General features: G+C 36.0%; 2 protein-coding genes and 1 non-coding gene across 3 annotated transcripts; 2 read left to right on the top strand and 1 right to left on the bottom strand.

The window, feature by feature from the left end:
• Positions 1-13660: 13660 nt before the first annotated feature.
• LOC141722097 (small nucleolar RNA R71) lies at positions 13661-13767 on the top strand. The gene has a single exon (XR_012575128.1). It is a non-coding gene; the product is annotated as a small nucleolar RNA R71 (small nucleolar RNA).
• Positions 13768-22304: 8537 nt separating this feature from the next.
• On the top strand, positions 22305-26239 carry LOC141718121 (mitochondrial outer membrane protein porin of 36 kDa-like). The gene is made up of 6 exons (XM_074520489.1): positions 22305-22519; positions 22635-22702; positions 24112-24222; positions 24750-24836; positions 24979-25187; positions 25612-26239. The coding sequence occupies exons 1-6, from the start codon at positions 22471-22473 to the stop codon at positions 25916-25918; spliced, it is 831 nt and encodes a 276-aa protein (XP_074376590.1). The 5' UTR covers positions 22305-22470; the 3' UTR covers positions 25919-26239.
• A 1127-nt stretch (positions 26240-27366) lies between these two features.
• Positions 27367-30208, bottom strand: LOC141718120 (hypersensitive-induced response protein 2). Its single transcript, XM_074520488.1, has 6 exons — positions 30054-30208; positions 29347-29544; positions 28974-29094; positions 28466-28557; positions 28256-28352; positions 27367-27927 (listed from the first exon to the last, which is right to left on the bottom strand). Exons 2-6 carry the CDS (start codon positions 29533-29535, stop codon positions 27569-27571), a joined length of 858 nt encoding a protein of 285 aa, XP_074376589.1. The 5' UTR covers positions 29536-29544; positions 30054-30208; the 3' UTR covers positions 27367-27568.
• Positions 30209-67371: the final 37163 nt, after the last annotated feature.

Raw genomic sequence — 67371 nt, 5'->3', positions numbered from 1 at the left:
CTCGAAAAGGTGAAAAGTTCGTATGGGATGATAAATGTGAAGGAAGTTTCCAAGAGCTGAAGAATCGGTTAGTAACCGTACCGGTACTCGTATTGCCAAACGAGCATGAAAATTTTGTCATTTACAACGATGCTTCATACCGCGTACTAGGATGTGTACTGATGCAGCATGGTAACGTCATTGCATATGCTTCGAGACAGCTAAAACCTCATGAACAGAAGTATCCTATGCATGATCTGGAACTAGGAGCGATCATATTTGTGTTGAAACTTTGGAGACACTATCTCTACAGTGAGAAATGCGAAATCTACACGGATCATAAAATTCTGAAGTATATCTTTACGCAGAAGGAATTGAACATGAGACAACACCGATAGCTGGAATTGATTAAAGATTACGATGTTACGATCAGTTATCATCCAGGGAAAGCGAATGTTGTGGCAGATGCGCTAAGCCGGAAAGAGAGATTGAATCTGTTAATTTCATGTGAAGAATTAGCCAAGGAATTTGACAAGTTGGAAATCGAAATTCGTGTTCCCAATGAATCTACTGAAGCTATTTACGCTATAAATTTTCAACCGGAATTACTAGAGAAGATTCGCCGCTGTCAAGAAAAAGTGATGAGTCAAGATGACGACTTAACGGGAGAAGAAATTACAACTCAGAAGGATAACGAAAGAATTCTATGCTTTGCATCAAGAATCTAGATCCCTAACGTGGCAGAACTGAAAGAAGAAATATTGCGAGATGCGCACAGTACAAAGTATTCCATTCATCCAGGAAGTACAAAAATATACCGCAATTTGAAGGAAAACTTTTGGTGGTCAAATATGAAAAAGGAGATAGCCAAATGGGTAAGTAAATGCTACACATGCCAGCGAGTTAAAGCGGAACATCAACGTCCGAGTGGACTAATGCAACCATTGGATATTCCAGAATGAAAATGGGAACATCTAGCGATGGATTTTATGGTAGGACTTCCAAGAACTAAAGAAAATCATGATGCGATATGGGTAATCGTTAATAGACTAACAAAGTCGGCACATTTTCTACCAATTAATGAAAGATTTTCGCTTGACAAGCTAGTGCACTTGTATCTCAAGGAAATTATGATGCGACATGGATTTCCAATATCTATCGTGTCTGATCGAGATCCCCGATTCAATTCAAGATTTTGGAGACAATTTCAAGAATGCCTTGGAACTAAATTAAACATGAGTACCACTTATCATCCGCAAACTGATGAGCAAAGTGAAAGAATTATCCAAATAATTGAAGACATGCTACGAGTTTGTGCGATTGATTTCGAAGGCAGTTGAGATGAGCATCTACCTTTGGTAGAATTTTCTTACAACAACAGCTATCACGCAAGCATTGGAATGCCACCGTACGAAGCGTTATATGGAAGAAAATGTAGATCACCAGTACATTGGGATGAAGTTGGAGAATGCAAGATTTTGGGTCCAGAATTAATCCAACGAACTAAAGAAAAGATAGAACTTATTCGAAAGCGATTGGATGCAGCACAAAATAGACAACGCAAATATGCAGATCAAGCAAGGAAAGATATGGACTACCAGGAAGGAGAGCCCGTGTTACTCAAAATATCATCATGGAAAGGATTAACCAGATTTGGCAACAAGGGTAAATTGAAGCCACGATACGTCGGACCATTTGAAATTTTGAAGAAAGTTGGAAAAGTTGCGTACGAATTAGCCTTACCGCCTCATATGCAACATATTCACAATGTGTTTCACGTGTCGATACTTAAGCGATATAATCCTGATTCTAAGCATGTAATAGAATATGAACCGGTAGATATCCAACCTAATTTTCCTTTTATAGAACAGCAGATAAGAATTTTAGATCGACGAGAGAAAGTGTTGAGAAATAAGTCTGTGTCTTTAGTACGAGTGTTGTGGAGAAACCCTATGGTTGAAGAATCAACATGGGAACTTGAGAGTGAAATGTTAGAGAAATTTCCTCATTATTTTCATAGTGAGATTCCGAGGACAGAATCCTATTAAGGGGGAATGATGTAACGTCTGGGAAATTTATGTCTGTATTATATCATATTTATAATAAATTATGTGTGTTAATGTGTCATTTATGTGGAATTAACTCTCAAACCCTAATTGCTATGTGTTACGTGCATTCTGTGTCGTCCTGGTATTTTTAAGATATTTTTCAGATATTTTATTTTTCATTTATACTTGCATTTTAAAAGTTTTACGACCCGAACCATGATTTTAAAGCAGGTATTTCAAATAAAACAATGGGCCTTATTTTTCATCAAACGACTTTTATCAACGCAATATTCTGAACATCTATGTATTTTATAAATTTTCTCGTTTTGCGAAAAATGATTTTTCCAGGCCCCATTAGGTGTTAAAACCCCCCACAAAAATCATATTTTTTATTTTTATTTTATAAATTTTCTCTTTGTATTTTTGCATTATTCACAATTTTTGGAAAATTTTGGCATATATATTGTATATATAAAATATTTATATATTAAATTTTAATACTCAAAAATTATAAAATTAGGGGCTTATTAATTTTAAAAAGTGTAGAATTAGGGCCTTAATTTAATTTAAGAGTATTAATTTCACTACTATAAATAGCCTAATTTTTATTTAATTATAATTAACTAAGTAATTAAAATTCTGAAAATTCACAAAATTCTCTGAAACCGGGTCGGGAAGAACCAAGTCGGGTCGAAGAATCAATTGGTGATTTCGAGCAGATTACAACACCAAATCCAGTGATTCAAGTACTGAAATTGAAGGTCTTGATCTGTTCTTTCCATTTCTAGTATCAATTTCATGTTTTAATTCGTTATTTTTGATTTTTGATTTCTAGGGTTTATGTTCGAATTAAGACTTTTTGATTCTACGGTTATTATGATGTTTTGATGATTGATATAGCTTCCTGATGTTATTTGCAATCGATTCATGGTGTTTAATTGAACAAATGATACCTGGATAGTAAAGTTCGATTATTAGGGTTTATGTTCGATTTTCAAAACATAGCTTCGTGATTTTGGTGAATCTTCGGTTCCTGATATGTTAGGAGTTTGATTATACTGTTCTTTAGCTTTGATTTGCACTATAAATCATCAAATTTCATGTACAGAATCAAAAGATAGGATTTTGGCCGGAAAGTTAAGTCGGTTTGATCGGAGATTGTTATTCAGGGATGATTTTGATCATTTTTTGGTTGAATGAAGTTGGGGAAGTAATTTGGAATGATTTGGGATAAAAAACGGTACCAAACGGTACTCGTTTGGCCAGGAACAGAGATCGCCGGAGTCCGGGAAACCCATCGGAATATGGGAATTTTCCGGTGAGTTCATCCCCGACCCGGGATGTTCTTGGTGACCCGGTTGCAACCCGATTTGCAATCCGGGTTTGATCTGTTTTTGTCAGGATTTGATTTTTGACAAATGTTTCTGCAATTTATTTTATTTCAAATTTAATTATAAAATCAGTTTTATTTATTTTATAAATTAATTAATTAATTATTTAATTTATTAATTTATATTATAAATAATTTTAAAATATTTTCTAAAAATCAGATTTAATTATTTTCTAAATTATTTATTTATTATTTATTAATTATTTAAAAATGAATAATTATTTTGATAATTAATCAAATAATTTTCAATAAATCATAATAAATTCATTTTAATTCCAAAAATTGTAGAAAAATCATTTTCAGTTCTGATTTTTCATAAATAATTATTTAAAAATTATTTTAGGGTTTAAAAATTAGTAATAATTATTTATATTGAATAATAAATTGAGTTATTCGTTTTTAATTGATATTAATTAGACCGTTAGTCCGATTCGAGCGAAACGAAAGTCCTTTGACTCAGAAAAATAAATTCTTTTCATTAAAAATAATATTAAAATCTAATTTCTTCTAGAAATTAGTTGACTTTTTTATTTGTTTGATTATCAGTCGAATTGTGTGCCGATACGAGTCCGAAAAATAGGAAACGAGTCAGATAATGATCAGTTGAGCAATGAGCGAGTCGATTTTGACTCTAAAAATTATTTTAACTATAAAAATGATTATGGGCTTATGTGCTTATGTGTATTATGTGGTTAATCGAGTCTTACTTGTTAATATATAATATACGAGTCAGTCATAAGCGCATGGGTAGACAATATGAACGATGTGTAGTCGGTTCAATACGCAATTAAAGTACGAAATGACTAAACCACTATATTTCTCTAACAAAAGCTAAGCCAACAAGGCAAGTTAAGTCGGTGATAGACGAAGGTGACATATTTGTAGTGAGTCGCGCGGAAGGCAAGTTTTTCCCCTATTCTAATTTCAGAATAGTGATATTTCTTCAGATTCTTATCACGCTTGCACTCTTTTAATTCTTGTTCATATTTCATTTTGATTCTTGATTTCTCCTTTTCATTTGAATTCATTATTCATATTCCAATTGTCACAAATATTGATATATTCTGGTGATTAGAATATATCAAAGCATACCGATTGTTCCGGTTGCTACTCCTTGGACTGGATAGCGATACTTTTGGGGATTAAGTTTACTTAATCCTAAGAAGCGGGACATAACCGGATTCTTGAGATGGGCCGTAGTTCTTGGGTGCCCGACGGGATCTATATAGTGGGATATAGATCTGCACTGTATCCTGACTGATCTGTAGGGTACAGATGCGAACTTGTTGTTAGGGCGAAATCACGCACTAATATTCACGCAAGTATACGCGTTCACAAGTAATATAGAATACTTTCTAGTTCGTTCCCACAGAGACTCCGACTAAATTATTGTCTAATTAAACTCACTCACCAATGTATGATTACTTCTCAATGTTAAGACACTAACACTTAAAATTGTTGATTAAATATTAACTACAATTAACTACTTAATTAATCACTTAACTAACACTTCAATTTATCAATAATAAAACACTCATGAGATCACAACTTCATTATTACTTCCTTCAATAGCCATTGTTATTACCTTTAGCATGTGATAGTGATGATATTAATCGAATAACACGAAACTGATAAAAGCCAACTTTCATTGTACTAATACCATTCTACCAAGCATCCACAATTAAGATAGAAGTTGAATAGTCATCAATTATGTTGAGTTCCTATATGTCTACAGAAATTGACAACACACCGATTTAAGCACAAGTTATTCCTTTTGATTACATAGGGCAGATAAAACTGTTAGAGTTACCCACTAATCATATACAACGTACATGAACCTATGCTAGTATGGCAAGTTCTAAATCTCAAGATCCACTGTCGCTTCATAAGAGATTAACACCCTATCTTATATGTTCGTGACGCACATAAGACGACTACGCACAACCAATACTAGATATCATACAATCATCACACACTAAAGTATTAAACAATTAACTAAAGAATTTCATAATAAATCCGTTGCAACCCCATTATCACGATTAGCCCATAATAGCACTTATCGTCATCATGGGTTCATATGAAATCATGATAAACAAACACAAGAAAATAATAACTAAACTAATTATATTAAAACAGAGTACGTCACAAGAGTAAATAAGTTCAAAGCAAGAAAACTAGCATCCAACGTTACAACGAAACAAGAATCACAAGAAGATATGCTTCCTCTTCGTTGCAGTGTGCTAAATCGGTCTTCTTCCTTATCTCCTTCTTTCCTTGCATAAAAACACGATCTTCTTCAATCCCCCCTTGTGAAAACGTCTCAAATCTACTTATATAATAGTCCCATAAAACTCAGATTACATAGAAGTGGAAACCAAACAGAAGTAGAAGTCCTGAAATAATATATCTTTTTTCCCAACCCTGCGCGGCCGCTCAGCATAGCTGAGCGGGCGCTCAGCTTGCTGAGCGGGCGCTCAGACCTCTACTGGAAAAAATCTGATTTTGCTCTGTTTCTTCGCCATAATCTGCCCGTTTCTTTCCTTTCGCAATGGTGAACACATGCCAAGGCTTATTCTTGATGATTCCTCCCCCGAAATGCAACTAATACCCTGAAATGCATAAACACTAGAAAAACGCATCAAATACACAAAATACTTGATTTCAAGACACCAATTTAAGCCATTTTAAGACGTTCTAAGTGGTATAAAATGCCACTTATCACACCCCCAAACTTAAATCGATGCTTGTCCTCAAGCGTCACAGACTCAAAAACAAATAAAAAAAACATGCATGAATGCAATCTATATGAAAATGCAGCGATCCCCCTTACTACGATTAACCAACCAAATTGCAACATCTCAACGAATGCAGTTAGACAACTAAAGATCAATAAACTCATGCAAACGGACATACAGCCAGAAACATGGTGTGTGCAAATGCTTAACAGATATGCTTCGGAACTAGACCAATTATTATGACTAGACTATCCTCAAGGCAATCCAATGATTATACAAAGAATAAAAAATTCTAGGCACAAAGTGATATACAACACTACAAGAATTCTGGAGCTTATTACGGAATCGTGCTTTTTATTCACAACTCAAATGCTTATTTGACCGTGCAATGAGTGAGGTCCACAAAAGACTTATATAATGGTATCCATGTAACGAGCGTTAGGTTAGCGGATCCCAGACTCTAAAAGCCTTAGGTCACTAGGCACAAAGTCCCCTAAGAACTTAATAACTCGAATACCAAAGAGCCCACTCTAGATCAATTATGCATAAACTAATTTTTTTTTCCTTTTTTTTTATTAATAACTTCTGAGCAAGTGCGTTTCGCTCCATCTTGCTCAACCCTAGACTACTCGCACCATATGCGAGCCGGCTACTAGCCATTTGACGCCTAGCCACAACTAGCAACAACTTCCATTTTTTTTTCTCCAAATTTTTTTTCTTTTTCATGCCTTTATCACTAAGAACCTATTATCGAATTCTAAGCATAATAAGTAGATTGACCTCGAAAACAACCAAATTATAACAACAATCTAGCCCTTACGCATTCTCTAAGACTTAGTGGAATTACAAGTGTTTCTAGCATGCATATCAACCTACACGACTTAATATCACTTTAATGCTATCACTACACTCGCATCAATATCACAATTCAGTCGATAAATCATTACAAAAGGGATCATGGTAAATGCATGAGCTACATGACATACATAACAAAAAAAACTATATGGCATAAATTATGCAACTATATGAACTAAACTATCATGAATATGCAGTTATATGACACACACACAATATTCCTTAACTACCACCCCCAAACTTAAAATCTTCACCGTCCTCAGTGAAGGTAGTAGAAAGGAACACAGGGTATACCTACTCGGAGTCATCATCATCATCCTCAGTGGGTGGAGTATCAGGCGGCGGGTATGCTGAGTCCTCACCAAAAACTGGCCATTGGATATCAGCTCCAAGGCCCCAAAAAGCAGTTCCTAACGCAAGGGTGAGCTCCTGAGCAAACCTGCTCTGCGTCTCATACATGGCATCCATCCGCCGTGAAAGCCTCCTATACTGAGCATCAGCCAACCCAGCACCCTCCTGAGCTCTCGAAGAACCAGCCTCATCACGCCCTGGCCTAGCCATAGTAGCACCTCATGCTGGACGCCATCCTGGAAGATGATAACCCAGCCCATGCTCCTCAGGCTCACCACCGGTCCACTCCTGCATCCCATTCAGAGTGCCAGAATCAATCGGAGCTGCCGGCAACTGCAACTGCTCATGAGCCGGCCAGTTCACTCCCACTGCTTGGCATAGCTTCGTAACCGTGGATGCATAAGGGATGTTCATATGCTTCGCCCCCCTTAAAAACTTCAGAATTCCTTGGTAGATGAACTCACCAAGGTCCACATAGTACTCCTCATTCAGAATTCCCCACAACAACTGTGCTCTCTCAACTGTGACCTCGTGTGCATGCGAAGAAGGCAAAATATTAGCACAAATAAATGCATTCCATGCACGGGCATACCTGTTCATGGCGATCGCCGGAAAGTGACGATACTCATTAGTGCCGGTCCTGAAGGTCTAAACCGTGCCCGGTCGACAGAGAGTCGCACAAATCAAATCTAAGTCAAAGTCCTCAGCAGTCTTTTCATTCCAGTTCTCCTCCTCGGGCTTCCTCTCTCGCTGTCCAATCACACGGCGAATCGCCGCAGGGTGATAATCAACTGTCAGCCCTCGGACCACAGAAAACCCATTCTTTTCGGTCTTCGCGTTCGCATAGAACTCGCAAACCACACTCATCGACACTACTTCGGGCGACTCGCAGAAAGCTATCCACCCCTTCTCTACAATCATGGGCAGCAACTCACCATCCCTCCCTGATGGTAAAAATCCTCTCTCCTTCAGAATCGGCTTCCCCAAAAGCCTAGTGTACTCCTCCTCCGCAGCTCTGTCAGTTAACCGAGGCCTTGCAGCAGTACCCCTCGATGAATCAGCAGTAGGAACTGTGCTGCTGCTGTCAATAGTGTGTGCTCTCTTGGGTGCCATTGATTCGTGAAAAAAAATGTGTAAGAACTGAGTTTTGGTGTTTGGGAGAGAGTTTAAGTGTAGGAATTTTGTGGGAGATATGTAGGATAGGTGTCTGTATATATAGGGTGTGGATTAGATTAGGGTTTGGGAATTAAGTGTTAAAATGATGGGGTAGTGGGAACAAATTATGGGTTTATGGGCTACAACTGTTTTTTTTCTGAACTATAAAAAAAATTCTGATACTCGACCCCTGAGCGGTCGCTCAGCAAAGCTGAGCGGGCGCTCAGCTTGCTGAGTGGTCGCTCAGCAATGCTGAGCGGGCGCTCAGGGGGTCACTGGAAAAAAAATAAATTCAGCCCCTGTTTTCTGATTTTTTTTTGTTTTAGGATAGGTTATTAACTTCTAAGGGTTCCTGTAACAACAAATCATGGGTTGCCTCCCACGCAACGCTTCTTTTTCGTCATTAGCTTGACGTTTTGTACCCTTCTCAAGTAGTCAACAAAATGGCACTAACCACTTCTCGGTTTGCCATGTCCCCATGGTAGTGCTTCAACCGCTGACCGTTAACCTTGAATGCTTGGTCCGGATCGTTCTCAAAAATTTCCACCGCTCCATGTGGAAACACAGTTTTGACAATAAAAGGTCCAGACCACCTTGATTTCAACTTCCCAGGAAAAAGTCGGAGCCGAGAGTTGAATAAGAGAACTTGTTGCCCTGGCACAAATAACTTAGTATGTAGCTTCCTATCGTGCCACCTCTTCACCTTTTCCTTATACATTTTGTTATTCTCGTACGCTTGAAGTCGAAATTCATCAAGTTCATTAAGCTGAAGCATTCTTTTCTTACCAGCTGCATCTAAATCTAGGTTCAACTTCTTCAATGCCCAATAGGCCTTATGCTCAAGCTCCGCAGGTAGATGACATCCCTTACCGTACACCAACTGAAACGGTGACATACCAAGTGGTGCTGTTCTATAAGCCCAAACAGCTTCATCGAGCTTTAAAGACCAATCCTTCCTTGACGGACAAACAACCTTCTCTAGAATGCGCTTTATCTCTCTGTTAGACACTTCCGCTTGACCATTTATTTGCGGATGATAGGCAGTAGCTACTCGATGATTCACATTATAACGCTGCATCATAGAAGTGAACTTACGGTTGCAGAAATGTGATCCTTCATCACTTATGATTACCCGAGGTGTTCCAAACCTTGTGAAAATTTGCTTATGAAGAAAATTTAGCACTGCCTTTGCATCATTTGTCGGTAAAGCTTTAACTTCTACCCATTTTGAGATATAATCGACTGCCAGCAAGATGTATTGATTATTGCAAGACGAGATAAAAGGCCCCATGAAATCGATTCCCCAAACATCAAAGACCTCGACTTCAAGCATCACATTTAATGGCATCTCATCCTTCTTTGTCAAATTTCCCACTCTTTGGCAACGATCACACCTTAAAACAAACTGATGAGCATCCTTGAACAAAGTAGGCCAAAAAAAACCTGCTTGCAGAATACGAGCTACCGTCTTCTCACCACCATAGTGTCCACCATAAACCGTGGAATGGCAGTCTCGTAATATCCCCTCCATCTCACAGAACGGGATACATCTCCTGATGATCTGGTCAGCTCCCTGCCTAAACAAATATGGTTCATCCCATATATACCACTTCACCTCATGCAGAAACTTCTTCTTTTGAGCGGATGTCAAATTAGGAGGCATTACATTGCTGACGAGATAGTTTACAATATCTGCAAACCATGGTTCTTCCTCCTGAACTGCAAACAACTGCTCATCCGGAAAAGATTCATTGATTAACGTCCTATCTTGTGAAGTAGAATCGTGATTCTCCAACCTAGAGAGATGGTCAGCTACTTGATTCTCAGTACCTTTCCTATCCTTGATCTCTAACTCAAATTCCTGAAGTAAAAGCACCCAACGAATAAGTCTCGGCTTCGAATCCTTCTTGGAAACTAGATAGCGAATAGCCGCATGATCAGTGAATACTGTTACTTTCGTACCAAGTAGATAAGATCGAAATTTCTCGAAACCAAAGACTATAGCTAAAAGCTCCTTCTCAGTAGTGGTGTAGTTCAATTGGGCCCCATTTAAAGTCTTACTTGCATAGTAGACCACATGGAAGAGATTTTTCTTGCGCTGTCCCAGAACTGCACCTACCGCATTATCATTCGCATCACACATCATCTCAAACGGTTCTGTCCAATCTGGTGCTGTAATAACTGGTGCAGTGATCAAACTCTTCTTGAGAGTCTCGAATGTTGCCAAACATTCATCATCAAATTTGAAAAGCACATCTTTCTCAAGCAAATTGCACAACGGCTTAGATATCTTTGAAAAGTCCTTGATGAATCGCCGATAAAAACCCGCATGACCGAGAAAACTACGGATTCCTTTCACAGAATTAGGTGGGGGAAGATTTTCAATGACTCCCACCTTGGCCTTGTCCACCTCCAGACCCTTGTTAGAGACCTTATGCCCAAGAATAATGCCTTCACGCACCATAAAATGACATTTCTCCCAATTGAGCACCAAATTAGTTTCCACGCATCTTTTGAGTACGGCGCGCAGATTATTCAAACATTCATCATATGAATGTCCAAAGATGGAGAAGTCGTCCATGAACACTTCGACATTATTTCCAATCATGTCAGAGAATATAGCCATCATACATCTCTTAAAAGTGGCCGGGGCGCCACATAACCCAAACGAAACTCTGCGAAAAGCAAACGTGCCAAATGGACAAGTGAAGGTAGTCTTTTCCTGATCCTCTGGTGCAATACAAATCTGATTATACCCTGAATAACCATCCAGAAGACAAAAATACTCATGACCCGCCAACCTGTCAAGCATCTGATCAATAAATGGAAGAGGGAAGTGATCCTTCCTTGTGGCTTTGTTCAATTTTCTATAATCCATGCATACTCTCCATCCTGTAACTGTTCGAGTGGGGATGAGCTCATTCTTTTCATTTGTGACCACAGTGATACCTCCTTTCTTAGGTACACATTGTATGGGGCTCACCCATGAGTTGTCAGAAATAGGATAAATGATGCCTGCATCTAGCCATTTCAGAATTTCTTTCTTCACCACCTCCTTCATGATAGGATTCAGTCTTCGCTGTTGTTCCACAGTTGGCTTACTACCTTCCTCTAGCAGAATTTTATGCATACAATATGAAGGACTTATCCCCTTGATGTCTGCTATGGTCCATCCAATAGCCGATTTGAATTCTCTCAAAATCCTTAAGAGCTTGTCTTCCTCACTACCTGAAAGGTCAGATGAAATAATAACAGGTAACGTAGATGAATCACCTAAAAAAGGATACCTCAAGTGTTCAGGTAATGGCTTGAGCTCCAAGGTAGGTGCTTCCTCTATTGATGGTTTGAGCTTTCCTTCAGCATTTTTAAGGTCAGAAGTACCAAGAGATTCAAACGGTATGTCCAGCTTTCGCTTCCAGGGAGAAGCGTTCAGATATTGTAATTGCTCGTTGCCATCTTCATCATCGCTGTCAAAATCCCCCACTAAGGCCTTTTCCAATGCATCAGACATTAGCATGCGATCGAGTTCCGAAGTAACCGCGGAATCAATCACATCCACTTTTAAGCACTCCTCATCTTCTGTAGGGAATTTCATTGCCTTGAATACGTTGAAGGTCACATCCTGATCTTGTAATAGTAAGTTCACCTTTTTGCACATCTATCAAGGTACGGCCAGTAGCCAAGAAAGGCCTTCCCAAGATTATGGGAATCTTCTTATCTTCCTCAAAATCCAGAATAACAAAATCTGCAGGAAAGAAGAGCTTATCCACCTTGACGAGCACATCCTCCACTATGCCCCTTGGGTAAGTAATGGAACGATCATCCAATTGTAGCGACATGTATGTGGGTTTTGGATCAGGCAGATCCAGCTTTTTAAAGATCGACAACGGCATCAGATTAATGCTTGCTCCCAAATCACAAAGGCACTTGTCAAAAGTCAGATTGCCAATGGTGCAAGGTATGGTGAAGCCTCCTGGATCTTTCAGTTTTGGTGGTAACTTTTGCTGCAGAACAGCGCTGCATTCTTCCGTGAGAGCAACGGTTTTAAGGTCATCCAGTTTCACCTTCCTTGAAAGAATAGTCTTCATAAACTTCGCATAACTAGGCATTTGCTCCAGAGCCTCAGCGAAAGGTATATTGATGTGAAGTTTCTTGAACACCTCCAGAAACTTCCCGAACTGTCTATCCAGCTTTTGTTGATGCAATCTCTTAGGAAAAGGTGGTGGAGGATAGAGTTATTTCTCCCCTGTATTAGCCTCAGGCAGAGTGTGTTCAACAGTAGTCTTCCTTGGCTCCGCCGCTTTCTCCTTCTGCTTAGATTCTTCATCTCTAATTTCAGCTTCTCATTCTTTTGCCTTTTCAGCATCAGCAACTTTTCCAGACCTTAAGGTAATAGCCTTGACTTGCTCTTTAGCTTCCTTCCTACCTGGTACTTCCGTGTCACTGGGAAGGGTGCCAGGTTGACGATTAAGCACTGCATTGGCTAACTGACCGATTTGATTTTCCAAGGTCTTGATAGAAACCGCCTGACTCTTGCATAACAGCTTAAGTTCCTCAAAATTAGCACTAGTAGGTGCAGCTGTACTTCCCTTTGAGGATATGATTGCCTTGTAGCATATTGCTGTGGTTGCTGGAATCCAGGTGGGTTAAACTGTTTACTCACTCCTTGCTGATATGGTGGCTGAATAGCATTCTGATTATTTCCCCAGCTGAAATTTGGATGATTTCTGTTGTTAGGATGATAGGTTACTGGCACAGGCTGCTGTTGTCGCTGATAGTTATTCACATACTGAACAGATTCATTGACAAGAGAACACTGATCCGTAGCATGAGAACCTGCACAAAGCTCACAAACCATAGCTATTTGATTAACTCCATATGTAGCCAGAGAATCAACCTTCATTGATAGCGCTTGGAGCTGGGCTGCAATAGCGGTGGCTGCATCAACTTCCAGAATACGTGCTACCTTGCCTGACGTCATCCTCTGAGTTGGGTTTTGATGCTCATTTGCAGCTATCGTCTCTATAAGATTATACGCCTCAGTATAGGTTTTAGCCCATAAGGCGCCTCCAGCTGCTGCATCAAGCATGGGCCGAGATTGGGCCCCCAAACCATTATAGAAACCAGTGATCACCATCCAATCCGGCATTCCATGATGTGGACATTTTCTCAACATTTCCTTGTAGCGTTCCCAAGCCTCGCACATAGATTCTGTAGGTTGCTGCGCAAACTGAGTAAGAGCATTCCTCATAGCAGCAGTCTTTGCCATCGGATAAAACTTCACCAGAAACTTTTGCGCAAGATCTTGCCACGTAGTGATGGACCCAGCTGGTTCAGAATGTAACCAGTCTTTAGCCTTGTCCCTCAGTGAGAATGGGAAAAGCCTCAACTTGATAGCCTCATCAGTCACGCCATTGTACTTAAAAGTGCTGCAGATCTCGACAAAATTCCTTATGTGCATGTTGGGGTCTTCAGTTGCCGCTCCTCCAAAAGAAACAGAATTCTGCAACATCTGAATAGTGTCCGGCTTGATTTCAAAGGTGTTAGCTTGAATAGCCGGATGAAGGATGCTTGACTGAATGTCATCAATTTTAGGACGAGAAAAATCCATAAGAGCTGGATCAGCTTGAACAATACGATCTCCCATGTTTACTGGTTCTTTCTGCTCAGTTCCTGAATCCGAATCCTCAAAATCTAACTTCTCCGGAATATCAAGAACTTCGTCTCTCTCCTCAGCTGTATCTAAAGTCCTCTTGCGAGCACGAGAACGAGTTTGCATAAACGCTTGCTAAAGTACCTGAAACACAACCGAAAATCTTAATTAACTACTACGTCCTAATCACTGAGTCCTAATGACCAATGATGGTAAGTACATAAACTAAACAAATACGCCGAGTCCCCGGCAGCGGCGCAAAAAACTTGTTAGGGCGAAATCACGCACTAATATTCACGCAAGTATACGCGTTCGCAAGTAATATAGAATACTTTCTAGTTCGTTACCACAGAGACTCCGACTAAATTATTGTCTAATTGAACTCACTCACCAATGTATGATTACTTCTCAATGTTAAGACACTAACACTTAAAATTGTTGATTAAATATTAACTACAATTAACTACTTAATTAATCACTTAACTAACACTTCAATTTATCAACAATAAAACACTCATGAGATCACAACTTCATTATTACTTCCTTCAATAGCCATTGTTATTACCTTTAGCATGTGACAGTGATGATATTAATCGAATAATACGAAACTGATAAAAGCCAACTTTCATTGTACTAATACCATTCTACCAAGCATCCACAATTAAGATAGAATTTGAAAAGTCATCAATTATGTTGAGTTCCTATATGTCTACAGAAATTGACAACACAACGATTTAAGCACAAGTTATTCCTTTTGATTACATAGGGCAAATAAAACTGTTAGAGTTACCCACTAATCATATACAACGTACATGAACCTATGCTAGTATGGCAAGTTCTAAATCTCAAGATCCACCGTCGCTTCATAAGAGATTAACACCCTATCTTATATGTTCGCGACGCACATAAGACGACTACGCACAACCAATACTAGATATCATACAATCATCACACACTAAAGTATTAAACAATTAACTAAAGAATTCCATAATAAATCCGTTGCAACCCCATGATCACGATTAGCCCATAATAGCACTTATCGTCATCATGGGTTCATATGAAATCATGATAAACAAACACAAGAAAATAATAACTAAACTAATTATATTAAAACAGAGTACGTCACAAGAGTAAATAAGTTCAAAGCAAGAAAACTAGCATCCAACGTTACAACGAAACAAGAATCACAAGAAGATATGCTTCCTCTTCGTTACAGTGTGCTAAATCGGTCTTCTTCCTTATCTCCTTCTTTCCTTGCATAAAAACATGATCTTCTTCAATCCCCCCTTGTGAAAACATCTCAAATCTACTTATATAATAGTCCCATAAAACTCAGATTACATAGAAGTGGAAACCAAACAGAAGTAGAAGTCCTGAAATAATATATCTTTTTTCCCGACCCTGCGCGGCCGCTCAGCATAGCTGAACGGGCGCTCAGCTTGCTGTGCGGCCGCTCAGCAATGCTGAGCAGGCGCTCGGACCTCTAGTGGAAAAAATCTTATTTTGCTCCATTTCCTCGCCGTAATCTGCCCGTTTCTTTCCTTTCGCAACGGTGAACACATGCCAAGGCTTATTCTTGATGATTCCTCCCCCGAAATGCAACTAATACCCTGAAATGCATAAACACTAGAAAAACGCATCAAATACACAAAATACTTGATTTCAAGACACCAATTTAAGCCATTTTAAGACGTTCTAAGTGGTATAAAATGCCACTTATCACTTGTGTCCAGTTTAGTTCGTTTGTACTCGCCAGTAATGGCCTTCTTTCTATTCTCGCGGGGTTATATCTTTGCAGATATACCCAGATTACCGATTCATTTAAACTGTTTTAACACTGTTTATATTTTGCGGATTTGTTGAGCAATTTTTGGCTCACCCATTTTTGTTGTTATTCACCTTATTATTTTCAGTTAAGAAGGAATATGAAACCCATCAGAACTCGAGTGGTAAAAAAGCGGGTCAAGCCTCGGGATCCTCTCATACCCAAGGTGTTGATCCCAATCCAGGAAGAAAGCTTTGAGTTGCCTGAACAGGTGGAGTGTAGATAGTTAATGTGTGTGTTTGAATAAAAGATGAAATTAGTTTAAAACTGGTTAGACAATTGTTTGTAATAAGGAGAGTTTGTAAGATTTTGAATTTGGTTTGTAATAAAGTGGTTAGTGGTTCTTGTTTTCATACTTCAACCTAAAAAGATCCTGGTCAGTGTTAAAAGGGTTTAGATTCATTTCTTTATTATTTGTTAATCAGATTGTACATGTTTGGTGATTAGCTAGTAACCCCCAGACTTATACCCCGGGTCTGGAGGGCGTTACACGTGCCCCCATCATGGGCGTCCAGGTGCCCGAGATTCAGAATTTTCCAAGGGTCCAGATATGAGGTACAAACCCACAAAACTATTTGGAAGCATGTAAAAGACCCCCCAAAAAGGTGTTTTGAGGGTTACATTCTCTATTCTCCAACACACCTATACAAACACCACTCATATTTACGTAATTTCTATTTTGCCCTTCCTCTCCAAAATTATTCTCACGCCGGAGATGCCGTGGAGATGCCACCTCCCTCCGATTCTATTTTGTGGGAACCCACTCTTAGTTTAACAACACATAACTAAATCTCTGCATGAATGGAGTTATCATTTAAGAGTTATCATTGACGCTAAAAGCAGGGGTCGAACCTCCGTTCAATGGTGGTATTGATTTCAGCCTCCCAACTCCATTCAGGAGGCCTGGATCTTACACGCTAGTAAGATTTTTGTTTTGTTCTTTCCAGATCTACTTTTATAGCCCTTATACTCTTTATAAAGTTGTGTAGATGTAGATTGGAGATAATTATTCTATTTCCTGGCTAAAAATCTTGTTACTAGATTGATTATTATGATTTAAAACTGCATTTTGCTGATTAATATTGAGTGAAATGACGACGAGAAAGAACAAAGCTTCCGTCTCCGGTGCAGTTCCGACCGATATTGCCCCAAACAAGGATTGCCTTGTTGAAGAAACTGAGGATGGGCACCCCATAACCCACAACTCATCTCAAACTCTCCAACCAGAAGATTAGAGATTTTTCATCGACAAGGCGGGCCACAAACACAATGAAACCCATGAGAACCCATAGGGAAACATGACCCCAAAATATATCCAAGATGCCATGAACCTGTGGAAAGAAAAGAATCATATGGACCATGAAATGCGACCTAAAGACCAAGAGGAGTATTCCGGAGAATCTCGTGGATCCGCCCTGGATCGAATAGCCAAAAAATTGAAGAGGCCAACAGAGGACTTCTGGGAAGATATCCGAAAAGCGAACCTCCGTGATCAAATTCAGAGGGAAGAAGAGGCAAAAGCTAAAGTGGCAATTGAGAAAAGAATCTAAGAAGAAAATGAAAAGTTGTGGAGAAAAGCTTCATTGGTCTGTGAGGACCATCATAAATCCTGTTTAGATATTCAGGATCTGTTGCTTCCAAACACATGACCATCTTCACTTTTCAGATTGGATATTCATGAAACTTCAAAATTGGAACCTTGATAGCCTCATATCTACTCATATTATGGCTAATTTGATTTATGGTTGGTGGAGGTGGGAGAATTTGTTATGCTTCTTTGTCTCCCATTAGTGATTATTTTGTGGATCTTAAACTGTTTGTGTATCAACATCAAGCTCTTATACCAATTCTTAGGTCTTTAATGAACTGTAGAGGGGGTGGATATAGTTAAACAATCAAATCGAGATAACATACATAATTGAAATAATGGTTATTATTATTGATGTATAAAATTTAATTACAATACTCTCTCAAAGGATGAACATATATCTTTGAGAGCTGCTAGGTTATGTGAATAATATAACAATGTTTGAACACATCAAGTGTAAACCTAACATGTGCTTATATACTGCACAACTACACAATCACTAAAGAATCATAATACAATACAATAAGAAATCCTAATACATATCCATCTATTGATTGCTATAAAAAGTAAAGTCCTACACCGACATATCTCTGCAAATCTTTCCTCCTTTGATATCTCCTGATTTCCAGCTTGACAATTACTGATGTGACTAAATGTTGATATCAAGGACTGATCAACAAATACTGATGATAAATGATGATGATGTCACATTTGTCAAATACTAATATCAAATGTTGATTCAATAAACTCTGATAGTTTAAATACCGATGGCATCAAATCTTCTAACAGACTTTTCTTTAGAAAGTCTGGGTCGCTCTAGATGTATATTGATCTCTGTACCGCCTTAGAATTAAAGGGAATCTCGTTATCTTCGCATGAGCTGCTAAATCATCCAATTTGGACTTCTGGAACTCAAAATATGGCCCAAACAGTGTAGGGTGCACGTGTAGTCCAACAAATCCGAATTTACTTCTAATAAACTCCAAATTCAACTTTTTATTCCCCTTTCCAAATTTAGAATTCCTTATTCCTACAATAAAATATCAAAATCTATTTAATAAAAATTAAATTAAATGTAAAATATAATAAATATGAGGAATAAAATCATGTAATATATACACACACACACACACTCTATCACGATTACCGAAGCTGTGAGCTTCAATACCTCAAGTAGTAACATGACAACAGTAAAGCAAAACAACATAGTAGGAATCACACGTGTTACAATGAAAAATTAAGTATGTACAGTAGGACGTTGACCGCAAAAATTCACTTATATATTGACTTACAATCAGGGACCAAATATCTAGGAGGATGAATAGACGATCAACTTCTTAAAAAAAGAATTTTTGAAAGGTTTCGACATTAATCATATCTAACAATTGACAATATAAGGGTTGTATTTCTGTGTGTAGAAACATGTCAACCTTTACTTAAACGATAATAATTATACGGGCTGGCTAACCTGTGCCATCGGGGCACAGGTTAATATATACATTGATACAATTAATGGAGAACAATTTTGGGAAGAAATAGATCATACTCCACTGCTTCCCCATCTAGTTAAAATTGCACCTCGAAGGTCAAAAAAATGATTAAAAAGAATGATCTTGTCTAGTCAGACCCTAATAGATTAAAGAGGACATGCACTTCTCTTAAATGTTCATATTATGGAGAATGGGAACACAACACGAGGAGCTGTAATCAAGGGTATAATATTATTTTTTATTACACAAATATTATTGTAATTTTTTTGACAAAAATAATATCATAATTTTACTTCAAAATTTATGATCAATTTAATTCTCTAAAATGAATTTTACTTTTAGAAATCTGATAAAGGAAAGAAAAATAAAGAAGAAAAATTACAGCTACCACAGAATGAGAAGAGATGTCATCCGTCAAAAAGAATTTAGTGACTTGTAACAAAAAAAAAGGAAAGAAGACTGGACTTCTTCTACTCATACTAGTTCACTAAAGAAAATAAAAGCTGATACTATTCACGGAGGTATCCTAAGTTCTTCTACACCGGATAATCAAGATTTAAGCAAACAACCTCTAGGCGTGAAATATGGAAATTTTGTTTGGGAGGGACAAGGTATGTACCATCTTGAAGAAATCGCAAATTATAATTTTAAGAAAGCAAAAATAATGGAACAAAAGAAATAGGATTAATGCCTTATCAATATTACATCTCCAATTGAATTTTGGGGTGAAAACAAAAGTTGGAGGGTGCCATATATATGTATATATAGGCACATGATCAAGTAGAAACTAATATTAAAATAAAAACTAGAAACTATTTATATTTATTGATAAAATTAATTTTGGTTATATCTCAGCCACCCGTTCTTTCCTAATCTTCTTCCTCTTTCTCATTCATGTAACATCATTCCGGTCTTTTTTATCCACATGCTACATACACACATACATACAAATACCATATTTATTTATTACTCTTTTTTTCTCGGTTAATCATACCCCCCTAAATCACACACATGTACTAGATATAATCATCCTGAACCCCACTTTTTTCGATGACTTTCAATTTCTTTGACAATCTCATTATCAGTGATTCTCAGCAACAATGATACTTGGCATCCGCAACAATTTTAAAAGTGAAGAAATTGAAATAGAGAAAACACGGGTCTGGAGGACAAATAGGAGATGGCGAGATTCACTCGATAATAATGATTGTGACCGAAAGATTTGAAGTCTCGGACCAAAACATCATTGAGAAATTGATCAGAAAATATAAAAGATGATGATGGTGATTTATGCTTAAAAATAGTGATTTTCATGGTAAAAATTAGTGAATTTCGTTTCAGAATTTGGTATTTTTTTTAATACGACTTGATAATTGAACTTTAAATCTACCCGTTATCTTTGTATATCAGGTTTTAAGTTTCTTGTGATTTATGTGAGAGGTGCTTGTTATTTCAAGTATTGATAGAGATGCGGGAATCAGCTGTAATTGGAGGTGCTGACCAGATTAATAGTGGTCCGAAAAGGTGATGGGGTGAACAGAGGTGAATGAAATGAATGATAATATATTTGTGAATGATGTACAATACAATCCGTGTATATTTACGAGCATATGTGGGTGTTTTATTTTAAGGTAACTAGCTTTACAACCCGTGCGATGCACGGGTCTTCATTAATATTTTTATTTTATTTAAAATTATATTAAATTTCTTTTTGGATCATTATCTTATTAGTACATTTATAAATAATAATATTAATATTTGTTATTGGCGGGATTTGAACCTGAATCTTGGGTATAAATAATAATACAAATATTTGTTGTTGATGAGACTCGAACCTGAGAGTTTTAGTAGTGTATAAATAATAATATAAATATTTGCTGTTGGTGGGGTTCGAACCTGTGAGTTTGGGTAGTGTATTTTTTTAGTATTTGAATCTAACGGTCATGATCACTTGATTAAAAAGATCCAATACCAAATTATACCACATTCTGGTTATTATAATATAGTTTGGATATATGTATATATTTATTATATGCATGTATTTATGTATTAATGTTTGTATGTACATATTAATTATATATTAGTTAATAATTTTTAATAAGGGGTGAAAAAAATATTATAAAAATATTAATGTAGGGGTATAATCGTCATTAATTATACAACTATTAATAATTTTTAATAAATGAATGATGAGTTGAAATCAATTATGTATAAATATTAATATAAGGATATACTCGTCATATTAATTAAATTGCTCATTAAACACCCTTATTCTTGTATTATATATATAATAACTTATAGATTAGGTCGGACCTCTACTTTTTTTTGCAGCTGAGCTGTAAATTTCTAATTTTTATTTTAAACTATTTTTTATTTGAGTAGTCCCATGTATATATTTGCAGTTTGTTCACGATACAACAGTAATGATCGATACACTTAGGTTTTTGTTGCAAAAATTGGGGTCTTATTGCACTTTGTTTCTATAATGCAGCTGCAAATTTTGTAAATTTACCTTAGACATGGACAAGAATAATTTAAAGTGGTGTTGAATAATGGTTCATGAAAACGTAGCACAACCCAGCTGACATTAAGGCCATCAATACTTTGCTCAAAGCCCATCAACCCGAGCCCATTCACAGATCTCATCCCATAATAAAATTCTGTTTGAGATTGCTGTTAAAAATTATTATAGTGTTAGAAAAAGTCCTCGTTAAAAAAGTAATGTTGAAAAAATCAGATAAATATTTAGTAATATTTTTAATTTGTGTATGTTTTGACGTAAAAAGTTACAAAAAATAATATTTTTGATGACTTGATAATGAAATCAGCATCTGCTTCACGTAAAAATTGTTTCTCAACTTTTTTACGCCAAAAGTTGAGAAACAATTTTTTCTAACCGCAACTTTTACGCCAAAAACACTTTTCAGAAAAACAGTTTTTTTTTTCTAAATGAAAAGCAGTTTTTTAATTTTAATTTTACTAAACAATTTTTTAACTGTTTTTAGCGAAAAGCTGCGATTGCGGTCTGAAAAACAATGTCAAACTCTCCGATATCCAAAATAAAATAAAAATAATGATAAATAAATAAAGAAAAACAATATAGATGATGTAGTATTAAATTTGCAATAAAAGGGACCAAATAATCAACGGTGGAGAAAAGAGCGAGGAGAATCCAAGGGTCCAAAATAAAAAGAGGGGAGGGGGGGGGGGGTGAGGAGCAGTAAATAGGAGCACACCGTTCAAAAAGAGAGGAGGAGGCTTTCAATTGAAATACAACACAACTAGGGCTTTTTCCATCTCATCTCGTATTCATATTCATATATATAAATCCTCCCCTAAACCCCCCCTCCTCCCTTTTTGGTCTCTCTCTCTCTCTCTCTCTCTCTCAGAATCATCAAGCAATGGCTAAAGGTCCAGGTCTTTACTCCGATATCGGCAAAAGAGCCCGAGGTTGGTGATAGTTTGTGTTTTTGTTAATTAATTACTTTATAACATAACGATGTTGATGTTATATTTTAATTAAACATGTGATTCATTAACTTTTTTTTTGAATATTTTTTGTTAGATCTCTTGAACAAAGATTACCAGAGCGACCAGAAGTTCACCCTTACCACTTGCTCTGCCACTGGTGTTGTGAGTCCTTTTTCAGATCCACCTTGTCTTTTTTATCTTTAATTTTTAGGGATTTTTTATTCTCTAAGTTTGTTTTTAACTTGTTCTAGGCTTTTTCCATATTTTACTCTGCATTCAGTTATTTTGTTTCCTGCACTAGTCCTCTTCGTTTCTTTACTCTAACATTGTAACCTACCTGTTTATTGTTCGATTAACAGAGTATTGATTTTTACGTTTTATTTAGTATTGAATTTTATGTGCTGTGTAAATCAACTCTAAATTATGTTATAATGATAGAATTATCTTAACAAACTTATTCAACTATTAATTCTTTTATACATAACCATGTTTGTTTCATGGGATTAAGTAGGGGATAGGATTGTAATCCTTTAAAATTTCCAATCCCATGTTTGTTTTGTAAAATATTAGTGAAGGGTTATCTAAGGATTATGATCCTTTAAATTATCTATCCATGTTTGTTTTGTTGGAGTAGAGAATATGACTATAATCCCCTCTAATACTTGGTGGGAGGAGGTATTGTTCTATCCCCTATTACAAGTCATTTTTTGAAGGATTATAATCCCCTAAGGCCATGTTTGTTTCATGGGATTATAATCCCCGGATAATAATCCGGGGATAACTAATCCCATCAAAATTAGTTCTATGGATTAAATAATCCTATCCTAAGTTTGTTTGAAAGGATTAAGTGTAGGATTGGAATATAATCCTTTAAAACTTTATTGTATGTTTGTTTTGTGGGATAGTACTTGGGATTGGAATATAGTCCTTTAAATTTTCCAATCCTATGTTTGTTTCATATGGGATAACAATGAAGGGGATTATAATCTTTTAAAAAATGACTTGTAGGAGGGGATAAAACAATACCTCCTCCCACCAAGCATTAGATGGGATTATAATCCTATCCTCTACTCCAACAAAACAAACATGGGATAGGATAATTTAAAGGATTATAATCCTTGGATAACCCTTCACTATTTTTTTACAAAACAAACATAGGATTGGAAAATTTAAAGGACTATAATGATATTCCCTACTTAATACCATTAAACAAACATGGCCTAATTGTATACCATGTGAAACAAACATAGAATTGGGAAATTTAAAGGACCATTGTTCAATCCCAAGGACTATCCCTCAAAACAAACCTGAGATAAAATTTTAAAGGATTATAGTCCAATCCTACACTAAATCCTTCCAAACAAACAAACATAGGATAGGATTATTTAGTTCATAGGACTAATTTTGATGGGATTACTTGTACCCGGATTATTATCCCGGGATTATAATCCTATGAAACAAACATGGCCAGCAGCTGTACCTATACCTCTTGGTCTCTTGGTTCCGTGGACTGGGATCAATATTCATGTTACTTCCAGGTGTACTAATTTATTGTTTCTCACTGGTTCCAGGCCATCACTACATCAGGAACTAAAAAGGGAGAACTTTTCGTGGCTGACCTCAATACACAGCTGAAAAATAGGAATGTCACGACTGACCTCAAAATTGACACAAAGTCCAACGTAAGTTGTTTTATCTTTCATGTAATGTAGTATAACTTTTTCTGTAACAAATTTTAATTGTTATTGCTTTAATTTTTGATACTGTTATTGAACTAAAGAAATAGTTATAGTTGTTTTGACCGCTACATTAAGTGCATCTATGAATTGAATAGGTGTAACTGTTTTTTATGTGGTCTTTAAGTGTCATGTATGAGACAAGTGGTAGACTAGTAGTCTTTTGACAAGGAATGTTGTCTATATGTAAGGTGATTGGTTGCTTTGAGTTAGTTCTAAGTTCTAACATGTATCCATCTCGTTATACTTATACCTGTCATTGAATCTGACATTGTCATTTTTTTCATTCATATATATAACTCTGTGAGCAATGAGCATCTTATGTATCTTTACATTGTCTTTGAAGTATGAGTCACCATATGAGATCAACCCTATCCTCACAGCTCACACTAGTATTATGGGATGGCAACACGAGGTCTTAATTATATGTTCTATAATTTCACTCTAATAACTATGCTGAATGTTTTGAACAGCTTTTTACTACTTTTACTGTTGATCAACCTCTTCCTGGGTTGAAGACTATTGTCAGCTTTGTAGTTCCGGACCAGAGATCTGGCAAGGTAAGACTAGTAATATCCATGTTATTCTTTTTGGGAAACTTTGTGCCCTTTTGGGCTTCTTAATTACATTGCCTAGCTTACTATCCGTTGCATTAATTAATATAATTGTTCTAAATTAGCTATATATTGTCTACTTGAGCAGCTGGAACTTCAATATTTACATGACTATGCTGGGGTCACTGCTAGCGTTGGGTTGAATGCAAACCCCGTTGCCAACATCTCAGGCGTCTTCGGAAACAACATGGCCTCAGTTGGAGCAGATGTCTCCTTTGACACTAAAACAGGAAACTTCACCAAGTGCAATGCTGGATTTGGCTTTTCTCATGCAGACCTGACTGGTTCGTTGACCCTGTAAGTGTATTATTTGACAACAAGAATAAAGTATCAAGTTGTGTTGTCCTTTTTATAATTGTATATAAATGTGGTTCATTGAGAGGCAATGGGTTAGGCATGTATCTTAAATATTAAAATTGCTGTGCAGTTCCCTGTGATTGTGATTGTTATGCAAATACATTTCGAATTTCAGCTGTGTTTATAGATTGTAATTGTCGTTCAAATACATTACAAAATTTTGATCTGATTTAATTCTTTGCATGTCACAAGTGCAGTTATATCCAATTCTAGGGTCGTTAATCTTTAGTAATAATTATACCTTTGTAGTTGGGAGAAATTGATATTAATAAGTTATTGCATGGATAATGTGCGCTTAGGTAGTTGCCACTTGGTAGTGACTAGGTGGATGATCTGACTATGGAACCTTGTAATGTTCATGCAGGAACGACAAAGGTGACACCTTGAGTGCGTCCTACTATCATACAGTGAACCTCCTGACCAATACAGCAGTTGGTGCTGAAGTGACTCACAAGTTTTCAAGCAATGAGAACACCATAGCTATGGGCACTCAACACGCATTGGATCCTCTGACTACAGTGAAGGCACGTATTAACAACAATGGCAAGACAAATGCCCTTATTCAGCACGAGTGGCGACCAAGGTCCATTTTGACCTTATCCGGTGAATATGATCCCAAGGCTGTCGATAAGAATCCAAAGTTTGGGTTGGCTTTGGCTCTCAAGCCTTGAGAGGCTATTCATGAAGGTGTAACATGGGATGTGATGTGAGAGAACACGGTTTCTTTTAGACATTCATTTTGCTAGAGTCGGTACTTTATCGGTTTTCAGTTCTAGTACTGAGCCATAATAATTTTATGTACTTTCTCTAAGAATCAAATTTATTTACATGGCTAATCACTGTCTAGTATTTTTTATTTGTAGATTGTACTTTGAGATTAACCTGTTATTTTTTCAGTTCAGGGGAGGACATACTTGTCCTAAGTTTATGGCCATTATTATGCCAGATTATGCAATAAGCTGAAATATTCTTGCCTTCGTTGCCAAATTCAATTTCAGGATATTACAAATTTTTTACATCTTTGCTTCACAATAAATACTGATTGTTTGCGCAGATTGTCTAATATCGAGTAGACTGTCTATGAAACCTGGGGTTAAATGAAATCACTCATGTTTCTAAAATATGATATATTATATATGTATATATATATATATAATCAATTTGTATAATGATTATCTCCAACCATATATGCCCTTAGCTAAAATATTTTTATATAATCTAGATTGATTGGTTATATTTTGTCGAACCACTACAATTTTTTTAATGCACCATTTCATTATCTTACCATATTTAACTCAGATTAAATATCTCTTATATTGTTATCTCACAACTTGCCCTAAATTAATAATAATAAAATTTACATTTTACTATATAGCCAATAACTATAAATGACATCATCGGAGACAAAACAAATTTTTTTCTCTCTATAATGTAGCTATTTATTACTTTATATTTATTTTAACTATTTTATTATACCTAACGTGGTTGGAGATGCCGGGAGTATTTATAAATTTTTAACAAGAATAAAATCTAATAAAAATAGACAGACTGACAGGCCATCACCGACAAATCGTCAATGTAGTCATGACAACTGACAAAAGTCAGAAGTTAGCAGATTTCGCCACCTCCAAGATAATAGTTCTATGCACACAGCCCAGGCACCAGACTTAGCCGGAAGTGACTAACATGAACTAAAATTGCGCGCCATTAGGATTTGATTAATCACCCTGGTTCACCAGCAAACATATAGAACTCCTCGATTACACTTGCTTCACACAAGTACCTTGTAACTTGAAAAAGAATTCATCATCATTAGTTATTTTGTACGAAGACTTACTACACAAAACTCTCCTTTGTTATTGTAACATTAATCCTTGATTCTAAAGTCATAACAAATATTATGAATGCAGTGCAAAAGTTTGAAATCTGTTTAAATTATATTTGCATATAACCGTATAACCTAACTTATCCTCCCAACTTAAACTATTTCCAAGACAACACAGGCCTTATGGTTATACTAGCTCATACCGATAATTAAACATATCACAAGCACTTAAATATGTGAGAAATGCTAGTCCATCGACAACTGACAACAATAAATTATATATGGGGGAGCAACTTTAAACTTCAAAAGATCGTAGATTTATGTTGCCGAGTTGCCAAACATATTCACACTATAATCATCTAGATCACCATGGTCCAGCAAGTGCTGGCTGCGCGCTATTCTTCTATCAAGCAGTTCAAAGTGTACTTATGGCATAATATGTAAAAGGATAAATGACCAATCTCAGTGTCGTACGATATTTTTAGAAACTTTATCACTACTGAGCAGCATTGCCTTGCAGAAGACCCTCCCTGATCTGTGAGGCTATGTCTTTCACTGCACCAGGTCCATGTGGAACAAAAACAGCAGATGACTTTGAGGATGCTCCAATTTCCTTCATGGTATCAAAGTATTGTGTCACCAGCACCATGTCCATAACATCCTTAGCTGAAGTCCCAGGAACATTCTCGGAGAAGGCAAGAACACTGTCACGTAAGCCATCCACGATTGCCTGTCTCTGTCGAGCAATGCCAAGACCTGACAGGTATTTGGATTCAGCTTCACCTTCAGCTCTCTTGATTTGCAGTATCTTATCTGCTTCAGCCTTTTCACTTGCAGCAAGCCTCATTCTAGAAGCTGTGATCGGAAAACAGCAAACTTTAGGAGAAATATAAAGGAAGACAGCTAAAAATTTACGTACAATAATAAGAATGTCGAATTCGCAAACACTTACAAAGAATAAGTTATACACTGAAAGCATAAGCAAGTTAAATTATAACAGATAGGGAGAAAAGCATGAGATGCTGGCATGCTGCACATTCTATGTACTGAAGTCTGAAAGTACTATGAAAAGCAATGATATGTATGTGTAATACTTTGTAGCATATAAGCCCAAAATAAAAATCCTACTATGCATATATTAGAGATTAGGTATAAAACAAACACACAAAGAATTGTATTTCACCTGCATTTATCTCATTCATGGCCCTCTTTACTTGAGCATCTGGTTCTATGTCCACAATAAGGGTTTGAACTATTTCAAAGCCATAACCAGACATCGCCTATGAAATGTAAGAGAAAAGTAATATAGGTGATTCACAGAGATAGAAATAGAATGTCTTCCACGACACTGGAAGTAATAGTATTGCTCTTTAGATCAAATATATAAATATACCTTCTCTAGTTCTTCTTCCACAGCCTTAGCAATATCATTCTTCTGTTCGAAGGCGGAATCCAATAATAGCTTCGGGACACTAGACCTAATCACTGAAATATGAATGTACAAAAGACATATAAAACATGGTTGTATTCGATATTGTAAAATAGGATATATTGCTGTATAGCATCTTCATAAAGGCAGGGTCCAAATCTACTACATTGAAGACTCCTGTTACAGTTACATTAGAAGTACAGGGAGACGGAAGAATGGGATGATAACACTTCCCAACATACTAACTCAGGAAGATAAAAAAGAAAGAATGACCCAGCAACAATATGTCGAAAGCATAGTAGCACGTGGCTCAATACAAGATTCTTGTACTATACAGAAAATCTGTGTTAAATGTTTCCAGGGCTTTGAGTTCTTACATAAACAATGTACGAATTCGACTAACTTCAAACATTAAAAAAAATCAGTTTCCCTTGAGCAAAAACTGATATTTATGGTAACATAAACATCATACCGTCAAACACATAAGCTTGGATCTGTGATGTAGTGTTTGAAAGCTTATAGTAGGCATCAGATGCTTTCTCTGCCAAAGCACGATATTGAATAGAAGCAACCACAGTGACAAAGACATTATCCTGTAAAGATGTTAACAGATGAAGCCAACATAATATGATATACAAGTGCGAAGACAATTCAAAAGAAATATGTGAGGTCAATTAAGATTATGATTGGAACATATAAAAAAAACATTAAACATTCAAACGGTTGCAAGCAATTGAATAAACACAGCAACATTCAGAATTGCAGAATAATTACTGAATGGAGCAAGGAAAATGTACACAACACACTTAAATAAAGAGGCAAGAAAAATTAAGTGAGTTTCAGACCTTGGTCTTGGTTTCACAACGAACATTAAGTTGCTGCACACGCAAGGACAGTTCACCTGCAACTTGGTAACCTAAACACCAAGGTAAGCAATGACAACCAGGGTCCAGCACATCCTCAAACTTACCGAAACGTTCCTTCACAGCAACAGTGGACTGCCCTACCTGAACACAACCTAAGGCTTGACCCATAGCTAGAACCTACACAACACAACACCACCTTAAAATAACCTTCAACATTATCCCTTCTAGCTTAAAATAACACCAACAGCAATCAATCAATCAAGTAAAACGCACAATTCCAAATAACAATTTACGTGTACAAAGTACATAACCGTATACACAGCAAAAAATATGCAGTAGAGTGAAAATCTAATATTCACTAATATCCGAGTCCAATAATTATCGATCAACAACAAAAACAGTATGTATCATCTATCATGTAACAGTGTCATTAAAAAGACCTAGGGCTAGATATAAAAAATAAATAAATGGGGAATAAATGTCAGGGTAAAGAAATGAAAAAACATTTACGCCACAGCAATATGGGTGTGAATTGAAGAGGAAATCAAACAAACAAAACATTTAAATACATAAAAATAAAATAAACAGCACAGAGAGAAACACAGAATCGAGATAATTAATTAAAGGAAAAGAATAAAAACAGTGTTAAACATGAGATGAGAAAGATAAACAGTAGATATACGTACACTCGAAAACGCCTCGGGAGAAAGAAAGGGATATTATTGTATGCGGTTGGTTGGGGGTTTTTGTATGTATGTATATTAATCTGGATCACGCGTTTATTTGATTGTATTTTGTATTTGGATACCCTACTACCTGCTTGGAGTGCTTAACGACGCAAACTATGCTTGGTGTGGTATTATCCATCTCGAGATTTTCCTTTTTTCTTTAACCAAGTAAGTAATTTGTTACCAATTATTCAAAAAAATAAATAATTTGTTACCAAATGTACATATTTAGTTTTTAAGATATTTATTTTCTTGCCTAATTGATTCTAGGCTCATGAGCCCCCGTTCTACTTTCTAGTTCTTATTTCTCAATTTTCAATTTCTCATTCACTTTTGATAATCTATTCATTTTCTCAGTGGCAGCAGTCATCACCATGCTTGTGTGAATGTAAAATCTTTTCATACTCATTTTTTCAACAATTTCTTTATATTGTAAGGCATTCAAGTCAATGGTGGTTAGGATAGGTACCCCAGACTTTGATGTAGATGATTCTCCTTCCTCTAAGACCATGAGAGTATAGTTTCTATATTCTTCATTGTCATCTTCATCATTTGTGTCATCCCAATTCTTTCCTTCAACAATATAAACTTTTCCCTGTTGTTTCTTCAGAAGTGCTTTATACTTAGCCTCAAGCTCCAAGTATGCCTTATCTTTCTTTACCTTCTTTTGCTTTCGGAATTACGTGGCAAAGTGGCTAAACTCATCACAATTATAACATCTAATCTTGGATATGTCCACAGATCCTGACTCATAAACACCTTTGCCAATTGTATTTATCTGAGTTTTTTCCTTCCAGTTGTTGTAGGATGATTGACCTTTACCCTTGAAATACATGGTCTTCTTAACTCTTATGTTTGAGAACTTCCTTGCCAGGTAGGCCATAGACTGATCCATTTCATCCAACTCATCAAAAGTGTAATACGTATCCTCTTCCAACTCCAGAATGACTTGTTTTTAGGTTCTTTGTTCTTCAGCTCAACGGGTTGCACAACTTAAATCTGAGATTCATTTTCATTTTCAATTATTTTATGATCATTAGCTATCAAGGCACTTGACACGTCCACAACATGTCCTTGATTCAACTTTAATGATTTTCTCTGCATCATCTCTAGTTCATAGGTTTTAAGAATACCATATAAAACCTCCAAAGTTATTTCCCCTTGATCTCTTTCTTCTCTTATTGCAGAGATCTTTTGTTCCAAATGGCCAGGAAGAGTGAGCAAGGATTTCAGATTGACCTCCTCAGCTTCATAGAATTTGTCATGTACCTGCAAGTCATTTATCAGTTTGTTGAACCTTTCAAAAACCTCAGTTATGCCTTCTTTATGTTTGGCCATAAAACATTCATATTGTGATATCATAATTCTTCGCTGGTTTGACCTTACTTTCTCAGTACCTTCACACATGATCTCGATCTTCTCTCATATTTGCTTGGATGACTCGCAGTTAATAATGTTATTATACATGACATTATCAAGAGATTCAATTAGGATGAGTTGCAAGCCACTGTTAAGTGAAACTTTCTCCTTTTCTGGTTCAGTGTATGTAGATGCATCTTTAGGAATTAGGAGCATAAAGACCAAGAATGACTACATCACCTTCGGTTGCTTCAGGTACCTTTATCATAGGATTGAAGGGTCCATACTTGAGGATTTCAAGATACAGTGGATGAGCCATCATGAATGACAAAATCATCTTCTTTTTCCATAAAGTGTAGTTTCCTTTGTCAAAGACAGGGATCTTGATAATTCTAAGTTTTTGTGCACTCATATTTCCAAGATATAATCTGTTTACTTTCAGATTTTGCTATGATACCACTTGTTAGATATGAAATGCACACAAGGGGGTGAATGTGTGTTTCTTGATTTTCCTTTTGAAATTTGTAAAATGCTTTCAAGAAAATCAAGCTAAGTGTTTTTGGTTTGGAACTCAACGGGATGTATGAAATTTGTAGCAATAATTAATCAGTTATAGAAAACAGAGAAAAATAATTATCAAAACTTACTTGATCTTTTTATTAAAAATCAAATCAGTTGTGCTGTAAATCCGTGTTCCTGAATACTTTAGAATAAAACTATTGTTGCGCAAGACATGCCTATACAATAACAAGACTAAGTCAATTTGACAGCCCAAGATTTAGTTGTTTGATAATTAACTTTGTATTTTGTAATGTATTACTTGAATTTGTAAAATGGTTAGAAGATTAGACTGGAGTATTTTTCTGTAAACAGTTCAAGCTAAGGGAATAAACTCTGGAAAAAGATCAAGTTATATCACGCCTCAAAGAAATGATACAGAAGCTTGGAGTTGAATAAATCTGTTTTATGACAAATGTTTTAAGTCAAGATATTGACAAGTCACAGATCAAGAAATATAGAGAAGTCATTCGAGAACTCCAGAATGACTTATCGATAAGTCCAAAATGGCTTATAGAGAAGTCTCAGAAATATCGACAAGTCAAATGAAGATATGAAGATTGGAGATATCGACAAGTCATTTATGCATGTAGAGAACTCATAGATATCGACAAGTCAAAATGAAGATGTGAAGATTGGAGATATCGACAAGTCAAAATATCATTAGAGATCTCAGAGATATCGACAAGTCAAAATGTATATAGAGATCTCCGAGATATCGACAAGTCAATTCTACATGTAGTGATCTCAGACATATCGATAAGTCAATTAGCATGTAAATATCAAGAGACCTCGATAAGTCAAATATACCTATAGAGAGCTCAGAGATCTCGATAAGTCATTATACTTATCGAGATGTCACTTCTTTATAGAACAAACTGAAGATCTCGACATGCCTCTCAAATACAGAATGCAAATAAAAGATCCAAGATTATCAGTCAATAAACGACCTGTCAACTAGATTGAAAAGTCTATAAAGTAGATAGGGAGAATACAAGATCAAGGGCCAAGATTAACTAGACAAAGGATGGTCACATACCTGCAAGATTCTGCACATATTTGCTAAGCTAGAAATGGAAATAGAAAAATGTTGCTTTAGAAAAGAGTTTAGTACATTTTAGTACAAGTTTTGTAAATCCATGATGCTAGTGTATAAAGCAAGCATTGGTCCTTGGTTTAGATGTATCAAACAATTTTAGATTTTCTTTTATTCTCTCAAGGAAGAAGCTGAGTTCTTTTATTTTAAAGAACTTAGAATTTGTAGCAAGACAAACTTAATTAATACAAATTAAGTGACTTTTGAAATATTGTGTTTGCTGTGATTTTTGTTTTAATTCTTCTAACATAATATCTCTACAAATTAAACTGCTTTGTTCACACATCAATAATATAACTTCAAAAAGGCTAAAAATCAAGAAAACACATCCACCGCCCCCTATGTTGTACTCAATAGCTAACAAGTGGTATCAGAGCAAATTCTGAAAGGAAACGGATAAAGATCTTGGAAGTATGAGTGCACAAAAGATAAGCAGTATCTAGATACCAGCCTTTGATAGAGTGAACTATACACTTTGGAAAAAGAAAATGATGTTGTTTATAAGGATGGCCAATCCATTACATATCCAGATTCTCAAGAATGACCATTGTTAGATATATTTGAGATATCATGTCTAATATGTTTCATGTTTAGTTTTCAGATCTTAACAAATAGGAAATATCAGTACTTACTGGAATCAGTACTTACTGGAGGTCAGAACTTAAGGATATCAGGACTTAGATTATCAGAAGATAAATATCAGAAGATGGATATCAGAACTTAAATACGGGAGGACTAACAGTTAAGGAAGGAAGCTGATTTACAGGAAAGAAGATCGAGACTAATACAAAAAGAAGATATGCATGGAAAGAGTTAGAGGACTGAAAGAATTGTATAAGATATCTGATTGATATATTTTAGGAGATATAATTATATTACATATCAATTAGAAGTTATCTTGTAACTGTGTACTATATAAACACAGACATAGGTTTACACTATATGTGTCATCATTATCGAGAAGATCATATATTGTAACCTAGCAGCTCTCGTGATATTTGTTCATCACTGAGAGATAACAGTTCCATTGTAACAGAGTTTATTATATCAAATATATCTGTTTACTATTACTTATGTTCGAAATCGATTTGATTATATTCTACACTATATTCAACCCCTTCTACAGTGTTGTGTGACCTAACAAGGGGTATCAGAGCCTATCTGTTAACACACATACAGTAAAGATCCAAAACAATCATGTTTGAAGAAGCAGAAAATCCAACCAAGCCCGCCAAAACTGAAGAAACTCAAAAGACTCAAATCCACAGTCGATATGAGACTATTAGGGTTCCCATACTGAGACCCTTTGAGTACCCCATATGGAATGTGAAGATGGCTATGTTTCTGGAAGTTACAGATCCAGAATACCTTGACAGAATTAATGATGGACCGCATAAGCCAACCAAGCTCTTTGTTGTAGTTGCAGATCAGCCAACAAAGACCATACCAAAGGAGAAAAGTGAGTATACAGCTGAAGATATCTCATCCATTGCCAAGGATGCAAAGGTAAGACATTTGCTGCATAGTGCCATTGATAATGTCATGTCAAACAGGGTAATTCATTGCAAGATTGCAAAGGAGATATGGGATGCTTTGGAGAAAAGATGCCAGGGAACTGATGCAATCAAGAAGAACAGGAGAACTATACTCACTCAAGAGTATGAGCACTTTGACTCAAAAAGTGATGAGTCATTAACTGACTTATATGACAGGATTGTCAAACTCTTGAATGATCTGTCACTGGTGGACAATGAATATGATCTTGAAGATTCAAATCTAAAATTCTTTTTAGCTTTTCCTGAAAGTTGGGATTTGAAGGCTACTATTATAAGAGACAACTATGCTTTTGATGAAACTACTCTTGATGAAATTTATGGTATGCTCAAGTCTTATGAACTTGAGATGGATCAAAGAAGCAAGAGACATGGGAGAAAGTCAAGGACAGTTGCTCTTAAGGCTGATGAGGAATTCCTCAAAGTGGTTGTCTCAAATAAAGGCAAAGGAAAAGCTCTCATCATAAAGTCTGATTCAGAATCATCAAGATCTGATGATGATGATTCAGAAACTGAAAGTTTACTTGAAATAGATGTTGATGAAGAGATGATGAAATTGTGTGCTCTTATGATGAAGGGTATTACAAAGATAGCCTACAGGAAATTCAAAAGGGGAAAGAAGTTTTTCAAGAAAAATGGAAGTACTGATAAGAAAGGGTTTAGAAAGTATGAAGGCAAAAGTGCAAAGTCTGACAGAGGAGACAACTCAAAAGCCAAATGCTACAATTGTGGTGAAAGAGGCCACATATCTCCTGACTGCAAGAAAGGAAAGAGTGACAAAGGCATTGAAAGAGATGTGTCCTAAGTCCAATCATGTATGATGATTTAGGAATAACTTTTATGTAATTTGTTTTGATTTCATTGATATTAATAAAAGACTTGTTTTGGTTTTATTGCGGGCTTTATCTATTTAAGTGTTTAAATAAGATATACCATAGTTTAGAGTAAAAAATTTTATGGATTATGATGAGATCATAATAATGAGACCTAAAAGATGATAACTCTGATCTTAAATAGTTCCTGGTCGTAGGATTACTAACTGGTAATTAGTAATCCACAAAGATCGGTACATACTATGCTTGCTTCATTATGAAGGATGTCTGTTCTCATAGACATTTGTGTGGTGACACTATAGCTAGTATGTAGGTGCTTATTATAGAATAAGTTCACTGAACATGACTCACACAGCTGAACAACTGATGGAGTTCACTCACGTGTCAGCAAATGTTCACATAGTGATAGTTGTACAAGTATCCCTAGACTTGAGGTCATCATAGTCATCTTGTGTACACTGAACTATACTTTGGTTTAGTTCTTAGTCTCCATGGACAATAATAAGGGCTCTACTGGGTGTAGGAATTTGTACACGAAGATAGTGTATGATCAATAAAGGATCTACCCCTTCCTGTGAAGGAATAAAATGTTCAATGCTGATCCACTTATGCTAGTTCAGGAATCTCTGACCAGAGTGAATGAAGTTAGAAAGGAGTTTCTAATTAACATTAATTAGAACTAAGCATAGTGAATGGGAAAGCATATGATTAAATAAGATAGGCTTGACACGAGTTCCATGCCTTGTATTTAATCATGACATTGCAGGATAGAAGGAATTAATTGTACGGTAACTATTCACTGAATAGGTTCTTGGTATTCTAAGCAGTGAATTCGTATTATCCGGATAGTCGCGATATGCTGAGAAGTATCCCTCACGAGGTAGAATAAATATAATTAATTTATTAATTAATCATATTTAATGAATTAGAGAATTTATATAAATAATGATAAAATAGTTTTATTATTATTTATTTCTACTACCGGCTTAATATTGAACCTACAGGGTCACACCATAAAAGAAAATGATTTAATGGTGGAGAAATTAATTAATAATGTCTAGTAATTATTTATTTATGAAATAAATAATTAATTAGCAAATTTAATAATTGATTAAATGAGATTTAATTAATTATAAATTAATTAAGAAAAGTTCTTAATATTATTAATTAAGAATTTAATTTTTGGAAATTAAATCAAGTGAGAAAATTATTTTTCTAAAGTGTTTAGAAAAGGGATTAATGATTAAAAGGTGTTTTAATTATTAGTTAATTGGTTAATAAGAATAATCAATTAAAGGGTTAATAATAATAATATTTTATGGGAAAATTTTCAGCCGAAAATTTTGAAAGGAATATGTCCTAAGTCCAATCATGTATTAGGACTTAGGAATAACTTTTCTGTAATCTGTTTTGATTTCATTGATATTAATAAAGACTTGTTTTGTTTTTATTACGGGCTTTATCTATTTAAGTGTTTAAATAAGATATACCATAGTTTAGAGTAAAGCTTTTTATGGATTATGATGAGATCATAATAGTGAGACCTAAAAAGATGATAACTCTAAACTTAAATAGTTCCTGGTCATAGGATTACTAACTGGTAATTAATAATCCGCAAAGATCGGTACATACTATGCTTGCTTCATTATGAAGGATGTCTGTTCTCATAGACATTTATGTGGTGACACTATAGCTAGTATGTAGGTGCTTATTATAGAATAAGTTCACTGAACATGACTCGCCTAGCTGAACAACTGATGGAGTTCACTCACGTGTCAGCAGTTGTTCGCTTAATGATAGTTGTACAAGTATCCTTGGACTTGAGGTCATCATAGTCATCTTGTGTACACTGAACTATGCTTTGGTTTAGTTCTTAGTCTCCAGGGACAATTATTAGGGCTCTTCTGGGTATAGGAATTTGTACACGAAGATAGTGTATGATCAATAAAGGATCTACCCCTTCCAGTGAAGGAAGCGAATGTTCAAGGCTGATCCACTTATGCTAGTTCAGGAATCTCTGGCCAGAGTGAATGAAATTAGAAAGGAGTTTCTAATTTGCATAGAACTATGCATAGTAAATGGTAAGCAAGTGATTGAATTAGATAGGCTTGACACGAGATCCATGCCTTGTATTTTAGCGGGACATTGTAGGGTAGAAGGAGTTTATTGTACGGTAACTATTCACTGACAGGTTGTAACACCCCCAGATCCGGGGTCGGGGATCCGGGTCGTCATGGTCTTTCTTTCCACAATATCACTTCACTTAATTAATAATAATAACCTTATGCTGTGACCCCACACTAACACACACCACAACCCGTTATAGTCTCAGAGATGAAATTTAAATAAGTACAAGTCTTTGAATCCACAATTTAAAAGTTATTACAACCCAAAATGATTACTTGATAAATTTACAGTTAATTGCCATTATCTGCCACAAGTTATAATTATACATAATTGATTCTCAAAAGTAGATGGTCTGATCTACAATAGATCTACCTCTGCAGCTATAGCAGCTACAACATCAACGGGAAGACGCGGGACGCTTCCCACGCGCTTGCGCTGGGTCTGCTGGAGTCTGGCCATCTTTCCTAACTGTTGTTGTGTGATGAAGAAATAAAGCAAGGGTGAGCAGCAAGCCCACCAAAATAATATGTATAATGATTTACAATATATGAGCCTTCTCATAGTACTCATGAAAGTCTTGGTCAAAAGAAATGAACCAAGTTTGATATCTTAATGCGATGAAGTCGCAAAATATTCAGTATATATACATATATACTTTTCAAAATCTTGGAAGTCCTCTTCCATGCATAATATACACAGAGTTCCAGTGTATAACTGTATAAAAATATCGTTGCAAGGTGATCTCATATATCTAACCTTGTCTCAACATTTTTCTGAAAATCTTTGTCATGCATAAGATAATCATTAACTAGATATAAGTTTAAAAGATGAAGTTACAAGATACCCCAAAATACTTATATCTTTCCCAAATACTACTTGAACTACCCCCGTTCAAGTTATAATCAGTTTCAAAGGTTCATCACATAGATGAGACTACAAGACAAGATTTGAATAGATTCAATCTTTGAATATCATTATAAATAATGAAGTTACGAGATACTTCATTAAGTCCCGATATATAAATATATTCATATATATCTCCCATACATTTCCTGAAAACCTCTGTCATGTAAAGTATGAACACAGTTGCAATATCCAATGAATTTGGAAGGAAAAGAATTTTGGCATAAACCAGATATCTTGCTGATCAGGCAAAGATACCAATAAGTAACCTTTTCTACTGTAGATGGATGAATTCCTCACCGGTCATCACCCTGGCCGCATTAGGACCTCGCGCTAGACCGTTACCCGGCCACTCACGCGTTGATGGACTGCCACCCAGCCACTTACACTTTATAGACCGTACCCCGACCTGTCGCTTATGCCGACTCAATCAGATGGACTTACTTCCCGAACATTGGGCAAGTAATCAAATTGTTTTCTCAAAACAGCAACCATGTTGCGAATATAAAATACACCACAGAGCCGGATCCCCAAGATTTTTGAGCGAATATTCAAGTCTCCTTCGAAAGGAAGATCTTAAATCGGAAAACGAGTTTTGGGATCCGCTCTAACTTTTAAAATCATTTTGAAGACTCGAAAACATTTTTAAGAATGTTTGGAGTAAAGCTGATTTAATGAAATAAATCAGTCCCGATATATTAGAAAATATCTGAATATTATTATTTAAATAATATTCCCATAAAGAATAATCTTTATAAAAATAATTGAAGTAGAAGTTTTAAAACTTATACTTGAAACGAGTATTAAATAACCAAAGATACACTTATATGAAAGTATTATCTTTATTTGAATAATCGAAAATAAGTTTGATTATTAACACCTTATTCTTTAATAAAATAAAGAATATATTTCAGTAATAAGCGGAGTCATAATACCTCGAATGAATATTATAAATAATATTCATTAAATAAATTAAAGGAGTCATACATCCTCAAATGAATATCCAAGTAATATTCAATAAATAATATAAAGGAGTCATAAGTCCTCGAATGAATATTCAAGATAATATTCATTAATAAAATAAAGTTATCGAATAAACCTTATTCGATTAATAGTTTTGAAAACTATAACCATATATATATATATAACCATATATATATATATATATATATATATATATATATATATATATATAAAATCTACTCGGGATCCTCGACTCCCGGTTTTAGAAAATATTTTCACCTTTGGGTCCCTATACTAAGGGTATATGCAAGTTACCGCTATTCTCTAGCATAGGTATTATCAACTGAACCAACAGATATATATGGCAAGAATACGAAACAGGCATGCATATATATACTATATCAGCATGCTTCAATATATCGCAACATTTGCTAATTAACCAACATGCATCTATCACAAGATAATGCATATACATATATTCATCACAACAACAGTATAACGGGTAGAAAACTTGCCTGAGCGACTGGGGGTTACGAATGGCTCGGGACGAGTCTGGTAACCTATAAGCAACAAGTAAGTTGGAATTAAACCAAAGTCACTTGCAAATCTATACTCTAACCAACTCAAACTCTAACGCTCGTTTTGCGCTTACTGATTCGCTTAAGTCACTCGGGTACCCTCAGCTCCACCATTTTTAATAATTTAACCTTTACGAGTTTTAAAGCGATTCCTTCGCGAGTGTCTTACCAACTGCCTAACACACTTACCATAAATGTTTCATACATTAATTAACCCTTTTTGGTCTTTAACCTATGTTTCAAGGTAAGGCGAGGGGAAAAGTTTCGTTCGCGAAACGCCGTTACATGAAACGGTCGTTTCTCCTAAACCGTGCATCGGAATCGAACGAACTACATATCAAAACGAAGCTCGTAACATGAGCTATCTAAAAATGGCAGTGGTCATAATCTAGCAGGGGGTTCTCGGGTCCTAATGTTATGCACAAAAACAGTCTAAAGAAAATCGGACGTTACGACGGCTATGTTTACGCGATTTCCAATATTTTAAACCATTCAAAACCATTCCAAATCAACCTCAAATCCAACATACAACCAACATCCATCCTTATCACATCATAACAACCCCAACCAATTCAATTTAATCATTCATACTTATGCCTAAGCTTAACTTTAATTATACTTAAGTTCTTTTAATCAAAACCACAACATTTACCATTCCATTTCACTACCATTTCAAATCCCAAACTCTAATCACAACAACAAGCTACACTATCATCCTACTAATCAAAATCATCTTATAATATATAGGAATCTAGGGTTTGGAGATGGTATACCTTCCTTGAAGTGGTGGGAGGAGCTAGGAAGCCTTAAGAAGCTTTGAGAAGTCTTAGGAAAGCTTGGATCTTCAAGGAAAACAAGAAAAACTTCAAGTTAAAAACTTGAAAACACCATTCATAGTCTTCTTCTTTGATTAAATGAATAAGATTGAGAAGGAATTAATGGCTTAAACTCATGATATAGCCCTAACTAATCATGAAGATGATTATGGAATTATCTTACCAATTTAGGAGGCTTGGATCTTGAGTTTTTGAATTCTTGCCCATTTGCAATAGTAAAAAGCCGAGAGCATGATGAACCATGACTTGGTTTCTTTTTGATTTTGATGAAAAATGATTTTACTTGGCTTGGTTGCTTTGTTTTTGTGTTTGATTTAGTCAATTACCTTGTTGCCCTTGAATTTGTGTGGTTCTCATTCAACCACACCTCCTTCCTTCCCATGTCATGCTTGTGTCATCCTCCCCTCCTTGTCCTCTTTCTATTGGTTGGATGACATCATCCCCACTAATCCCCTTGATTAACTTCCTAATCATTTGCCTAATGACCGCTAATCTGTTATACGGTTCGCTTAACTTTCGTTTTCGTTTATCGTTTGAGGGATCATACCCGGGATCTTATTACTTAGGTTCCCTTAACCTTTCTCAATATATTGTATTCCTTTTATGATCCTCTCTTATAATCCTTTAATTTAAATCCTTTTTATCCTGTTACCTTATACTCAATTCTTTCCGTATCTAGTGGATTTCCGGGAAAAATCAAAGTGTTCGGATTTGGATTCTGACGATCTTTACATACACTTATATCCCATATAAAGTACTAATAAAATCTCAGAATATCCATATCAGAACCCCTACATAGTGTGGCATGAAAAGTTTTCTCATTCAGCAAAAACACTATTCATAAGGGTTTCAAAAATTTCCAAAAATTGGGGTTATTACAGTCTCCCCTCCTTAAAAGGATTCCGTCCCGGAATCAAATAGAAAACAAATGGGGATACTTTCTTAGCATTACACTTTCTAACTCTCGAGTAAATTTTCCCATATTGTGGTCCTACCACCAAACTCCGCCTAGTTTGATAACCCTTCTCCTAAGCACTTGTTCCTTTTCACTCTATAACCCTTCCTGGTTGCTCCATATAGGTTACGTCGGGTTGCATTTCTATGCGCTCATATGCCCCTATTTGTCTGGCATCCGAATTACACTTCCTTAACATTGATACGTGAAACACGTTACGACCTGCTACATGTTCGGGGTTAGGGCTAGCTCATATGCTAACTTCCCAAACGTCTTAATATATCCGAGGGTCCAACAAATTATAGACTTAGCTTTCCTTTCTTTCCGAACCTCATCAATCCTTTCCAAGGGATACCTAGAACATTACTAGGTCCCCTATTTCGTACTCTTTATCCTTTCGTGTCAAATCAACATACTTATCATGTCCATCTTGGGCTACTACCAGCCGTCCTCTGATTAGATCTATCATATCCTTGGTCCTTTAGACCACTGCTGGTCCGAGCATCTTGCGCTCTACAACTTCATCCTAACATAAGGGAGATCGATATTGTCTTCCCTCAAGGATCTCATAAGGCGATATCTCAATACTGACATATGATCTATTGTCGTAAGAAAACTCAATCCGTGTTAAGTGATCATTCCAATTTCTTTCAAGTCTATTGCACAGACTCTCATTATAGCTTTTAGCATTAGAGCTTTTGCTTCTCAATACCCATTCTTTTCTAGTTCGTAATCGCTACAACCTTCCGTTCCTAATATTATACTAGTTATACTTTTGCTCGTTAGCGTTCTATAACCTTTTAATGACCACGACAACCTTAGTATTACGAATGTGTTTCCATTCCGCATACTACCACCACTTTATTACTCCTTTTTCAGTTGTTTCTATTTTCCAAAATTTGATCAATCAAATAGAAGTAAAGGAATTTGTTGAGAGATCACTATGATCATGAACACTTGTTATATTGCATAGTTAGTACAGAAGGTGGCCAGCCTTTAGTACTTGACAAACAATTAAACAATAGATGGTATCCTACTAGGCTTCTATCACACAGATAGATAGTCATTCGACAATACCTCCCCTTCTGGAAGGGTTGTTCTTCTCAGATTACATGAAATGAAAAGAAGAGAAAAGAACGAACTGAAGAGAATTGTATATATAAAAAAAATATATACTGCCACAAAATATCTGGCTTGGAACCTACCTCTGAATTATAGAGGTTTGTCATAGGAGAACAAAATATAAACGTATTTATATCAGCATCAAGTATTATAGCATCGTATTTCCCATGCCTAAATATTTCTATTCCGTTCATCATTCTATGGACCCATGCTCTTCCTCGAGCTTATACACAATCACCTTTGAAACTCCCTCGACATCGAAAATCGAATCTGGGATCTCATTCTAGACCTCATCGTTACTAGACCCCATTTCTATACCGCAACCTTCTTCGTATAATAATACGACTCTCTATTGATAAGAAAGAATAAATATTCACTAGGTAGATACTCTACTTAATTAGTCTATCAATGATAACTTATACACTACCATGACCCGATTAGTGGTACTCAATCTCAACATCCATTCCAATACAACTCTCACGGTTGTAATCAGCTCGTTACTCGCAGAATCATTGCTGCCTTACTATGGTCCACCACTGACCCACTGTCATCATTCACTTTCCATGAAATCTTAATAGCTAACCATACGGAGTCCATACATGTCGTATCAAATCCTTCTAAGGAGGTAACATAATCACCATTCATGATTCATGGAGTACACTCCTGATTCTGACATACATACATGACATGAAGCAGATAAAATTTGCAGAAGAGTTTCGCTCAAAGCAACGATAGCAGGTTAATACCATTCTTAATCATATGCCTTCAATAGAAGACTTAACTCAAAGGTTTGTTTAGTCCTTTTTGAACTATGGTCCTGGCTTATCTCAAGATAGTATCTTCTGAGATAGATAGCCCGCTCATGGCGATTACACGAATTAAACCTTTACTAACTACTATTACGGTTGGGTATTGCACAGTCATCAGAAGGAATGTCAATCTTCCAAACCATAATACAACCTTCACAGTTTTAACCATCATCACTGTATTCCTCTGGCACAAGCGCCTATAATTATCCTCTTACCTTTAAAGTGTCGGCCACCTCTTTGGCCTTTCCTGATATTAAAATTTCCTTATAGTCAATGTCATTTTAACCACCTCCAAATAAATTTTCTACCTTATTTCAATCACTGCTTTTGTGAAGATGTATTCCTTAAAATCTGATGAGTAAAAAAAAATCACCATTTTTCCATAAGTTATTGCCTCAGTCTTTAGAGGTTAATCACTGTCACGACTGACTCTCAATCATACTTAGAACATCTTTTATCTTAAGTCCTAATTGCCCTGAATAATTTCGACCATTACTGGTTCGATCCATACCTTCTCGTGGTTTAACACGTGCCTCACTTGGCATCAATATAATTACGTCATATTTCCTTTATCAACATTTCTATTCTTGAAAATTTTGAATATTACCTTTCTCCTTGTAAAATCTCTAGGGTTATCCTTGAATCATTCCTCCTGTATTCCTTAGATACAGGGCATATCAAAATACCATTTACTACTACTAGAACCATTGTCTATATACTTCTGAAAAATTTCTCCACTGATTCTTAAAGGTTGTTATTACCTTAATCCTTTCCAATTCATCCTGTCAAAACTCACACTGTCCCTATTAAGGGTGAAATGCCAACCTTTATGCATTCCCCTAGGATTCATTTTAAGTTACCGATGTTCTATTCTTAATTCCACCTTTAAAAAGGTACATGCATCCTTCCATGGATAAATCAATTCATATATCCTTGATAGATTATCTTATTCATCATTCCCACCTCGATAGTCTATACCTAACTTCATAATAGCATCCTTATTCAAATTGAGGTCCATCCATATGGCCTTCAAAAGATAACAATGGTCATCCGCTTTTCTTTCCTGATTTGGTAATGATCACATGGATGATCTGGAAGATATTGGTCGTGTTCAACGTGAACTTCTTCTTAATAATTCCTTATTTACTTCTGTTGTTTATCTCAACAGTCACCTCAATGTTGGGATATCTTTCATACCTGGCGTCTCCCTTTCTGGGTATCAAGCCACTGGTCTTACATTTCCTTCTTGAAGGTCACTTCCTTCATCCAATTTTTCCTAATTTCTTACTTCCTTATCCCCTTAGTCTATCCGCGTCTCATTATTTATCCTTCGAATTATCTCAAGGTTTCCTCGAATCCTCCCAACTTACAGGGGATAAACTATATGTATCTTTTATGCCCTCAACCATCAATTTTAACTTATGGTGAATCACCCTCATCCTGACGAATGCATACTTTTCTATTTCTATTGCTACGAGTCGTTAGGGTTTCCTCATACCCAACTCCCTTATCATACCTCAAACTCTATTGCCGTTATATTCCTTTCCACTTCAATTTCTTTTTATTTTCCTTTCTCTTATCATTATTTCATGAACCAACACAACATAAGCATTGATTTCAAACATCCCGTCATTCTGGATTCGTGCCCTTAGAACGAATCTTGACAACTTTTACAACTTAAATTCACAATTCATCATACTCGTCTGCCTTTGTTCTGGCTCTAAAGCTTTTACACTCTCTCCATAACCTTGGGAATTACTTTCCCGAAAATAATTGGCTGAACTTTAATCAGTTTATCATAACCTCTGGCTCCGTGCCTTTCTTGGTCTTTCACCAGCGGGTGGTCTCTCTCTTAGGAGGGTAAGTGACAAAAACAGTCTTTTGTGATTCGTCAATCATTTAGAATCTCAAATAATTCCTATATTTCCTTTAGCCAGGCTCTTGCCTCGGCTGGGTCAGCTTGTTCCATGGAACTCTGAGAGCTTAGCGACTTAAAGGTCCTGAAAGAATTTCTCACCGCACTGTCTCCTCAGGGTGGTGGTTGGGGATAATAGTCTAAGTTCTTTTTAGACAGGTCCATGAATTGCCGTATAGGAGTACCGTCTCGGGTCTCCTTTCCTTACTCGACTTTCTGTTTCCTTAGAATGAAATGTTTCATCCTAATCCCCATAATTGGGGTCATCTTTTAATTTAAAATCCTTATTTTCCACTCCATTATGTCATGGGTTCCTTCTATCTTGATGGCGACCTCCCTGACTATCACGTTCAGGGTTTACTCTAAATCTTATTCCTCAAATTATGGCTCTCATCTAAGTTCTCATCCTTACGCTCTTGAACTTTCGGAACCCAAATTCTATAGGAATACCTCATTATTCCCTTATCATCTTTCTCGATATTAATCTTTTATCTAATTGTTGGCTCCCTGCCTTCATTCATAACTTTTTCTGGCACAATATGATCTTTTCCAATAATTCGGGCTGTATTGCAATCTCAAACAGCTTTTCGGTACCGGCTCCGGTTACCTTCACTTCTATTTCCATTTTCTCAAAATCTCTTATAAACTCTCCAAAAGACATTATCATCTTGAGTCTCTCCTTTTTACTAAGGGCATCAGCCACCATATTGGCTTTCCCCGAATGATAAAGAATCTCCCAATCATTATTCTTGATTAGCTCTAACTGCCTCCTCTGGCATATGTTGAGCTCTTTCTACGTGAAAATGTACTAGAGCACTTATGGCTTAGGTAATTCTCGCACTTCTCTCCATACAAGTAGTGCCTCCAATCCTTAGGGTAAAACTATTGCCACGAGCCTAAGCTCATGAGCGGGGATATCGGATTTCATATTACCTTAATTGTCTTGACATGTACGCGATTACCTTACCGTGCTGCATAAGCACGCACCCTAAGCCCTTGTGCGAAGCGTCACTATACTTCACAAAATCTCTTTTTCCATCCGGCAACGCCAGCATAAGGGCCATCACCAACCTCTGCTTCAGTTCTTGAAAGCTGTTCTCGCATTTCTCTGTCCATTCGAACTTCTCAGTCTTACGAGTAAGCCGCGTTAAAGGGGCTACTATCTTTACAACTTCAACGAACCTCCGGTAGTGACCGGCCAATCCTACCTCTGGTAGTCGACCAAACCATGGTCATCAATTCATCAGTGGTCCTTTATCCAATCCTGTCAGGATCCTCCATGGGATCCTCCTCAACAACTATCCCTTCTAGGACAACATCCTCAACCGCTAAATCCTCAATATCAACATCAGTAGGACACTCTATCGGATCCACAATCTGATCTCCAATTAGTAATAAAATATCATCGCGATGTTGCTCCTCAACCTCAGGGTTCGGAGTCCCGCTACCATATATGATAACGAACTACGCTCCTATCACGATATTTATAAGGGTTCCCATAAGGGTTTTAACTGTCAGTACTACGTTAGGTAGCCCGACTATGAACTTGGCAAGAGTTCTTATTATCTTAGTGAACTTATTATCTTAACGTCCCATCATCTCTGAGGTTTATAACGCTTAGCTCTGATACCATTTCTGTAACACCCCCAGATCCGGGGTCGGGGATCCGGGTCGTCACGGTCTTTCTTTCCACAATATCACTTCACTTAATTAATAATAATAACCTTATGCTGTGACCCCACACTAACACACACCACAACCCGTTATAGTCTCAGAGATGAAATTTAAATAAGTACAAGTCTTTGAATCCACAATTTAAAAGTTATTACAACCCAAAATGATTACTTGATAAATTTACAGTTAATTGCCATTATCTGCCACAAGTTATAATTATACATAATTGATTCTCAAAAGTAGATGGTCTGATCTACAATAGATCTACCTCTGCAGCTATAGCAGCTACAACATCAACGGGAAGACGCGGGACGCTTCCCACGCGCTTGCGCTGGGTCTGCTGGAGTCTGGCCATCTTTCCTAACTGTTGTTGTGTGATGAAGAAATAAAGCAAGGGTGAGCAGCAAGCCCACCAAAATAATATGTATAATGATTTACAATATATGAGCCTTCTCATAGTACTCATGAAAGTCTTGGTCAAAAGAAATGAACCAAGTTTGATATCTTAATGCGATGAAGTCGCAAAATATTCAGTATATATACATATATACTTTTCAAAATCTTGGAAGTCCTCTTCCATGCATAATATACACAGAGTTCCAGTGTATAACTGTATAAAAATATCGTTGCAAGGTGATCTCATATATCTAACCTTGTCTCAACGTTTTTCTGAAAATCTTTGTCATGCATAAGATAATCATTAACTAGATATAAGTTTAAAAGATGAAGTTACAAGATACCCCAAAATACTTATATCTTTCCCAAATACTACTTGAACTACCCCCGTTCAAGTTATAATCAGTTTCAAAGGTTCATCACATAGATGAGACTACAAGACAAGATTTGAATAGATTCAATCTTTGAATATCATTATAAATAATGAAGTTACGAGATACTTCATTAAGTCCCGATATATAAATATATTCATATATATCTCCCATACATTTCCTGAAAACCTCTGTCATGTAAAGTATGAACAGAGTTGCAATATCCAATGAATTTGGAAGGAAAAGAATTTTGGCATAAACCAGATATCTTGCTGATCAGGCAAAGATACCAATACGTAACCTTTTCTACTGTAGATGGATGAATTCCTCACCGGTCATCACCCTGGCCGCATTAGGACCTCGCGCTAGACCGTTACCCGGCCACTCACGCGTTGATGGACTGCCACCCAGCCACTTACACTTTATAGACCGTACCCCGACCTGTCGCTTATGCCGACTCAATCAGATGGACTTACTTCCCGAACATTGGGCAAGTAATCAAATTGTTTTCTCAAAACAGCAACCATGTTGCGAATATAAAATACACCACAGAGCCGGATCCCCAAGATTTTTGAGCGAATATTTAAGTCTCCTTCGAAAGGAAGATCTTAAATCGGAAAACGAGTTTTGGGATCCGCTCTAACTTTTAAAATCATTTTGAAGACTCGAAAACATTTTTAAGAATGTTTGGAGTAAAGCTGATTTAATGAAATAAATCAGTCCCGATATATTAGAAAATATCTGAATATTATTATTTAAATAATATTCCCATAAAGAATAATCTTTATAAAAATAATTGAAGTAGAAGTTTTAAAACTTATACTTGAAACGAGTATTAAATAACCAAAGATACACTTATATGAAAGTATTATCTTTATTTGAATAATCGAAAATAAGTTTGATTATTAACACCTTATTCTTTAATAAAATAAAGAATATATTTCAGTAATAAGCGGAGTCATAATACCTCGAATGAATATTATAAATAATATTCATTAAATAAAATAAAGGAGTCATACATCCTCAAATGAATATCCAAGTAATATTCAATAAATAATATAAAGGAGTCATAAGTCCTCGAATGAATATTCAAGATAATATTCATTAATAAAATAAAGTTATCGAATAAACCTTATTCGATTAATAGTTTTGAAAACTATAACCATATATATATATATAAATATATATATATATATATATATATATATATATATATATATATATATCAAATCTACTCGGGATCCTCGACTCCCGGTTTTAGAAAATGTTTTCACCTTTGGGTCCCTATACTAAGGGTATATGCAAGTTACCGCTATTCTCTAGCATAGGTATTATCAACTGAACCAACAGATATATATGGCAAGAATACGAAACATGCATGCATATATATACTATATCAGCATGCTTCAATATATCGCAACATTTGCTAATTAACCAACATGCATCTATCGCAAGATAATGCATATACATATATTCATCACAACAACAGTATAACGGGTAGAAAACTTGCCTGAGTGACTGGGGGTTACGAATGGCTCGAGACGAGTCTGGTAACCTATAAGCAACAAGTAAGTTGGAATTAAACCAAAGTCACTTGCAAATCTATACTCTAACCAACTCAGACTCTAACGCTCGTTTTGCGCTTACTGATTCGCTTAAGTCACTCGGGTACCCTCGGCTCCACCATTTTTAATAATTTAACCTTTACGAGTTTTAAAGCGATTCCTTCGCGAGTGTCTTACCAACTGCCTAACACACTTACCATAAATGTTTCATACATTAATTAACCCTTTTTGGTCTTTAACCTATGTTTCAAGGTAAGGCGAGGGGAAAAGTTTCGTTCGTGAAACGCCGTTACATGAAACGGTCGTTTCTCCTAAACCGTGCATCGGAATCGAACGAATTACATATCAAAACGAAGCTCGTAACATGAGCTATCTAAAAATGGCAGTGTTCATAATCTAGCAGGGGGTTCTTGGGTCCTAATGTTATGCACAAAAACAGTATAAAGAAAATCGGACGTTACGACGGCTATGTTTACACGATTTCCAATATTTTAAACCATTCAAAACCATTCCAAATCAACCTCAAATCCAACATACAACCAACATCCATCCTTATCACATCATAACAACCCCAACCAATTCAATTTAATCATTCATACTTATGCCTAAGCTTAACTTTAATCATACTTAAGTTCTTTTAATCAAAACCACAACATTTACCATTCCATTTCACTACCATTTCAAATCCCAAACTCTAATCACAACAACAAGCTACAATATCATCCTACTAATCAAAATCATCTTATAATATATAGGAATCTAGGGTTTGGAGATGGTATACCTTCCTTGAAGTGGTGGGAGGAGCTAGGAAGCCTTAAGAAGCTTTGAGAAGTCTTAGGAAAGCTTGGATCTTCAAGGAAAACAAGAAAAACTTCAAGTTAAAAACTTGAAAACACCATTCATAGTCTTCTTCTTTGATTAAATGAATAAGATTGAGAAGGAATTAATGGCTTAAACTCATGATATAGCCCTAACTAATCATGAAGATGATTAGGGAATTATCTTACCAATTTAGGAGGCTTGGATCTTGAGTTTTTGAATTCTTGCCCATTTGCAATAGTAAAAAGCCGAGAGCATGATGAACCATGCCTTGGTTTCTTTTTGATTTTGATGAAAAATGATTTTACTTGGCTTGGTTGCTTTGTTTTTGTGTTTGATTTAGTCAATTACCTTGTTGCCCTTGAATTTGTGTGGTTCTCATTCAACCACACCTCCTTCCTTCCCATGTCATGCTTGTGTCATCCTCATGATGTCATCCTCCCCTCCTTGTCCTCTTTCTATTGGTTGGATGACATCATCCCCACTAATCCCCTTGATTAACTTCCTAATCGTTTGCCTAATGACCGTTGATCTGTTATACGGTTCGCTTAACTTTCGTTTTCGTTTATCGTTTGAGGGATCATACCCGGGATCTTATTACTTAGGTTCCCTTAACCTTTCTCAATATATTGTATTCCTTTTATGATCCTCTCTTATAATCCTTTAATTTAAATCCTTTTTATCCTGTTACCTTATACTCAATTCTTTCCGTATCTAGTGGATTTCCGGGAAAAATCAAAGTGTTCGGATTTGGATTCTGACGATCTTTACATACACTTATATCCCATATAAAGTACTAATAAAATCTCAAAATATCCATATCAGAACCCCTACATAGTGTGGCATGAAAAGTTTTCTCATTCAGCAAAAACACTATTCATAAGGGTTTCAAAAATTTCCAAAAATTGGGGTTATTACACAGGTTCTTGGTATTCTAGCAGTGAATTCATATTATCCGGATAGTCGCGATATGTTGAGAAGCATCACTCACGATGTATAATAAATGTGATTAATTAATTAATCATATTTAATAAATTAGAGAATTTATATAAATAATGATAAAATAGTTTTATTATTATTTATTTCTACTACAGGCTTAATATTGAATCTACAGGGTCACACCATAAAAAGAGAATGATTTAATGGTGGAGGAATTAATTAATAATGGCTAATAATTATTTATTTATGAAATAAATAATTAATTGGCAAATTTAATAATTGATTAAATGAGATTTAATTGATTATAAATTAATTAAGAAAAGTTCTTAATATTATTAATTAAAGGATTTAATTTTTGGAAATTAAATCAAGAGAGAGAATTATTTCTAAAGTGTTTAGAAAAAGGATTAATGATTAAAAGGTGTTTTAATTATTAATGAGAATAATAAATGGGATAATAATAATAATATTTATGGAAAATTTCAGCTGAAAATTTTGCCTATAAATACACTATTATAGACCCTAATTTTATTCTAACCCACATCGAACCCGAAAACCCAAAAAGTTTGGAAAACCCAATTCTCTCCACCTCCTTCCTCCTCCTTAACATCGTTTTCTTGATGGATACCGGTGGAGTGCTTCACACTTGAGGAGCAACTGCTAAGGATCTCTGATCGTTGTCTCCGAATTATTTTAAAAGGTTAGATTCGATCCCTCGAATTTTTATTCACGATTTATATGCTTTTATTTGGATTTTGTATGTGTAAAAGTGTTTTGCCATGCCCCCGCTGTGTTAAAAATCCAACATTGGCATCAGAACATAGGTTGTATGCATATAGATCTGTGGTAAAAATTTCAGAATTTTATGTGCTTGTATGAATTAATTATGATTTTTACAAGTTATATCATGGATTAATTTTGTCTGATGAGAAATCGTTTCTCAGAATAATTTTGATTGTTGATCTGGGTTCTACAAGTGTTGTAGATCGTCTGGGTATTTTTTTTCATAATTTTAGGATGTATAGATTTTTTATTATGAATTTTTGAAGTTCTTGTAATTAAAATTCGTAATTAAATAAATCTTATATATATATATATGAATTGTATGTATGTATATATATCTGTATCCTCTGTTGCTTGTACTGTCTGCTCTGTTGTTTGCACGGGAGAAAGAGACAGGTGATGTCAGGTACGCAAACCGAGGAAAAGCGGCGGCTGCTGAAAGAAAGAAAAAAAAATAGGGGTGTAACGCATTCCGGGAATGCGTTACACACCTGTGGCGCATTCACGGAATGCGTTACACCCTTTAATGGCTTAAAAGGGGTGTAACGCATCACCAGAATGCGTTACAGGGCTTGTAACGCGTTCCTGTAATGCGTTATAGCCCGTCTGTTGATATTAAAATTGATTTTCTGGGAGTTTCGTAACTCCGTTTTGGGCGTGCAATATACCGTTGGATTCATTTTTTCGAGACGGATCTAATGGAGTGATCAATTATAGTTTATATAAAAGTTTTGAACTGTTTATATTCCATGAAGTGTTTTAAAGCTGTTTTTGATTGTTTTAATTGATTTTAAATGCTTCATGTGATACATAGAGATGTATAATGCTTAGACTAATGTGCTAGATGATGTATCATGTCTACCTTGATGTTTATTCATGTTGATATATGTGATATATGCTTAGTTTATCATGCGATGATAGATTTAGGTGAACTTAAATGAACATAAGGCGTTTGTTAGACAACCTAGTATAGTGAAATTGTTTCATAACCTTAAGAATAATATTATGAATACAATCATGAGATTCTTGTGTTTATGAAACACGTAATTGAATATGAATTTTCGATATGAGAGAAAGGATGATTCTGTCAACAACAGATTTTTATCTGTAAGAAAGGGTTATTAAGTGACGCCTCTTGACAATGCTCCACCCGATCTGGGAATCATCTGATTAGTGATTATTGATTTGAAATATTTAATTTAAAAGGAAGAATTTCTTTATAATATGATTATGATTGTAACGTAATATAATCCCTCTAAAATTAAATAATATCAAGTAGTAATTGGCCAATGATACAACGGGCTTGTGTCGGTCATAGCCTTCCAACATGATAGAAAGTAGTTCTTATTTTTGAATCATTGTCGTTTCATGCCACAGCCGAGGGCTTTGATTTCGAAATAAGAAATACTTATCTATTACATAGAGATGTGTACATTGAATAAGAATCTAAAGGTCGTTACGTGCCACAGCCGTGGGCCTTTGGGGACTGATTCAATTGTACAGAATGTTGGGTTAAACATGACTTAGAATATTGAGTTTGTCGTGCCACAGCCGTGACTCAATTATTCAAGAGGCTGAAGTTTGATTAGGGAATAACATTAGATGTAATTGACAAGAGTTGTCTTCCTATTGAACATTACATGGCATTTCGTGCCACAGCCGAGGTTGTGTGATGGAATGTAGGATCCCTATTCCCACTAGCATTATGAATGCTTAATTTTTCACGTAGGGGGTTGAATAAATTTAGATAAACTAGTGGGAGCCACTTATGAATAAAGTCCCGATTCATATAGTGTTTTAAAATGAAATCGAATATTTGCTAAGTGTTGTTATGTGTTTATCATTTACAAATTTACTTTGTACGTTATGTCTTCTGCACTATCACTCAGGAGCATACTAGATGCTCACAAATTGACTGGTCCTAATTATGCTGACTGGCTTCGAAACTTGAGAATTGTTCTCAGGATTGAGAAGCTGGAATACGTGATTGACTCACCTAAGCCTACTGAACCTACTATTGATGCACATAATGATGAACATGTTGTGTATCGTAAGTGGATAGATGATGCAAATGTTGCTCAATGCATCATGCTAGCTTCCATGAACATTGAGCTACAGAAGCAACATGAGCATATGGATGCTCACACTATCCTAATGCATCTACAAGAGTTGTATGATGTGGCGGGGAGGACAGCTCGATATGAGATATCGAAGGAGCTGTTCGGTTGTAGGATGCCTGAGGGATAATCTGTGAATGACCATGTACTTAAGATGATCAATTTGATTGAACGTCTTGGACAACTTGGTTTTGTCATGGATGGGGAGCTGAGCCAAGACCTGGTCTTGTAATCGCTTCCGAGTTCGTTCTCGCAGTTTGTTGTGAACTTTCACATGAATAAGTTGGATGTCAGCCTGCCTGAACTCCATAACATGTTGAAGACTGCGGAATCGAATTTTCCCCCTAAGAAGAGTTCTGTTCTTCTAATTGGTGAAGGTTCCAATCCTAAGAAAAGGAAGAGGAACCCTTTCAAGAAGAAGAAAGTATGTGAGAAAATGCCGGTTCCACCAAAAGCTGAAGACCCCAAGAGCAAAGTTGTTTGCTTTCACTGTAACAAGGTGGGGCACTGGAAGAGAAACTGCAAGGTTTACCTTGTAGAATTGAAGAAGAAGAAGGGTAGTGAGACTACCGCTTCTGATTTAGGTATGTTCATGATAGAAATGAATATGTCATTAAATCAAATTTCTACTTGGGTATTAGATACCGCCTGTGGTTCTCAAATCTGCAATTTGTTGCAGGGACCAAGGAGAAGTAGGACTCTTGAGGAAGAGGAGGTGATTCTACTGATGGAAATGGAGCAAGAGTTGCTGCTGAAGATGTATAATCATTTCATTTACATAGGCCTACGGGCAAGACTATTGTTTGAAATAATTGTTATTTTGTTCCCTCGATTGTGAGGAATATTATTCCCATGTTAGACTTGGTTGGATTTTCATTTATTATTGAGAATAATGAATGTTCTATTCTTAGAGATAATATTCTTTATGGACGTGGTGCTTTAAATAATGGTCTGTATGTATGTGACATAATTTATTTCAGATTGAACAAACTAATAAAAGAAAAGGGATGATGAAAATCTCACTTTATAGTGGCACTGCAGTCTCCATTTAGTAGACATGGAGAGAGGGCTGCAAATTTGCTAGGAATGGTACACACAGATGTATGTGGACCAATGTCTAAGCAAGCCATGGGTGGATTTTCATACTTCATTACTTTCATAGATGATAGACATAGTTCGGTCCATGATGAGCTATGCAAATCTTCCAGTATTCCTATGGGGTTATGCATTGGAAACCTCAGCATATTTACTGAATAAGGTGCCTTCCAAAATCTGTTCCTCAAACTCCGTATGAGATATGGAAAGAAAGGAAACCGAGTCTTAAACACGTTAAGATTTGGGGATGTCCAACTTATGTCAAGAAAGTTGACCCAGATAAGCTGGAATCTCGATCCGTAAAATGTAGTTTTGTGGGATATCCTAAAGAGATTTTAGGGTATTACTTTTACACCGATCATCGGGTGTTTGTCTCCAGACATGCTACCTTCTTGGAAAAGGAGTATATCCTTGAAGGAAACAGTGGGAGCAAAATTGAACTTGATGAAGTTCAAGAAGCACAAACTACTATGGATCAAGTGGAAACACCTGTTCTGACTGAACAACCTTTTGTGGAACAGCCCATTCATAGATCAGGGAGAGTGTCTCGCCAACCTGAGAGGTATTATGGCCTTGTCATTGAGAATGACAATGAGTTGTCAATCATTGATGATGACGACCCTGTGACCTATAATGAGGCTATGAGTAGTGTTGACTCAGAGAAATGACATAGTGCCATGAAATCCAGAATGGAATCTATGTATACGGTATACAAAAGATTGATTATAGCAGATGGCCAGGTGGAGACCTATAAGGCCAGGCTTGTGGCAAAAGGATTCAAATAAAGGCAATGGATTGACTTTGATGAAACCTTTTACCTGTAGCCCTGTTATAATCAGTTCAGATTTTGCTTGTGATTGCTGCTTACTACGACTATGAGATCTGGCAAATAGCCAGATGGTTTTCTTTCCAAGAAAAATGAAAACCTAGTGTGTAAGCTGCTGCGAACCAAATGCGGTTTAAAGCAGGCTTCGCAAAAGCTGGAACATTCATTTTGATGAGACAATCAAAGAGTTTGATTTTATCAAAAACAAAGATGAACCATGGGTCTACAAAAGGGTTAGTGGGAGCGCGGTAACATTTCTTGTATTGTATTGAATTAGAGTTGACACACATAACAACATAGCAGACCCACTCACAAAGCTACTTTATGAAAGTCACTTTGATCGTCATAAAGACAAGATGGGTATTAGATACCAGAGTGATTGGCTTTAGTACAAGTGGGAGATTGAAAGGAATATGTCCTAAGTCCAATCATGTATTAGGACTTAGGAATAACTTTTATGTAATCTGTTTTGATTTCATTGATATTAATAAAGATTTGTTTTGTTTTTATTACGGGCTTTATCTATTTAAGTGTTTAAATAAGATATACCATAGTTTAGAGTAAAGCTTTTTATGAATTATGATGAGATCATAATAGTGAGACCTAAAAAGATGATAACTCTAAACTTAAATAGTTCCTGGTCATAGGATTACTAACTGGTAATTAATAATCCGCAAAGATCGGTACATACTATGCTTGCTTCATTATGAAGGATGTCTGTTCTCATAGACATTTGTGTGGTGACACTATAGCTAGTATGTATGTGCTTATTATAGAATAAGTTCACTGAACATGACTCGCCTAGCTGAACAACTGATGGAGTTCACTCACGTGTCAGCAGTTGTTCGCTTAGTGATAGTTGTACAAGTATCCTTGGACTTGAGGTCATCATAGTCATCTTGTGTACACTGAACTATGCTTTGGTTTAGTTCTTAGTCTCCAGGGATAATTATTAGGGCTCTTCTGGGTATAGGAATTTGTACATGAAGATAGTGTATGATTAATAAAGGATCTACCCCTTCCAGTGAAGGAAGCGAATGTTCAAGGCTGATCCACTTATGCTAGTTCAGGAATCTCTGGCCAGAGTGAATGAAATTAGAAAGGAGTTTCTAATTTGCATAGAACTATGCATAGTAAATGGTAAACAAGTGATTGAATTAGATAGGCTTGACACGAGATCCATGCCTTGTATTTAATTGGGACATTGTAGGGTAGAAGGAGTTTATTGTACGGTAACTATTCACTGACAGGTTCTTGGTATTCTAAGCAGTGAATTCATATTATCCGGATAATCGCGATATGTTGAGAAGCATCACTCACGATGTAGAATAAATGTGATTAATTAATTAATCATATTTAATAAATTAGAGAATTTATATAAATAATGATAAAATAGTTTTATTATTATTTATTTCTACTACCGGCTTAATATTGAACCTACAGGGTCACACCATAAAAAGAGAATGATTTAATGGTGGAGGAATTAATTAATAATGGCTAATAATTATTTATTTTATGAAATAAATAATTAATTGGCAAATTTAATAATTGATTAAATGAGATTTAATTGATTATAAATTAATTAAGAAAAGTTCTTAATATTATTAATTAAAGGATTTAATTTTTGGAAATTAAATCAAGAGAGAGAATTATTTCTAAAGTGTTTAGAAAAAGGATTAATGATTAAAAAGTGTTTTAATTATTAATGAGAATAATAAATGGGATAATAATAATAATATTTATGGAAAATTTCAGCTGAAAATTTTGCCTATAAATACACTATTATAGACCCTAATTTTATTCTAACCCACATCGAACCCGAAAACCCAAAAAGTTTGGAAAACCCAATTCTCTCCACCTCCTTCCTCCTCCTTAACATCGTTTTCTTGATGAATACCGGTGGAGTGCTTCACACTTGAGGAGCAACTGCTAAGGATCTCTGATCGTTGTCTCCGAATTATTTTAAAAGGTTAGATTCGATCCCTCAAATTTTTATTCATGATTTATATGCTTTTATTTGGATTTTGTATGTGTAAAAGTATTTTGCCATGCCCCCGCTGCGTTAAAAATCCAACAAATTTTGCCTATAAATATACTATTATAAACCCTATTTACCTTAACCCAAAATATAAACCCTAATTCTAAAGTAGAAAAGAAAGGGAGGCAACTAATTCTCTCAACCTCTTCCTCCCTTCATTATTTTAATCTCTTGGTGGATATCGGTGGAGTGCTTCACAATTGAGGAGCAGCTGCTAGGGATCTCCGTTCATCGTTCTTGGATCGCTATTAAAGGTTAGTAATCGATCCCTCGATTTATTCACGATTTGTATGCGTTTATATGGATTTTATATCAAGAAAATATTATACCATGCTTCTGTGATGTATAAAATCCTACAATGGTATTAGAGCTTAAGTTGTATGCATATAGATCTGTGATAAAAATTTCAGAATTTTATGATCTTGTATGAATTTATTATGATTTTTGCAAGTTATATCATGAATTAATTATGATTGATTAGAAATTGTTTCTCAAAATTGTTTTGACTGTAGATTTGGGTTTCCACAAATGTTATAGATCATCTGGGTATTTTTTCATAATTTTCTAGATGTGTGGATTAATTATTATGAATTTTTAAAGTTGTTTTAATTAAAATTCGTAATTAAATATGTATATATATATATGTAATCTGTTATGTATATATATATATGTTGTATCCTGCTGTAATCAAGAAAAGGTGGGTGGCACGGCGTTCTATAAAGCGGAGGCGGTTAATAATAATAATAAAAAAACCCGGCAGGAGTCAGGAACAGGCGAAGGGCCGCGCGGCTGGCTAGCGCGCGTGAGGCTCACGCACTCATGTGTCACGCGCAGCGCGTGTCAGACACGCGCGATCAACTGGTCAGCGCTGATGCTGACGTCATGCTGTCGTTATCAGATGACGTCATGCTGACGTCAGCTCAGCTGTCAAGGCGTGTGAGGCGCGTGCGCGCGTGGGGGCGAGTGGCTGAATGTCAGTCACGCGCCTGAAAGCGCGTGCGCGCGTATAGGCGCGTCAGATTTCTTCTTGCAGCACGTGAGGGCGCATGGGGAGCCCGTTTGGGGCGTGCTTGGTGCCGTTGGATTCGTCTTTTCGAGACGCATCTAATGGTATATTAAATTATTTTTCCTGAAGTTGTTTCGGACTGTTTATAGCTAACAGTAGTGTTTTATAGCTGTTTTTAATTGTTTTAATTACTTTTAAATGCTTCATGTGATATATAAAGATGTATAATGCTTAGAGTAATATGCTACATGATTTAACATGCCTATCTTTATGTTTATTCATGCTTATATATATGATATATGCTTAACTTATCATGCGATGATAGATTTAGGTGAACTGAATTAACATAAGGCGTATGTTAGACAATCTAGTATAGTGAAATTGTTTCATGACCTTAATATAAATATTATGAATACAATCATGAGATTCTTGTATTTATGAAACACGTAATTAAATATGAATTTTCAATATTGAGAGAAAGGATGATTCTGTCAAAAGCACATTTCTATCTGTAAGAAAGGGAATTTTAAGTGACGCCTCTTGACAATGTTCCCCCCGATCTGGGAATCATCTGATTATCGATTATTGATTTGAAATATTTAATTTAAGAGGAAGAATCTCTTTATAATATGATTATGATTGTAACATAATATAATTCCTCTAAAATTAAATAATATCAAGTAGTGATTGGCCAATGACACAACGGGCTTGTGTCGGTCAAAGCCTTCCAATATGGTAGAAAGTAGTTCTTATTTTTAAATCATTGTCATTTCGTGCTACAGCCGTAGGGCTTTGATTTCGAAATAAGAAATACTTGTCTATTACATAGAGATGTGTACATTGAATTAGAATCTAAAGGTCGTTACGTGCTGCAGCCGTGGGCCGTTGGAAACTGATTCAATTGTACGAAATGTTGGGTTAGACTTGACTTTGAATATTGAGTCTGTCGTGCTACAGTCGTGACTCAATTATTTAAGAGGCTAACGTTTTATTAGGGAATAACATACGATGTAATTGACAAGAGTTGTCTGCCTATTGAACATCACATGACGTTTCGTGCTACAGCCGAGGTTGTGTGATGGAATGTAGGATCCGTATTCCCACTAGCATTATGAATGCTTAATTTTTCACTTAAGGGGGTTATATAAATTAGATAAACTAGTGGGAGCCACTTATGAATAAAGACCCGATTCATATAGTGTTTTGAAATGAAATTGAATATTTGCTAAGTGTTTTTATGTGTTCATCATTTACAGATTTACTATATACGTTATGTCTTCTGCATTATCACTCCGGAGTATACTAGATGCTCACAAGTTGACTGGTCCTAATTTTGCTGACTGGCTTCGAAACTTGAGAATTGTTCTCAGGGTTGAGAAGCTGGAATATGTGCTTGACTCACCTAAGCCTACTGAACATGCTAGCGATGCACATAATGATGAACATGTTGTGTATCGTAAGTGGATAGATGATGCAAATGTTGCTCAATGCATCATGCTAGCTTCCATGAACTTTGAGCTACAAAAGCAGCATGAGCATATGGATGCTCACACTATCCTTATGCATCTACAAGAGTTGTATGATGTGGCAGGGAGGACAACTCGATATGAGATATCAAAGGAGCTGTTCGGTTGTAGGATGTCTGAGGGATCATCTGTGAATGACCATGTACTTAAGATTATCAATTTGATTGAACGTCTTGGACAACTTGGTTTTGCCATGGATGGGGAGCTGAGCCAAAACTTAGTCTTGTAATCACTTCCGGGTTCGTTCTCGCAATTTGTTGTGAACTTTCACATGAATAAGCTGGATGTCAGCCTGCCTGAACTCCACAACATGTTGAAGACCGCAGAATCGAATTTTCCCCCTAAGAAGAGTTCTGTTCTTCTAATTGGTGAAGGTTCCAATCCTAAGAAAAGGAAGAAGAACCCTTCCAAGAAGAAGAAAGTAGGTGAGAAAAAGCCGGTTCCACCAAAAGCTGAAGACCCCAAGAGCAAAGCTGTTTGCTTTCACTGTAACCAGGTGGGGCACTGGAAGAGGAACTGCAAGGTTTACCTTGCAGAATTGAAGAAGAAGAAGGGTAGTGAGACTACCGCTTCTGTTTCAGGTATGTTCATGATTGAATTGAATATGTCATTAAATCAAATTTCTACTTGGGTATTAGATACCGCCTGTGGTTCTCATATTTGCAATTCGTTGCAGGGACTAAGGAGAAGTAGGACTCTTGAAGAAGAGGAGGTGATTCTACGGATGGGAAATGGAGCAAGAGTTGCTGCTGAAGCTGTAGGATCATTTCATTTACATATGACTATGGGCAAGACTATTGTTTTAAATAATTGTTATTTTGTTCCCTCGATTGTGAGGAATATTATTTCTATTCCCATGTTAGACTTGGCTGGATTTTCGTTTGTTATTCAGAATAATAAATGTTCAATTCTTAGAGATAACGTTCTTTATTGAAGTTATTCTAAATAATGGTATGTATGTATGTGACGTAGAGCATAATTTACTACAAATTGAACATACTAATAAAAGAAAAAAGCATGATGAAAATCTCACTTTGTTGTGGCACTACAGACTTGGTCATATTAGTGAAAATAGACTGCGGACATTGCATAAGGAAGGGTTACTTGACCCCTTTGATTTTGAATCATATCCTACATGCGAGTCTTGTGTATTGGGTAAAATGACCAAATCTCCATTTAGTGGACATGGAGAGAGGGCTGCAGATTTGCTAGGATTGGTACACACAGATGTGTGTGGACCAATGTCTACGCAAGCCATGGGTGGATTTTCATACTTCATTACTTTCATAGATGATCGATCTAGATTCAGATATGTATATTTGATGAAATACAAGTCTGAAGCCTTTGAAAAGTTCAAAGAATATAAGTATGAAGTGGAGAAACAAACCAAACATAGTATTATAACTCTTCGATCAGATCGAGGTGGTGAATACTTGAATGGAGAGTTTCTAGCTTATATCAAAGAAAATGGTATAGTCTCCCAGTGGACTATCCATATACTCCACAGTTGAATGGGGTATCTGAAAGGAGAAATCGAACTTTGTTTCATATGGTTCGGTCTATGATGAGCTATGCGAATCTTCCAGTATTCCCGTGGGGTTATGCATCGGAAACCTCAGCATATTTACTGAATAAGGTGCCTTCCAAATCTGTTCCTCAAACTCCATATGAGATATGGAAAGAAAGGAAACCGAGTCTTAAACATGTTAAGATTTGGGGATGTCCAGCTTATGTCAAGAAAGTTGACCCAGATAAACTGGAATCTCGATCCGTAAAATGTAATTTTGTGGGATATCCTAAAGAGACTTTAGGGTATTACTTTTACACCGATCATAGGGTGTTTGTCTCCAGACATGCTACCTTCTTAGAAAAGCAGTTTATCCTTGAAGGAAACAGTGGGAGCAAAATTGAACTTGATGAAGTTTAAGAAGCACAAACTACTACGGTTCAAGTGGAAACACCTATTCATACTGAACAACCTTCTGTGGAACAGCCCATTCGTAGGACAGGGAGAGTGTCTCGCCAACCTGAGAGGTATTATAACCTTGTCATTGAGAATGACAATGATTTATCAATCATTGATGAAGACGACCCTATGACCTATAATGAGGCTGTGAGTAGTGTTGACTCAGAGAAATGGCAAAGTGCCATGAAATCCAAAATGGAATCTATGTATACCAACCAAGTATGGACTTTGGTTGAAGCACCTGAGGGTGTGAAGCCTATTGAGTGCAAATGGGTATACAAAAGAAAGATTGGAGCAGATGGCCAGGTGGAGACCTATAAGGCCAGGCTCGTGGCAAAAGGATTCAAACAAAGGCAAGGGATTGACGTGAAAACGGCCTTCCTCAATGGGAAACTTGAAGAGGAAGTGTATATGACACAGCCAGAGGGTTTTCTTTCCAAGGGAAATAAACACCTAGTGTGTAAGCTGCTGCGAACCATATATGGTTTAAAGCAAGCTTCTCGTAGATGGAACATCCGTTTTGATGAGACAATCAAAGAGTTTGGTTTTATCAAAAACATAGATGAACCATGTGTCTACAAGAAGGTTAGTGGGAGCGCGGTGACATTTCTTGTATTGTATGTGGATGACATACTTCTTATAGGAAATGATATACCGATGCTGCAATCAGTCAAAGTGTGGCTATCGAAGAACTTCACTATGAAGGACTTGGGAGAAGCATCCTACATTCTCGGTATGAAGATCTATAGAGATAGATCTAGAAGAATGATAGGTCTTACCCAGGGTACATACATCCAGAAAGTGCTTAAAAGGTTTAGCATGAAAAAATCCAAAAGAGGTCTCATACCGATGAGCCATGGAGTGTCCCTTTCCGAAAAGATGTCTCCTAAGACACCGGAGGAAAGAGAGCGTATGAGTAAGATTCCTTATGCTTCAGCAATAGGATCTATCATGTACGCGATGTTATGTACTAGGCCTGATGTTGCTTATTCAATAAGTGTGACGAGCAGATATCAGTCCGATCCAGGTGAAGACCACTGGAAAGCAGTGAAGAACATCCTTAAGTACTTGCGAAGGACTAAGGATATTTTTCTTGTTTTTGGTGGTGAATCTAAGTTGAAAATAGAGGGTTATACTGACTCTAGTTTTCAATCAGAAAGTGATGATAGCAAATCCATGTCAGGGTACGTGTTTACTATGAATGGTGGTGCGATTAGTTGGAAGAGTTCCAAACAGTCTATAACGGCTGACTCCACAGCGAAAGCAGAATATATAGCTGCAAGTGAGGCTGCAAAAGAAGCCATTTGGATGAGGAAATTTGTTTCTGAGTTGGAAGTTGTTCCTAGCATTGAGGAGCCTATTGTGTTGTATTGTGATAACAACGCAGCAATAGCACAAGCTAAGGAACCAAGATCTCATAAGAATTCCAAGCATGTCCTGCGGCGTTTTCATCTGATTAGGGAGATTGTTGAAAGAGGAGATGTCAACGTCATGAGAGTTGACACACATAACAACATAGCAGACCCTTTAACAAAGCCACTTTCTCAAAGTCACTTTGATCGTCATAAAGATAAGATGGGTATTAGATACCAGAGTGATTGGCTTTAGTACAAGTGGGAGATTGAAAGAGATGTGTCCTAAGTCCAATCATGTATGATGATTTAGGAATAACTTTTATGTAATCTATTTTGATTTCATTGATATTAATAAAAGACTTGTTTTGGTTTTATTGTGGGCTTTATCTATTTAAGTGTTTATATAAGATATACCATAGTTTAGAGTAAAGCTTTTTATGGATTATGATGAGATCATAATAATGAGACCTAAAAGGTGATAACTCTGATCTTAAATAGTTCCTGGTTGTAGGATTACTAACTGGTAATTAGTAATCCGCAAAGATCGGTACATACTATGCTTGCTTCATTATAAAGGATGTCTGTTCTCATAGACATTTGTGTGGTGACACTATAGCTAGTATGTAGGTGCTTATTATAGAATAAGTTCACTGAACATGACTCACACAGCTTAACAACTGATGGAGTTCACTCACGTGTCAGCAGATGTTCACATAGTGATAGTTGTACAAGTATCCTTAGAATTGAGGTCATCATAGTCATCTTGTGTACACTGAACTATACTTTGGTTTAGTTCTTAGTCTCCAGGGATAATAATAAGGGCTCTACTGGGTGTAGGAATTTGTACACGAAGATAGTGTATAATCAATAAAGGATCTACCCCTTCCAGTGAAGGAAGAGAATGTTCATTGCCGATCCACTTATGCTAGTTCAGGATTCTCTGGCCAGAGTAAATGAAATTAGAAAGGAGTTTCTAATTCACATTAATTAGAACTAAGCATAGTGAATGGGAAAGCATATGATTAAATAAGATAGGCTTGACACGAGTTCCATGCCTTATATTTAATCATGACATTGCAGGATAAAAGGAATTAATTGTATGGAAACTATTCACTGAATAGGTTCTTGGTATTCTAAGTAGTGAATTCGTATTATCCGGATAGTCACGATATGCTGAGAAGTATCCCTCACGATGTAGAATAAATATGATTAATTTATTAATTAATCATATTTAATGAATTAGAGAATTTATATAAATAATGATAAAATAGTTTTATTATTATTTATTTCTACTACCGACTTAATATTGAACCTACATGGTCACACCATAAAAGAGAATGATTTAATGGTGGAGGAATTAATTAATAATGGCTGGTAATTATTTATTTGTGAAATAAATAATTAATTAGAAAATTTAATAATTGATTAAATGAGATTTAATTAATTATAAATTAATTAAGAAAAGTTCTTAATATTATTAATTAAGAATTTAATTTTTGGAAATTAAATCAAGTGAGAGAATTATTTTTCTAAAGTGTTTAGAAAAAGGATTAATGATTAAAAGGTATTTTAATTATTAGTTAATTGGTTAATAAGAATAATCAATTAAAGGGTTAATAATAATAATATTTTATGGGAAATTTTTAGTAGAAAAGTTTGCCTATAAATATACTATTATAAACCCTATTTGCCTTAACCCAAAATATAAACCCTAATTCTAAAGTAGAAAAGAAAGTGAGGCAACTAATTCTCTCAACCTCTTCCTCCCTCCATTATTTTGATCTCTTGGTGGATACCGGTGGAGTGCTTCACAATTGAGGAGCAGCTGCTAGGGATCTCCGTTCATCGTTCTTGGATCGCTATTAAAGGTTAGTAATCGATCCCTCGATTTATTCACGATTTGTATGCGTTTATATGGATTTTATATCAAGAAAATGTTATACCATGCTTCTGTGACGTATAAAATCCTACAGGCAAGGCACTTGTCACAAAGAAGAAAAGCTGGACAGACTCTTCCGATTCTGAAGATGAGGTGGATTATGCTTTAATGGCAATTGCTGATGGCAGCCCTGAAACTGCTGAATTAAAGGTACCTCAAACAACTTATGCCTTTCATACTGATGATATTACTGAGTTGAGATTATATCTTAAAACCATGTTTATTAGCTACAGAGATCAAACTTTAACATGTGAAAGATTAACTTCTGAAATCTTGCTTATAAGAGAAGGAATGATTATTTAGAAAAAGATTTAGTTATGTTCCATCAAACTCAGAAAGAGAGAGATGATATTTTTTATGTTAGAGATGAATTGCTAAAATTGAATAAATCTCTCAAAACTGAGTTAGAAAAAGAAAAAGAGATTATCAGGACTTGGACTAACTCTGGAAGAACAACTCAGAATTTATTAAGTAGTGGAAACTGGAAAGAGGGCTTAGGTTATGGAGATGATAAAAGTGAAAAAGGAACTGAACAAATTAAGCCAATTGTTGTTAAACAAACTATTAAGCCAAAGGTAAATCCTGTTAAGTTTGTAGCTAAAACTGTAAAGTCTGATTCTGAAAAGATGAAAGAGTCTGTGACAGAAGTTAAGGAGAAGTCAACTTCTGACAAATTAGAACAGGATAAACCAGCTGAAGTCAACATAGGCTTAATGACAAAGAAGCAGCTTAAGCATAAGCTGAAAGAAATAAGGAATGTCAACAAGGTTAAAACAGATAGGAAAAATAGGAATGGAAAGGAAGGTGTGAATAAAAGCAATAATTATATGCCTATTCCTAATGCTCCTAGAAAGAAATGTTATAACTGTGGAAACTCTAACCATCTTGCTTCTTTTTGCAGGAAGAAAAAGAATATAAACTCTTTACCTCCTAAGTCAGGAGTTAAGAGTCAGTCTGTTAGGTTTAAGCCACAAAATCCTTGTTTTCATTGTGGAAGTTTATGGCATTCCATTTATACTTGTAAGGAATATCATAGTTTATACTATGATTATTATCAAATAAAACCTTCTTTGAAGAAAGTTGCTTTAATTCCTTCTAGTGTAAAGTCTGATGCAAAGTCTGATATAAGTTCTGATAAACAGCATGTTAGCATAAACTCTGATATTAAATCCGCTGCTAATGCTAACAAACTTAAAAGGCCAAAGGATCCAAGCAAGTCTGGGTCCTTAAAACTAATCATTAGTGGTCTTTGTG

The sequence above is a fragment of the Apium graveolens genome, chromosome 4 (genome assembly GCF_009905375.1).
Source record: "Apium graveolens cultivar Ventura chromosome 4, ASM990537v1, whole genome shotgun sequence".
NCBI lineage: Eukaryota > Viridiplantae > Streptophyta > Magnoliopsida > Apiales > Apiaceae > Apium > Apium graveolens.
Note: the sequence above shows the minus strand (reverse complement) of the source record. Positions and strands in the feature narration are given on the sequence as shown.

Bases quoted from the DNA above. Each gene is read 5' to 3' on its own strand.
- LOC141718120 (XM_074520488.1), bottom strand. From the start codon at position 29,535: ATGGGTCAAGCCTTAGGTTGTGTTCAGGTAGGGCAGTCCACTGTTGCT. The intron at 28,558-28,973 runs GTATGATGTTTA...TTCATATTTCAG, and splicing joins CCAAGCTTATGTGTTTGACG to TGATTAGGTCTAGTGTCCCG. The intron at 27,928-28,255 runs GTGAAATACAAT...TTCCGATCACAG, and splicing joins CATGAATGAGATAAATGCAG to CTTCTAGAATGAGGCTTGCT.
- LOC141718121 (XM_074520489.1), top strand. From the start codon at position 22,471: ATGGCTAAAGGTCCAGGTCTTTACTCCGATATCGGCAAAAGAGCCCGA. The intron at 22,520-22,634 runs GTTGGTGATAGT...ATTTTTTGTTAG, and splicing joins TATCGGCAAAAGAGCCCGAG to ATCTCTTGAACAAAGATTAC. The intron at 25,188-25,611 runs GTAAGTGTATTA...ATGTTCATGCAG, and splicing joins CTGACTGGTTCGTTGACCCT to GAACGACAAAGGTGACACCT.